We start from the raw sequence: 72,089 nt of genomic DNA, 5'->3' as shown, positions 1-72,089 counted from the left end.
GTGGATGCTTTTGAGATAAAGGAGTTGTGCTTTTCATCATTATTTTAAAATACAGTAAGCCCTTGGTATCTGCCAGCGTTTAGTTCCAGCACCCACCATGGATACCAAAATTCATGGATGCTCAAGTCCCATTATATACAATTTCTCAGGCTTCAGATAGTTGAATCCACAAAGAATCCACAGGGATGGAGATATGACTGTACATTTTTTCCAAACTCAAATGTTCAATACCTTGGCTCACCTTCCATCTTAAGATCAAGATTATTTGATCCTGTGTGTAGAATGCCTCTACTTTAAACTTGAGCTATCTACGCAGTCCTTTTCTTGAAGAACCATTTATCTGGAAACAAAGTATCTCTGAAGGTATAAATAGCCCTGAGGAACCAGATCCCATCGAATTGTGGAAGCTAAGCAGGGTTTGGCCTGATTAGTACTTGAATGGGAGACACTATATTCAGAGGAAGGAACTGGCAAAAGCATCTTTAGGTATTCCTTGCCTAAGAAAACCCTATGAAATTCACAGGGTTGCCACAAGTCAAAACATGACTTGAAGGCAGACACATACACACACACACACACACACACACACACACAAGAACCCTAAATTTGTTCATTTGTTGGCACCTGGACAGTAAGCCAGGAAGACACACGGATCACCTGATGCTCTTTCACACTACATAAATTTGGCATTGTGGGCATATTTCAGGGTGCAGCTACACTCTAGAATGAATGTAGTTTGACACCACTTTAACTGCCATGGCTCAATGATACAGAATCATGGGACCTGTAGTTAGGTAAGACACCAGCATTCTTTGGCAAACAAAACTGAAGATGTTGTACACCTACAACTTACACAATATCATAGCATGGAGCCATAGCAGTTAAAGTAGTGTCAAACTGCATTCATTGTAAAATGTAGATATTGTAAAATGTAGGGGAGGGGGAGGAATGTGAAATGAATGTGTAGGAAACACAATAGCTATGTCCTATCTTGATTTCTGGAGCACTGAAAAGACATCAAGGTGAGGACCTTGTTACCTTATGTGTTCAGCTGTCAGCAATCCACACACACATGTCAATCAGGCCTAAGCTGAGCATGTGGACAGCCACTGCTGGAAAGCACTGTGCTGTCGATATGAAAAGTTCTGTCTGTGAAGCCGACGTTGTGATGACATATGCAAGTCATCACTTCGCTATAATCGTCGTCAAACAGCTGTCAGTGCAATCTCAGCCTGTGCGATAATGCTAAATTGATCTCCAGAAGGCTGCTCTGAGTCAAGTAATTTAACAGGCAGATTAGCAATTTAACAAGCACATTTCTCATGATGGGTGAGTTTGGACTGCTTTGATCGAGTATATGTTTCAAAACACAAGTGTCTTGGGAGGATGCTTTAGCATATAGCTGCAGGTCATCTTTGGTGACAGGGGCTGTATAATCTGTCAGACTGACTGCAAATGGGGTTGGTCTATTAGAAGAGTTATTTGCATTTTTGTAGAGTACTGCACAACTTCTTCTACTGCTACTTTGCCAAGCAGTATTGTGACTTCTTACTTAAGTCTCAACCTTATCACCTTGGCATCTAGGAAAGAAATTACACTTGATTTGATCTAGGACCCATTCATTTCTCTTTTAGCAGTCCAGGGTATCCACAGACCTCTCCTCCAGCAAATCAAATCAAATGATTTTATTCTTTTCCTGTCAGCTTTCCTTACATACAGCTTTCACAACGATACCTAGAAATTGGAATAGTAAGGCATAGGGAATCCTAATCTTGATACTCAATGATACATCTTTACATTTCAAAATGTATGCCGTTATTTCATAGCTGCCCTTCCAGCTCTGATTTCTTCACTGCAGTCTCCACTCCGATTAATGCCTGAGCCAATATATACAAAATCTTTGACTATTTCCATGTCTTCATTACTGACTTATGTAAGTTATATAACTCACCTGTGGTCATTATTTTAGTTTACTTAATGCCTTTGCATTTTCCTCCTAAAATAATAAACTAAATTATTTTAGTTTACTTAATGCCTTTGCATTTTCCTCCTTGACTTTCTTCAGTTCTCGTTCCAAGTCTTTGCTATCTTTTGTTAATAATATGGTGTTGTCTGCATATCTTAAATCGTTGCTGTTCCTTCCTCCAGTTTTCACCTTCACATATGCAACAGTCCCAAAAATTCCTTGAACACAAGGAGGTGCCAGTGCAGAACTTGATTGCAGAAGTCTTCTGCTTGGGCTGCTTTATGATTTTGCAACATTTAGATGAATTCTTAAAGTTTGAAAACCTTGCTAAAACTTGAAGGGCTGCTGGTTGTTGCACATACCTTTATTTTTGACTTTACTTTAACTTCTGGCTGTCTGTTTTTAAGCAGTGTTTTATCAAATATAAGATATCAGTTCTCTGACTTACCTATTAGGCTCTGCATTGGGGAAGTGTTATGTGCCAACGCACAATGCAAGGCAAAAACCACAATACAAACTGTAAGTTAAAGTTATTTCAGTGTTGCATTCCCTCCTACATCCACTTGTTAACCGCAGTGATATAAATAACTAGACAGTGATCAGCAAGTCAAAACTGGGTATTGTAGTTGCCTGGATGGCCTAGGGAGTATTGTTGAGAAGATGTTTATAGGATGACCACTCATGCAATAATTTAAAAAATCACACACAAAAAAAGAGGACAAAAGAGGGCACCAATCTACATAACATTTGCATAGACTAATTTATACCAAAATACAATACCTGTCACCATAATGGAAATGAGTGTAATGAGATGGCCTATTCCGTCTGCTAACTGTAGATGGGCAACTTCAAAGCCACTTTCAATCAGAGGTGTGTCCTGTTTAAAGTAAGATGCATCACCACCCAGGTTGTGCAGAGAACACTGTCATCAGTATTTCATGCAGGATTTTTCCACTATTGGAAGATGAGGCTACAGGAGATAGCATATGTTGCAACATGCACAGCCTGAATTATGAAAGTGGTTCAGCCACTGCGTGTGGCCATAGAGTTATTTTACTGAGTGCAAGTTATGGCCACCCCCTAAATATAAAAAGAAGTCTTTGTTGCTGGTAAATGAAAACCACATGGGAGGCTCCAGCCAAAATCCAATTGTTAGTCCCAACTACATTACACCTACTGAATCAATGAGATTAAGTTTTGATTTACCATTCAACATCTCGTTAATTGCATACACTCTATTTTTGTTGCCTCACAAAGTTCAGGATTTTTCATAAAGCATGAATTTTCTGTGGATTTTTCTCTGCAGATGTTCTACATTGGCAGCATGGAAAGGCTAAGCCATCCCATCCAACTGATATGCAGCTGGCTTTACATTTTGATACACTAGAGCAATTCTTGTGCTAGAATTTTAGTGGTGTTGCTGTTGGGTTGACATTTTGCTGGGAAAAATAGAGTGTGAACTTCAGTTGGTCTTTGGTTTCTTAAAGTTTCTTGAAGTTATGACCTTCCTTTTCCCTTTTAGAAGTCAAAGTTGCTAATATGCAACCACAGTTCTATAATTGTGAGTATAGTGCACAATGCCTTCTGTTCCAACTTCTGGGTCAAATGCAAGCTGAACTGGATGTTTCTTAATATATGGACTCACTCCTAATTAACTTGGCATTGCTACTAGCAATTCCCCAATGCCTCAGTTCCTAATTTTTTTGTTTCCTCCTGAATCTTATCTGGCAGTAACAACGGCTATGGCCCCTTCCACACAGCTGTATAAAATCCACACTGAACTGGATTAAATGGTAATGTAGATTCAGATAATCCAGTTCAAAGTATATATTGTGGATTATCCGCCTTGATATTCTGGGTAACGTGGCTGTGTGGAAGGGCCCTATGAGAAGGGCGGCTGTTGCATTAAGAGGCCTCAAGCAATCCTAAGACATAAGGAAATGTAGTTTCCCAGGGTTTCTTGTTCACATAAAAACCCAGATGTCCATTTCCCATGTCTCCAAAGTAAAATTTCATTAAAGAATTTGGATGAGGGGGCAGCATTCTATTACCATAATTCTGTGTATATCTTAACCAAGATCACCCCCAACCAACTCCATACACTGTCAGCATTCGTCATCACTGGTTATACTGGCTAAGGCTGTTGGAACCTGCACTTCAACACATGCAGGTCCACCAGATTCCGATCCCTGTCTTAAACCAGCATCCTATACAAGCAGCAGCCAACCAAGTGTACTAAAATGAAGAGACTGAGTCTGATGACCTCACACCCAGGCCTGTCTTCTTTAATTATGTAAAAATGACTGAAGAGACCCAGGAAAAGGAGGTGTTGAGCCAATCAGAATAACTCATGCTCTGAAACTTGAGCCTGGAAAAAATTATTTTGGGGACCTTTGGCCATGCTGCTAAGAGGTTCTGTCTAGACATCACAGTATCACAAAGTAACTTTCCCAAATTCTGCAGATAATCTGATTGGTGCATAAGGTGCAAGAGGAGATTCCCCCAACCAAGAGTCTTTCAGAAGTGTTGAGCTATAACTCTCATCATTACCAGCCAACAGAACGAATGGAAAAAGAAATTCAGCTATCTAGAGGTTACTAGATTAGGGAAAATTGCTGCAGGGACTCAGAACCAGCATCAGTCGGCATCACCGCCTGGCCGCTGCGCACACACCCTTCCCCAGGCATTTGCCTCCCAATGAACTCACCTTCTTCTGGAATCAACAGCTAGCAAAAAAACACGGGGTTTGCTTTCTCAGTTTCACTCTCTTAACATGACAAAATAAGAGCAGACTATTTGCAGGTGGGATGTTTATGACTTGAATTTCAAACGTTTAACATTAGCATTTATTAATTTTGTAGCAAAACCTGAATAACCAGTTGGCTCAGAAGGGTAGGCTTTCTAACACAGATTTTGCTGGAGGCAAACTGAGAAATCTGGGCAAAGATGCATGCCAAGCATCTTTCTGACGATGATAATAGTAATCATAAGTACCCTGTTTGGCCTCACATGAATTTTGAGCTATGTGATATCTTGTTGCCAAGATTTATTTTTTAAAAAGGATGCATGAGTTGTGGAATAACCAACGTTCAGAAGAGTTACTTTTTTGGACAACTCCCAGAAGTCATAATGGGGGGAAGTGCCCAAAAATATTAGGGGTGTTGTGGTCCAACAAAGGCATTTTTTTCCAAGCTCTGATAATACTGAGATTGGGAAAGTATCACCCTTGACTTTGTGTCATTTATTTTGCCTTATTTATTTATTTATTTATTTATTTATTTATTATGTCAGAAGCAAGTTGAAGGTACAGTTAAAAGGCATTTAAAAACACAAAGTTTTTTTAAAAAAAAGAACTTGGTATTATGCTAAATGTCCTTTGATCAGAAGCTGGCCACTTGGAGTGCCTCTGATGTCACTGTGAGAAGGTCTTCCATTGTGCATGTGGCAGGGCTCAGGTTGCATTGTAGTAGATGGTCTATGGTTTGCTCTTCTCCACACTCACATGTCATGGACTCCAATTTATAGCCCCATTTCTTAAGGCTAGCTCTGCATCTTGTGGTGCATCTTTTTGGCGAGACCTGTATATGTTTCCTGATCATTCAGAAAATTTCAGTAATACACCATTGAGCCATTGTCTTCATTTCTCTGTGAACATGGTAGAATTTCTGGATATACGGTATTTCCGTCCAGCTGCTTCTCTTTCTAGTCTTCATTTGTAATTTCCTTGTTCAAGAACTGTAAATTGCTTACTCCGTGTTCAGGATGGTTGAAATATCCTGTAACTGGTTTTTGAGTACCGCAATTTCTAATGTCCAATTAATCTTCTTGCATAAAGACTGCACTGTTTGTCCAATGTAGGGTTCAGTGTGCATTACTACCATAGGATAACATAGATTACATTGGAGGACAAGCAAGCAAATGCACTACCACCAGTTCTGTAGGTGATGTTACTGGTCCCTGTAATATTGTTCCCAGCATAAATGTGGGGACAGGTTTAGCAACTTTGTTGATGGCAGTGTCTTGTTCCTTTATTATGTTATGTATCCTGTTGAGAATGAGTAGTAGTTTAAAATCTATAGGTCAATAAAGCCCTGTCTCCCAAATCTTGTGAGAAAGTTCCTCCTTGATGATGTATTTGAGTGGTCTCAGCTGGGGATTGTAGGTGACAACACAGGATGTTCCGTCATTGTGCACTACTTCTTTGTCTTGTAATATATAGTTTCTATGTATTAATTCTGCCTTCTGGATTTGTTTCACTTTCTTGGGTGGGTATGGTAGTTTGAAGAATGCCTGTTGTAAATCCAGGAGTCTCTGTCCTGAGGAGTCTGGGGAGATGTGGTTGTATCAGCAGGCTTGACTGGAAGCAAAAGATCTTGTGTATTATGGGTGGAAACCAGGGACAAGTATGATATATAGTGGTTAGTGGGTTTTCAGTAGAGTGTGGTGCTTAGAAGTTCATTGCGCATAGTGGGGTCAGGAAAGTGAACTCTGGAGAGGTCCCTAAACAGTTTTACTTTTGTAGTGCTTGAAAACATGTTCATGGAAGGTGTTGCAGCAGGCATGTAGCTTATTCATATCATGATCTGATAACCATACTCAATATATCCCATATGCATGAGGGTATTGGGGTAATGATACAAAAGGTTTGCTAGGCTAGACCCTCTTTCACTCAGACTCAGCCCCCCCCCTCGAAACTCAGCCCCCCCTGATCCCCCCCTGAAAAAAATTCAGCCCCCCCCCCCCAAACAAAATCCTGGCTACGGGCCTGTGTTGCAGTAACCATTGTCATGCCATGCTTGGAAACCATTTCCTGGCTACTGTCACCCTCCATGAAATAGTTCTTTGAATTGCAAACAGCAATTCCGGATTATCATTGAAATGAATCATGAATGTAGGTTTTGAGGAGTGAAGAATAGGTCTCATGAAAGGACAGAGTCCTCTGCCTGGGTCAGTATATGGCTTGAAAGGTTTACAAGATTAGTGTCCAAGTTGGTGGAGTTCCTGCTTTACACCCTTGGGGCATGTAATTAAGTTTGCATCTCTGCATCTCATTCATTATAGACAACTACTAAGCATAAATAAACAAGAAATAAGACTAAAAGCATTGGATGAGATTAAATTAATAGAACTCAATATTTCGTGGTCCCAATACTGACAAATTAATGAAATTATAAAGAGGACAAAAAAAGGATTTGAGAAAAAAGAAACGTTTTGGGATAAGATTTTAAAGACCGATGCAAACTTATAAGAAGAATTTATCAACAGCTACTGTTATGGGCAACAGAAGAAGAACAAGTGAAGGAAGTGATGATTAAATGGGCAAAGGCAATAGGTCATATAATCAACATGGAAAAATGGGAAGAAATCTGGTTGAAGAAATTAAAATACGCATATTAAGGAAAACTGGTTTAAAATATTCTATATGTGGTACCTCACCCCAGAAAAATTAACTAAGTAGGGCAAGTCAAACAAGAAGTGCTGGAGATGTGGGAAACATGGTACCTTCATCTATATGTGGTGGGAATGCAAAGTAGTTAAAAAACTGTGGTACAAATATTTATATAAAAATGGGAGAAATTCTATACCTTAAATTTGAATTTAAACCAGAGAACTTCTTACTTGGAATCATAGACTTTCAAATAGATAAAAATGATGACAAGATCTTCTTTTCTCTTGCAATGGCTGCAAGAATAAGTATAGCCCACCTTTGGAAAATGAAAGAAACAGCAACAATGAATGATTGGGTTGAAAAAGTGATGGATATTATAAACATGGATCTGTTGACCCAACAAGTCGCTCTAAATAGACTACTACAAAACAAAACAGACTGGAGTAAATTTATTGCTTTCCTAATAAAAGAAAAGTTACAAATATTAACAATAAGTGAATGAAGAAGTCCTAAGGGCCGTAACATGAATAATGGGATATGATTCCTTTACCAGTGGTTCTTCAACTTTGGGCTGCAGACCACCAGTGGGCCGAGAGGATGGAAATCTGGCCTGCGAGCATCCTTCCTCTTTATTTATGTATTTTATTTTAGTTATTTCATTTCCACTCCTTTCATGCCGCCTGCCACTCCATCTCTGTCACTGAACATGGCATATGTTCTGTATCGGAAACTAGAGCTGATGTGGTCTATCAAATGCAATTTTCTGAATCAGCACCCCAAATCGAATCTGAAGTTGACCAAAAACTGATTCATAACCTATTTGGTACTAATGTTGGAGACTGGTCCCTGATTAAGTGGTCCCTGGTCAAGTGGTCCCTGGTCAAAAAAAAAAGTTGAGAACCACTGATCTATACTGATTAGAAATTGTAAGTATCAATATCTGATGCATCTAGGAGATGCCAGATTGCAAAGATGAGTGCATGCATCTTGTATACATCTCTTGGAAAATGTGCAAATACAATGGTATGTTGCTTTTGAGGAATCATATGGCTGGGAGACCTCAAAGACAGCTTGTTGTGCCTTCAAAGCTAGAATTACCACAGTGTAATTTTGAAAATGCCTTTGGCTGAGGCCAGGTGCAGAACAATGTCAGTTGGAGCGGGGCAAGAATGACTCAAAGGTAGAAGTAAAGGATAAAAACAGACATCAGCGGCTCTGCCAAAATTATTTTTTGAAATCACTTCTGCCATTCCACATGCCAATACAATAAAGAATTAGGCAGTGTGCAGGAAAAGAGGTTCTACCTAAACAAGAGAAAGTACTTCTTCACTATGAGAGCTGTATGGCAGTGGAAAAGATTGCCTCAAGGCCCTTCCACACAGCCATATAACCCAGAATATCTGCTTTGAACTGGGTTATCTGAGTCCACACTGCCATATATCCCAGTTCATAGCAGAAACTGTGGGGTTTTGTTCAGCTATGGGGAAGGGGCTTCAGTGACTGGTGGTAAGAGTGTGGACTAGATAGCCCTTGCAGTCCAACTTGAAGGTTTTATGATTCCACAACATATGTGAAATCTAGGAGGGACCTTGGAGGAAGTACATCAGGAAAGATCTGACCCATTTCTAAGTCATATCTATTTTTTCTCCATCTAGATGTTGCCTCACACTAGTAAGGTTGGCTGGAAATACCCCTCCTCACTCTTGTCCTCTCAGCTCTGCAAATCTGAAGACTATACCTCCTGACCCTGTGTTGCATAATAACAACTTTCTACCACACCGAAGAAGCTCCTTCAGTTTTGCAACAATGACTATTCTGCAGCTTCCGTGGAGGGTTCAAACCATCCCATATCAGCAAAACCACAGCACTGTTTTCTCCCTTTATTCCAAGCATTGTTGTGAAAGAGGAAGAAGAACGCTGCTTCACCCAGAAAGAAAAAGGGCTCCTCCCAAGTCCTGTGGATTCTCTAACTCTAGCTTTGCGCTAGTGCATTAGTAGAATTCAAAGGTAACTGTGTTTAGTCTGGATCAGTAGGCACAGAGATACTGTAATACCTGAAAGACTGAAAGACGTGTGTATCATAAGCTTTCAGAAATTTCCATCCATTTCATGCATCTGATTCAGTACTCTTCATTCTATGAAAGCTCATGCTAGCAATTCTTTCCCCTCAGTTAGTCTCAAAGATGCTACAGTATCTCTTTGCATATTGACCTGCTGGAATCGCCACAAATTGTGGCAATGCTGATGGTGCCTGCCCAAGGGTCATAGGGACCTGTTGTTTTGTCTTCCCCCCACCTCATCACATGGGGGAAGCCTCTTTAAGATGGCTTATCCCATCTTTCCTTATGGAAAGACAGGAAAACTCCCATTGTGCACCACCAACAATATTTTGGCAGTAGCAGGGTTGGGTTTTTTTGGAGGGGGGGGGGTTGCCAGTTTTACCATGGATCCGCCCCTGAAGTACGTCTCTGGGGTATGATGGGAGCCATCGGGCTCGGTGGCAATAATACAAAGAAGCTGTTGCCATCAACAAATTTGTGCCCATGTGAAGAGGTCCTTAGTGTGTGATCTCGGTCCACCCTCTCAAAGATCATATTTTCAACAAGTGATTACAGATTATTATTTTAGATAAAATTATTAGATATCAGAAAATGTTCATTTTTGGACACCAACTAAAATTTATTGTCCAAAACAGAGGGAAAGAACTGTCCTGGAAGTTCTGGAAATCTAGCAACTGGCAACAACTTGCTTGAGATTCTTTCAGTTTGGTCAGAAGCAGGGTTGCCACCCCTTGCTTCTCCAGGTTTGGGATACAAGTCTCAGAAGCCCCAGCCAGCTTGTCTGATTGCTGGGAATTCTGGGAGTTGATGTCTAAAATACCTGGAGAGGCAACATTGAGAGCTATAGGTCTAAAGGAGTGTAAGCTCTCAGAATATAACTCCTTGGAGTTTTCTGCATTTTGCCAGTTGTCATGTCTTGTGCACTTGTTTCATTATTTGTGCTTTCTTACATACTACATATTGCTTTGATTCCACTTGTTCTCTGCCAAAAGAATTCTTATGCCTCAACAAGCTATAAACCCAATAATGTCGTAGGATGTAGCCATGGCAAATAAAGTAGAACTACAATGCTATTATTACACAGTGTGGAAAGCTTATTGCATTTGCACTAGAGTGCTTCCAAAGTTTGTTTATTTTTTGATGATTTCAAGGGCCACTTTTCTACTTCCTGGCTTTAAAAAATTGCATTATAGTGCAAATGCACTGTAGTACTCATGTAATGTGACTCCACTTTTCTTTTTAAAAGGAAAGGTGGAAAAAAGAATTAGTCATTCATTCATTCTATATTCTTCTTTTTTCTCAGAATGAATCTGGAAGAGTTCTAAGACAATCTTGTATTTAATTTGAGGGACTATTATTGGAATTATTTGATATATATTCTAGATTTGTGGGGGAATATTAAAGTTACTATTTAGTTATAAATTGCCTTGCCATTTGTCTCCCCTTTCTTTCTGCTTTCCCCTTCCTGCCTTTTGCTATTTGAGAACTTAATTCACTACCTCTGAGGATGCTTGCCAAAGATGCAGGCGAAACGTCAGGAGAAAATGCCTCTAGAACATGGCCATATAGCCCAGAAAAACCTAGAACAACCCAACTTAATTCATTTCTTTCTGTGTTTGCTGTTAGACAGTTACTGTTAAATCGTGCTTTAAATGTTAACTATGGATTTGAACAAAACTGATATTTAGTTGTATTTTTAACTTTTATAATAGTTTTTTTTTTAGTTACACTTATGTGCTAACTTTGAGTCTCTTGGCAGGAGAAAGTCGGGGAAAAATTACTTAATTTATAAAAGAATAAATATGAGTGGGGAAATTTTAAAAGAATTTTAAAGAGGTATCTGTGCTATTTCCCTTTATTTTTCTTTGTGTTTACATAACTAATTAGATATTAAAATTTAAAAGCAGCATATAAAAATAGGAACTTTTATGGTTCATTTACTCTATAGAATTAATGCAGTTTGATGCCGCTTTAACTGTCATGGCTTAATGCTATGGTGTCACGGGAGTTGTAGTTTTACAAGGTCTTTAGTCTTCTCTGCCAAAGAATACTGGTGCTTCGCCAAACTACAACTCCCAGAATTCCATAGCATACAGCCAAAACACTTACGTTGTACCAAACCACATTCATTCTACGATGTAGGTGCACGCTTAGTTTGAATGAAAGAGCCTTTAAGTCAGCTAGTCACCAGGTTGAATAACATTTGTTTTAGAGATTGCTGTTGAATTTATGTTTTGACAAGGAGGCACACTAATCTTTTTTTCTTTTCTCTCTCTCTCTCTCTCTCTCTCTTTTGCATTTACAGCAGTTCAGGGAAATTGGATTTGTAGAGATTTAATAAGGCTATCATCACACTAAAGTTGCTACAAAATTTAATTAGGGAGACTCTGCCAAACCCATTCAGTTTCTCAGTGCAAGGTACAGTACAAACAGAAGGTAAATGACCAACCATTTCCCCAACACACTCACTCTTTTCTAAGTATTCAACTCATTCTCTGTTGACAGAATTAGTTAATGATTATATGCTAGGGCAGGCTAACGCACAACCTTCTTCAGCTGAATTGTTTGGGTTTAAATTGTGTTCAAGCATTTCCAAAAATGTGAAATGTACTTCGCAAAATGGTTCCAACTGCATCTGTAACAGGGTGAAACAATGCTGCAGAACTTGGAACTGGTTACACTGACTAAAGGATCCTGAAAGTTTTCTCCCAAATTAGATAGCTTTTCCAGATTCTGGTTATAAATAAACTACTGCAGAGAAGATACCTGGGCAAATTGTCATTTGGCTCCTCCTGTCCCAGAACAATTACCCTAAGAGGCCATTCCATGTGGTCATTAAAAGCTTCAACATTAAAAACAGCTTCAACTAAGGATAATGTGTCTCCTCTGAATGACTGCCTGGAGAAAGTAATGGGCTGGATGAGAAAAATCAAATTGAAACTGAATCTAGACAAAACAGAGGTGCTTGCCATCAAGGGTCCTAATCAAGGATGAAGGTGTGTCAACCAGTTCTGAACGGAGTTACACTCCTCCTGAAAGACTGTGTCCACAACTTGGGAGTGCTCCTGGATCCATCTCTCTAAATGTCAGCCCAGGTAGATGCAATGGTCAGGAGTGCTTACTATCAGCTTCATCTGATCTGCCAGCTGCACCCCTTCCTAGATTTGGAGGACCTGAAGATGGCAGTACATGCACTGGTAACCTCAAGGTGGGACTACTGCAATGCACTTTACATTGGTCTACCTTTATACCAAGTTTGGAAACTCCAGTTAATTCAAAATATGGCAGCCAGACTGGTTACAAGGACATATAGGAATGAGCATATTACACCTATCTTAAAATCACCCCACTGCCTGCCAATAAGTTTCTGGGCCAAGTACAAGATATTGATTTTGACCTTTAAAGCTGGACATAGTTTGAGTGCAGGTGACCTAAAGGATCGCCTTCTACCATACAATCCGCCTCCAAACACTTAGGTCCTCTGGGGGCGTCTGCTCCAGCCTGCCAGAACCCAACTGGCAACCACCACCCAGAGGACCTTTTCATCGGCCACCCCACAATTGTGGAATGACCTGCCGGAAGAGCTCCAACAGCTAAATGAGCTGTCAGAATTTAAAAACCATCTAAAGACCTATTTCTTCCAGCAGGCCTTACTAGATGGTTTTTAAACATGAATTTTAAATGTGTGCACATTGTTTAATCTATGTTTTGTGTATTTTAATGTGCATTTTTAGAAATACATTTTAATGTGTATAGAAATAAATTTTAATATGTGTACTGTGGTATTTTTACAAAATTTATGTGTTTTAATTCTTCTGTAACCCACCTTGAGCCACAAGGAGAGGCAGTTAAGAAATAAAATTATTATTATTATTATTTTGACACAAAAACACAGTATGTCACAGCAGACAAGATCTATATGCTGGATTTTGTATCACAAAATCACAAGTCGAACACTTCCCAAGCGTGTAGGATTGTGTGATGTATTTCCAAATGATGCGCACACATCCAAGTATGGAGGCCTTTTGCAGTTGACAGATCATGATTTTGTCAATGTTTATTGTTTCCAAATGCCAGCTGAGATCTTTTGGCATGGCATCCAGTGTGTCGATGACCACTGGGACCACCTGTACTGGTTTATTCCAGAGCCTTTGCAATTCGATTTTGAGGTCTTGATAATGGCTGAGTTTTTCCTATTGTTTTTCCTCAATGCGACTGTCACCTGGTATAGCGACATCAATAATTCAAACTTTTTTCTTTTTCACAATCGTGATGTTTGGCGTATTGTGTTCCAAAACTTTCTCAATCTGGATTCGAAAGTCCCACAGTATTTTTGTGTGTTCACTTTCCAATACCTTTGCAGATTTATGATCCAACTAGTTCTTTACTATGGTAGGTGGTACTTGTGACATATTTTATTTATTTATTTATTTATTAGATGCACTTATTGACCGCCATTCTCAGCCCTTACGGGCGACTCATGGCGGTGTACAGTACACATAAAAAGACAGTTACAAAGGCCAGTATCAACAACATATGACTATACAACAAATACAAACTACATAAAAATCCGCTTCGTCTCTTAGTAGAATCATAGCCAGTCTCATTTTCCTTGTACCATTCCAGTTCTCATTACCGTAATGTTGTTGCTTAGCACTTAATTAAATGCCCTCTCGAACAGCCAGGTCTTAAGGCTTTTTCGAAAGGACATGAGGGAGGGCGCCTGTCTGATGTGTGCCGGGAGAGTGTTCCACAGCCGGGGGGCCACCACCGAGAAGGCCCTCTCCCTCGTCCCCGCCAGCCGTGCCTGTGATGCAGGCGGGATCGAGAGAAGGGCCTCCCCAGACGATCTCAAGGTCCTCGTGGGCTCGTAGGCCAAGATGCGGTCAGAAAGGTATTTTGGGCCGGAACCGTTTAGGGCTTTGTAGGCCAAGACCAGCACCTTGAATTGGGTCCGGTAGCAAATCGGCAGCCAGTGGAGCTGGGACAACAAGGGCGTTGTGTGCTCCCTGCTACCCGCTCCAGTTAGTAACATGGCTGCCGCACACTGGACCAGCTGAAGCTTCCGGGCCGTCTTCAAGGGCAGCCCCACGTAGAGAGCGTTGCAGTAATCCAGGCGGGATGTGACAAGAGCGTGTACCACCGTGGCCAAGTCAGACTTCCCGAGATACGGGCGCAGCTGGCGCACGAGCCTAAGCTGTGCAAATGCTCCCCTGGTCACCGCTGAAACCTGGGGATCCAGGCTCAACGATGAGTCCAGGGTCACACCCAAGCTGCGAACCTGCGCCTTCAAGGGGAGTGCGACCCCGTCCAGCACAGGCTGTAACCCTATATCCCGTTCGGCCTTGCGACTGACCAGGAGTACCTCTGTCTTGTCTGGATTTAGTTTCAGTTTGTTCGCCCTCATCCAGACCGTTACAGCGGCCAGGCACCGGTTCAGGACCTCGACAGCCTCCTTAGTAGCAGGTGGGAAGGAGTGACAGAGTTGGACATCATCTGCGTACAGATGACACCGCACCCCAAAACTCCGGATGATCTCACCCAGCGGCTTCATGTAGATGTTAAACAGCATAAGTTCAAATGAATCATTTGGGTTACAAGTTGTGCCTCTGTCTGTAGTCCATTTGTGCAATTTCTTGCAGCATCTGCAGCATCTGAGGTTTCATGAGCTTCCTTGCACAATCTGTATTATTATTATTATTATTATTATTATTATTGTAGCCATCCCTCCATGTTTGTGGATCTGACTTTTTCAGCTTTGAATATTCATGGATTTGATTTAAAATGCTCTCTTTGGGAATCTCTAGGTCCTCCAGTGTAACTCAGTGATCAACTTCTGTAAACCATACTGGAGAACCTTGAGATTTCTAGTGAGAACATCTCTCCAGGAATCTCTAGATCTTTCAATGCAATACTATGATCAGCTTCCAGCCAACGTTGACAATAGAGTAGTGATTCCCAATCTCTAATCCCCCAGTTGTTTAGGACTTCAATTCTCACAATGCCTAACAACTGGATGGAATTTCTGGAAGTTGACATCCAAAACAACAGGGGGACCAAAGATTGAGAACCACTATAACAGAGTCATGGTGGAAGACCTAGAAATTCCTAGATATGTTCTCTCAGATAAAAAAAGCAATTTTCTTATACACATTTTTTCACTTTCTTGAGGGTTCTGTTCCTCTAACAGAACCCTCAAGAAATACAAATGTAAAGGGCTGGCTGCATAACATTTTCAGGTATGACCTGCAACAAGATAGTATTGTTCCTTTTCAAAGTTTCAATCTGCCAAGTATGCCCACTTTCAGAATGCTAAAGTCTATTCCCCAGTTTTCCATTTCCTTCCTTTTGGGGCATCTACAAACCATTCTGGTTCGTCAGTGAGTTGTTCTCTTGCCTTCTTCAAGGTTGCTAGTCTGAGGAAATTTGGTTGAAGTGTGCATAAAAGTTCCTCCAAATCATATGTCAACATATGGTGATCCTATGAATTTCATAGGAGTTTTTTAGACAAGGAATACTCAAAGGCGGTTTTTTCAGTTCCTTCCTTAGAAATATAGCCTGTTGCATCTAGTATTTGTTGGCAGTCTCCCATCCAAGTAGCAACCAGGGCTACTTGGTTGTGGGCTGAGAGTTAATGTAACACAGGGACTTGAGTGTATTATTGTGATTGTCATGTATCGGCATCATATCCGTGCCTATTGTAAGCCGTCTTGAGTCCCCCCTCGGCGGTAGAGAAATGAAGGGGTAGAAATACCAGAAATAAATAAATAATAAATTAAACTAAGCAGCTAGGAGACTAGGGTTCAAATCCCTTATCCCTAAAGAAACCATTGGGTGACCTGAGGCATGTCACACACTCTCAACCTAAGAGGGAGGTAATTGAAAAATAGAAGAGATATTACACACACACACACAAAAACCTCAGTGTGATAGGATCACCATAAATTAGGGTCAACCTGTCATGTAACACAATATTAAGTTATATCTCCTTCTTTGGCATGAATAGTAAGGTGGACATTTACACATTGTCACAACAACAAAAAAGGAAATGCATCACCCAAAAATGATGAGGCAGATTTGCATGATATTTCCATGTGCTAATGTATATGTTTAAATGCAAATACTGGAATAATTGCTGTACTATAAAGAGATATGGAATATATGTCACCAAAATGAGAAAACCTGTGAGTCAATTAATAGTGTATTGGTTCAGTCTTCTTACTGGCTAACTTCAAAGCCCTGCTTCATTTTTGACCATCTGCCACTTTTGGCCACAATTTCATATGTCCATGACATCATTGACAAAAAAAGAGGGATGCATTAGCAGGAGTAGAAAATTTGCATATGAAATGCATTGCTAATTCATACTTAATAGATTCACATTTAGAAATAATTGAGGTAATAGAGAGTTCCTTGTTCCTTGTTTGTAATCCCTAGTTTGCTGGAAATCTATCACATTTACAAAATAGTGATTGATCTGTTGTTAGCCTTTAAAGGGGCTGTTAGATTTTTCCTTCCCCTTCTTTTTTATGCTGAAACAGACCAGCATAGCTATATGTTTTAAGCATTTTAAGCATAATATTTATTATATTTTTATGTTGCACTCCAGATGCCAAATAGAAAAGTAGTATAGTAGGAACAGGTGGTATGACAGGCTAGATATTTTCCCAACATTTAGGAAAGTTACTCTTTTAGACTACAGCTCCCTGAATCCTGCTATCAGTAGTTATGTAATTTGCTATCAGTAGTTATGTAGTTTGTAATTCACAAAAGGAACTCTTCGAAGCATTCCTTCCATGCTATATTATTTTTCCTCCTACTTCCAGGGAGGTTTTTCATGAAGGGAGGATATTCATCGTATCCCACGATCCTTAGATTGACAGAGATTATGTGTGCCATAAGATACAAACCAAAATATTGGCTGGAGGCCTCCAGTACGTTTGTTGTGTAGATAGGGCCTGAATATATATATAAACAGCTTGTAATCAGGCAGATCTTTACCACAATTGCATTTATCATTCCAGTAAAGAACAAATAAACAGGGTTTTTTCTGCAGAAACCTGTTTTTAGCTTCCCTTCCCTCCTCTCCTCAACTGAACCAACCGCAATTATCCTGCTGGTGAATGTTGTCAAGACAAGATATAACATGTTATTTCCTGCCAAGATCTGGCCTTCTTCAAAAATTAATAATGTGGTTTAGATGCCAAAGATTAGAGCTGAATGAGGCATCATAGATAAAAGGCGACAATGACACGAGCAAACCCTCATCCCAAATGTCAGCCAGATTTCCCTCCCTCTGAACAGGATTAAGTTCACTTTTCCTTATTGTTTATTTGTTCTATAATTAAGATTTTGCTCCACGATAATAAAAGCATTTTGTGCCTTAATACTGGTGAAGTGCTTCCGAGAATTGAGTGAGAAGTAAATATTAGACTGATTAACGTAATAGGAATACTTATGCTTTCAGAACTGAAATGTTCATAATAGCACTTGTATTTTAACAAATGGGAGAGATGCTGAGATAAAGAGGCTTTTAACAAAAATTGCATGATCTATTGCTATTGTATATTTGGCTGCAAACTTGGTTTAGGATTTGTATTTGAGCATCAGGCATTATTAGTGGCAGAGCTTGGAAACATTAGGGTTTTTTGGACTACAGCCCCCCAAATCTACCCAGTGTGCTTGGCAACTATGCCAGCTGAAAACATCTAAGAGCCGTTGTCAGAATAATGAGAAAAGAAAATCCAAGCTCCGATTAACAGCACATTATTAGTAGCGGCAACCAGTAATGAGGCTTTGGTTATGTAATGTCCTGCAATCTCCCTATTCACATGTTCTTGTTATGTGGTTGTTCTGTTCTAGAAAAGATTTCTTTTTTAAAAAGAATGCATTTGCAGTGTCAGCTTTTTCAATAAAACATCTTGAGCTCAGGTTCTCCTTGTTAAGTCCTTGTACATGTCCTGGGATGCTTTTGGAGCTATTTGAAAATCTAGGGCCAATGATCAATTCAGGCACAGTCGATATACTTTTTCTGACTGCTGCAGGGGAAATGCTCACAGTCACAGACATAATCTTGAAGCAGATCAGAGAGTTGGCAACAGTTCCCATGATCACAGTTCTTGCTGAATCTGTCCCCTGCCAAATAACGGCATAGTTCAAATCCCAAACCTGTAAAGGTTTCCCTTTGGACTGCAGATCCCCCAGCTACACCACGACTGTTTGGAAATTCTGTGGGAGTCACAGTTCAAAATGATAACTCCTCCAAGTCATATAAATAATTGTTCATTAAGGAGCAAGTGCTTTGAGGCGTCACAAAATTAGCTTGAGCCAGTTCTACTTTTAGCCACAGAAATCCAGTATTCTCTTGCAATGGCTACAGCCGGAGCTGCTGTGATTCATTCGTAGCTTTGCCTATTGGTTAAAAAAAAAAAAAGGAAAAGGAAAATGCTGAGACTTAGAAGGTACTTTGGTTAGAATTCATCCTGAAAATATGCTTTGTGTTAGTTTGTTTGTATCTCCATCTTCTTTTACCTCCCCTGCTTTGTGAAACATTTTGCATGCCAGACATTCCCAATGTCAGATTTTGTGCCAGGTTTATATTTAGTACTCTAAGCAATTACATATATTTAGCAATATGTGTGATTCTCTCTGCTATTCACTCCCCAAGTCAGCATAAAAAGATGATGTCCTTTTTGGCTTATGCTTGGATCAGAATTCTTCACTGTCTGCCCTTTAGCCAAGTTTGTTGCTGTTGTTCTTTGCTGTCAAGTCAACCCAATACAGATGGGAGATGCCTTCTTGATATTATAGGGTAAAAAAACACAAAATACATAATTGATGTCTCTCACTGGACTAATATATCTGCATGTAAACATAAATATGCACACTTTCAACTAATACAGCATCCCTATCCAAGGTTTTCTTGGTAAGGTTTATTCAAGAGGTTAGATGTCGCATGAATCTGAGACAGAGAAAGCATGATTTTCCTTGTCTGCAACTCTTTCCCCATATGCACTGTGGGCTCATTTTTCTGAGCTCTGCTCCAGTATTATGAATAATTCAAATTGAAATGCAATATTTTACAAATCTGTGCCCCACTTGAATTTTCAGCATAAAATAAAAGAAAGGGCAAGTATTGTGTTTGATAAGTAGATACATTATTGTATGTACCTATAATGGAGATATTATCTGTCCCTCCATAATCAAATAACATTTATCTGTGTCACTGTAATAAGGAGGTGCTGCCACATGATTAAAAATGTCTTGCTTCATAAGTATAATATGTTCAAAGGGCAACAGAGATAATTTCAGACTGGAGAGACTAAGGAAGAAAGTAAATAGAGAGTAGTATTAATTAATGGTTAATGTTTGGGAAGGGGCAACATGTAGCATTCAAGATGCATAAACTCCAGATGTCCCAATTTGACAGGTACGGTCTCAATTAGAACTCTGTCCTCCCACTTTTCCAGCTGATTTTATAATGCCCAATTTTCTCTCTCCCATTTTCCCCAGCTTACCTTAGTGGCTGGAAACTGAGGGCCCTTCCACACAGCCATATAACTCAGAATATCAGGGCAGATAATCCACAATGTCTGCTTTGAACTGAGTTATCTGAGTCCACACTGCCATATAACCTAGCTCTAAGCAGATGTGGGATTATGTGGAAGGGGGCCTGAGCTCAAAGTGCAAAGGTACTGATACTTTAGCTGGAGGGAGAGTACCTACATTGCCAGGTTGCAGCAGCAGGTCTGCAGTAGTGAATACAATAAAGTCTTGAGTTGAGAAACAATGGAATTCAACTATAGCCAAGATTACTATTGCTTTGTGTGCCCTGCCTATAACAGGCAAGCTAAACAGCAGCTGCCTCCAGCTTCCTTTACAGAGCATGTATGAGCAGCAAAATAGAAAAAAGAGACCTATACATTTGGCAACATAAATGAAAATATAAGAAAAGTAAACGCTGGTAAAAGAAAAGATAATCTCTTTTGAAAAAGCCTTTGGGTGGTCTCAGGAAGATTTAATTGTCCAAGGTTTACTTGTCATGGTAGCTTCCTTTCACATGTGCATATTGTCATTAATAATTCATTTCCTTAAGCATACTGAATTGCTATTTTTGTGGTACAGGAACCCATCTCTATTCTATCTATATTATTTCTGTCTTGAAATATTTTTTTTCTCTTCAAGATGTAAAGCTTAGGAACACATATATTTCATTAACTATCTGTATTCTCCCCTCAATTAACTAAGCAAGAAGGGAAAAAGAGAAACCCTGCCCTTCCTGTAAGTTGAGACAAAGGCAAACTGCTGCAATTTGTGTTTTAGGGTGGATTCTACACTGCCATATAATCCAGTTTCTGATCTCAGATTATCTGTTTTGAACTGGATTTTTGGAAATGGAATTTATATACATCCAGTTCAAAGAAGATAATATGGGATCGGAAACAGAATTATATGGCAGCGTATATCTAGCCTAAGATTTCTCTTTTTCGTTATTCATTTTTCCCATTTTAGATACAGCCTTGTCACATGTATCTGTATTGTTTGTCATCTACATCTTCTACCAGTTCTCAGCATTGGCTATCCTGGTTAGATTTGATGACTGTTGCATCCCAAGAACATTTGAAAAGCCATGTGTTCTGCACTCCTAATTAAGTTGAAGTCACTGAAACTAGTAAAAGCTGGTCCTCTTAGTATTAAATGCAAGTACAGTATTTGAAAAACACTATATGAAATATGCAAAAGTGGAAGTGAGCAGGAGATCACCAACTGTTGTCCCAGGTGAAAAATTGGGGGTGGGGAACATTGCAGTTTGACTCAGTTTCTCAGTGAAGAATCTTCCAATGCAGCTCTGATCAGGAAAGTATAGAAGAGGACTTCCTGTTTCAGTTGAATTTCCCTTGCACAATAGGGACGTTCGGAATTCTGCATCTCCATGCATCCTGTGTTTCTCTTCTTGCTTCCAGAGTTTATTTCGGTGGCATATGCTGGTTCTGTCCTACTTCACCCACCATCTTCCATCAAACAATGCCAGTGGGGCTCCGTGTGTGAAATAGAGTGGAGCCGGCACATGCCACCGCCATGGCAACACGGAAGGCTTCCCGTGTTCCCCCTGGAATCCATGGGGGGAAGCCCGGCAATCGACATCCCTCCCCCCCGCAATGAGATCATGCTCATCTCCAGCTGGGCGATGCGGGAGGTGGGGTGCTGGGTTCCCCACATCCCACAACAATGCACAACATTTTCAGCAGCCGTGTGACAAGGTAGTTAAATAGATTCATGACAGCTCCTGGAAACTCAAATCCAACATGGGCGCAAGGATCATGGAGGAATGGAAACTCCAAGCAATATTTCTGGGGATGTGCCAGACAGCTGTGAAGAGGCAGATGGAAGAAATGTCTTCTTCCACCAGCACATTAGAACTCAATATTTATTTATTTATTTATTTAAAAGAGCCTTCCCAAATCCCACAATTTCACAGATGAAAACTGGGGCAGGATCTATACTGCTATATAATCCAGATTGTTTTCTTTGAACTAGATTATGTGAGTCTACACTGTTACAATCCAGTTCAAAGCAGATAATCTGGATTTTATATGGTAGTGCAGATGGGGCCTGAGACGGTCAAGGGCAAGCAACATCAGAGTGAGATCAAGATGGCAAAAATTATCACTGGGAAAGATCCCACGAGCTAGGAGAAGAGGCAACAGTTTGTTTTTGCCTGAACCAACTGGGAAGGGTGAAATTCCACCCTCTCCTCTCCCTACTGCAGAGTTAATTAATACAAACTGCTTTTGCACTTTGTTTGCAGCGACTGAAATATGCTGAGGACAAAGGGGGAAAATATAGGAGAGAGAAATTGTGGCATGCCAAATTGGAACATTTGGAAACTACATTTAATTTTGTAATTTGCCTTTTCAGCAAGTGTTGAATGGTACTACTGCAGCTAGTGGGCACCCACTGATTCAGACATTACACTGGTGCCTTCCACAACAATAAATCTTGTCTCCTTATTTATCAGCCTAGCAAATCTGTGTTGTCTTAATTACCACAGCACTTAGCCACCCATTGTAATATTGATGCAAGGAGCTGTGTAACTTCACACTGCTTGGCCTCTGGTAGTAAACAATTGCATGAACAGCATCGGGCCCAGGACAGAACCCTGTGGCTCCCCACTAGTCAACCTGGGAAAAAGTGACTAGCAGGGTTCCGCAGGGTTATGTCCTGGGCCCAGTACTGTTCAACATCTTTTTAATGACTTAGATGAAGATTTAGAGGGCATGCTTATCAAGTTTGCAGATGACAGCAAATTGGGAGAGATAGCTATTACTCCAGAAGACAAGATCAGAATTCAAAATGCGTTCATTCAAGATTTCTGTTCTCCTTTCTTAGATTTCATTAACATAAATCCTTTTAATTGCTATCAGGGTGATTTCAATTTATGGTTCTCTGATGAATGAGACACCTCCAAGTCACCCTGTCGTCAGCTGTTCCAATTAAGTCTTTCAAACTGAAAGTTGTGGCTTCTTTGGCTGAGATGATCCATCTGCAATGAATCCTGCTAAGATTTCATTCACCAAATCTGGTGAAATTCTTAGGGTGTTCTGTACATAGAGTCAGGCTTCACAATTGTGGTTCTGTGCATGCTTTTAAGTCGCTTTGAATTCTGTGGCTTACGTCTCAGTGAATGAGACACAATCAGGCTGTGAGGAATTTCTAAACCACGGAAAGTCCAAGGACAAAACAATATAGGGCAGAAATTGAAAACAGTACAATTTGCCTTCCACATTTGCTGGGATTAAGGACAGGGTCCCTGTAAAGCTGGAGAAACCATGAATTTTCTGTGTCGTCCAGTGTGATTCTGTGATCAACATCTACTGGATGTTTTAGCACAGACTATGGACCATATCCCATTTGAAGGGGGGATCATATTATTGTGACATTTAGTCCTGTAGCAGTGTAAAGAACTCTATTTGTCATTCCTAATCACGTGTTCTTTGCCTTTTCTCCCAAAATAATCAATTTTCAGAATTATCACACCAGTGTTACATTCCAGGCCTAGAAACACCTATGACCACTGTACCACACAAGCATCCAGGAATATTAGCAGTTTATTGTAAAAACACATTAAAAACATATTAAAAAGCAGGAATAAGAAATATAATCCAAAAAGGTTTAGCAACAGGTGTTAACCAAACAATAATCCCAGCCCCCTTCCACACAGCTGAATAAAATCCCACATTATCTGCTTTAAACTGGGATATATGGCAGTGTGCACTCAGATAGTCCAGTTCAAAGCAGATATTATGGGTTATTCTTCCTTGATATTCTGGATTATATTGCTATGTAGAAGGGCACCAAGTGTCTCATAAAGTTCCAGAGGTGACAATGTCCAGGAACAGCCAAAAACACAGGTACTGGTTAAATCCACAAGCAAGAAGGTATAACTAGTCAAAACTTGAACAAGAGTACACAAACAAGAACATAGAAAACATCCAGGATATATATTAAATCCTAAAACAAGGCTTGAATTGAACTAGTAACCAGAGAAACCATATGGCAGTGTAGACACAGGTAATCCAGTTCAAAGCAAATAATCTGGATTATCTGCTTTGATAACCTGGATTATATGGTAGTGTAGATCCAGCCTTAGAGATTCCTAGTTAGGTTTTATCCCAGATTTAAAAAATAGACCATTGGTTTGGCTGGACTTTATTATCTAGTGCAAAATGTATTTTGATTAATTCATTTTATAAACACACCATGTTGAGTTATAAAAAGTATAATTACTCTCATTTATTACCAATACAGTTGTAACATTGTACATATGAGAAAAGATGTAAAACTGCAACATAAAATGATCCCATGCTCGTTTTTGAAAAACAGAAAGCTAAGTCATTAAAAACTTACCTCTGGGGTAAAAAAATAATTGTTTTATAATGGGGTTGTTTTTTTTTTTCATTTTCACAGGGTTCCTACAAACCAATCACCGCAAATATCAAGGGCTGACTGTAAAATCATCATCTTCATCTTTCTCCTCATCCCACTCCTCCTCCAGTGGGCTCTTCTCTTCATCTTTGCAACAACCCTGTGAGTTAGGTCATTTAAGAGTGAGTGATCCGCCCCCAAAGTGACCCACAAAGTCTCAATCAGAATTATAATCTGGACAAGTAATCCCAATCCAATACATTAGCCATTGCCACATATAGCTCATACAGCTCACAACAGGCAAAAAGATCACAATAATCTAACAATGCAAACCCTGTTCTCTGTTTCAGTCACCAACAGAGGAAAAACACACTTAGGTAGCTCTCCATTTCTGTGTTGTTTCTATATTGCTAATCAATCTTATGTGAAGAGCCCCCTCCCCTCTTTTTTTAGAGCAGTAAAGTGGGGAAAGGTTGTAAAGGCAATGAATGAATAAGTGATGCTTTCTCCCCAACACACACACCTTGCTACCTGCTATGGTTTCTTCAGTCTCTATTGGAATCAAAAGAAGTTTTGACATTTAAAGAGAATGATTGGCTTTTCTTCTCATGCCGTTCACACCCTCCATTTATAATATTCAGCCTGTGTGTGTGAAAGGTCATCTTCGGACAGTGGAAGGTAGCAGCAGGTTTTGCAAAAAAAAAAAAAAAAGGAGACCTTGAGATTTACAGAAGCATTATTATTATTATTATTATTATTATTATTATTATTATTATTTGATATATAACAAGATTAGTACACAGCAAACAAGATAACTATGCTGGCTTTTATATTTGATCACACGTTGGACGCTTCCCAAGTGTATGGGACTGTGAGATGTATTGGCAAATGTGCAGATTCAAGGTGTGTGAAGGGCATGAGAAGAAATGCCAATAATCATCTGAGCAATGGTATTATGCCTCTGCTTGTAGTCTGTCTGTGTGATCTTCTTGCAGCAGCTGAGGATGTGTTCTATCATTTCGTCTGCTTCCTTCCAGAGCCTACACTTGGGATCTGATGACAACTTTTCAATTCTATATTGTTGTTGTTGTTGCTGTTGTTGTTGGATTTGGGACCAGGCGTTTGGGCAATCTGACAGATAAATAAAGGACTACGATGACGGATAGGAATAAACTATGTGGAAGGAAGTATGGACCATGAGTTGGCGAACGCTGAGCATGAGACTGGTTATTAATTGTGATATATATTGATTGTTTTAATTGTTATAACTGTTTAACTGCTGTTTTTATACGTTTTGTATTATGGTGTAGGCCTGTTTGTAAGCCGCCCTGAGTCCCCCCTCGGGGGTTGAGAAGGGCGGGGTAGAAGTACACGAAAATAATAATAATAATAATAATAATAATAATACATATTAAGGGGGAAACACTTGAAATCAAGAGACACAACATGTTATGAAGTGGTTTCAGCTACTAAATGCTGCTTGACTATTAGAGTAGAAATGCAAAACCAGGAGTGGAAATGAGATGGAAGGGAGATACTGGAATTCTAGACAATGAAAAATACAGATTACATTATTTTGTTGAAAGATTCCGCTGTTTTCCTTGATTTTCTTTACTTCACAGTAGACCTCCAAAGGGGAGGTGAGAGAGGCCGGAAAAAAATGCAAAAGTTGCAAAAGTTACATGCAGTGACACTACACTTTTCAAAACCCCATCAACACTTATGGAAATTTCTGGAAGTTGTAGTCCAAAAAGTAATTTTTCAAATTCTGGAGGGAAAAAAAACATATATAAAAATTGACCCCATGTTTGTGAGAGTCAGAATTATTGGCAGCTTGCTCTCACCAGACTCTGGCTTTATGGGCATGGCCTCAAGATGTTTCCCTCCACTTAATTAAAGAGACCGATAAGTATCTGGGTGGAGCGTACAGATACGTCCAGGATGAGCTAGCAGCTTAGGCTGGTTCACTGTGTCTATTGTTGAAAGCCAAGATATAATATCAGATTAGTGCATTATATGCGCCTATTATAAGACTATGTCATCATTTTACATGACATCTTATAATTAAAGCTGGAGCTCGAAACAAAACTATGTGACATGGGATGTGTCGCCTGAAATGCTTTCCTGGTTAGTTGAGGTGCCTTCTGCTTTATGTATTAACCCCTTCGAAGCTGTGTTTTGTTTTTCTCTTTTCCTGGAACCATTGATAGCAAAATGCATTGGGTGTGCTTAGAATGCATTGGGTGTGCTGGGATGGATGGAAAGAAGAGGAAAATGAGGTCAGGCTCAGCCCTGTAGTTTCTCAGCCCTAAAGCTTCTCTGGGCACATTTGGGAATTAATGCAGTTTGGAACTGCTTTAACTGCCATAGCTCAGTTCTGTGAAATCATGGGAGTTGTAGTTTGACAAGGTCTTTAGCATTCTCTGTCAAAAAGTGTTGGTGTTTCACCAAGGCCCCATCTGCACTGCCATATAAAGTCCAAATTCTCTGCTTTGAACTGGATTATATGGCAGTGTATATTCACATAATCTGATACAAATAATATAGCATCATAGAATCATAGAGTTGGAAGAGACCTCATGGGCCATCCAGTCCAACCCCCTGCCAAAAAGCAGGAAAATTGCAAAGAACCCCCGACAGATGGCCACCCAGCTTCTGCTTAAAAGCCTTCAAAGAAGAAGACTCCACCACACTCTGGGGCAGATAGTTCAACTGCTGAACAGTTCTCACAGTCAGGAAGTTCTTCCTCATGTTCAGGTGGAATCTCCTTTTCTGTAGTTTGAAGCCATTGTTCCGTGTCCTAGTCTCCAGGGTAGCAGAAAACAAGCTTGCTCCTTCCTCCCTATGACTTCCCCTCACATATTTATACGTGGCCATCATATCTCCTCTCAGCCTTCTCTTCTGAAGACTAAACATGCCCAGCTCTAAGCTGCTCCTCATAGGGCTTATTTTCCAGACCCTTGATCATTTTAGTCGCTCTCCTCTGGACACATTCCAGCTTGTCACCATCTCCCTTCAACTCCGGTGCCCAGAATGGGACACAGTATTCCAGGTGTGGTCTGACCAAGGCAGAATACAGGGGTAGCATGACTTCCCTGGATCTAGACACTATACTCCTATTTATACAGGCCAAAATCCATAATCCATTATCCATAATCCATAATCCATTATCCGTAATCTATAATATGCATTATTTGATTTGATAATCTGGAATACGTCGCAGTGTAGATCCAGCCCAAACTACTGTTCCCAGGTTTCCACAGCATTAAGTAATGGCAGTTAAAGTGGTGTCAAACTGCATTAATTCCTCAGTGTAGATGCACCCTGTGTCCATTCTCTTTGATTTCTTTCACATCTTGTTCATTGAGTTGTGACTCAACCTGAATGACTCAACTGTTTGACTGGGTCTATGCTCCCATATAATCCAGATTATCAAATCAGATAATCCAGATTATTTGATTTGAATTGGATTATATGGCAGTGCAGATCCAACCTTGGAAAGACCCACAAACATTTCTGGGAGGGAATATTTGGGGGTAAGTGAAACAATATTTTTAAAAAACTTCCAAAACATTGCTATTTTTAGACTTGATGGGGAAGTGGTTTGCTAGATTTTCTGAACCACCAAAAATAAAAGTAGACCAAATATCTAAATATATGGCCATTTTGAGATTGCATACATGTATCTTTGAAATGCTTCAAACATTGTTAAATCCATCCAGTGGCTCAAAAAAGGGAGATAGTTATCCTTAAGTACACAGTCTGCCACTTCTAAAGAATCCTGCTGTTGTGTTCACTCAGAACTTGAACCATTATCATTTTTTAACAAAGTAATTTAGTCCTCGCTCACGATTTTTTCCCCTCTCCTTTTTTTTTTTTTTTTAAACAACAACTTGTTAGTATCTAGCCACAGTGATTTATGCCTTGGCAATGGAGAATCATATAATGTAGTTCAATGCAGTTAAACTGCACTTTGAAACTGCATTATAAGGCACTGTAGGTGGGGCCTTGGTTAACTTCAGATTAGACTAGTGTAATTAGATTTCATGGGGCTGCCCTTGAAAAGTGTTCGGAAGTTGCAGTTAGGGAAACGTGCAGCTTCCAGATTGGTATTTGGTGTGCATTTTAGAGATCTCCAGCAGATATTAAGGACACCTAAAATATATAAAAAAATATTCTAAAGATCCCTACAAATGATGCTTGAAAGCAATGATTCAAGAATGAGCAAATGTTCCTCGTCATTCTACAAATGTTATCAGCTGTTTATTTGGATTTTTGTTTTTATTGGCATTTTTATGTGTCAGAGAAAGCATCACTGTTTGCAGACTTCTGAGTTTATCTCTACAAACAAAAATCCTAATAAATGCCATTGTTGCCATAGGAAGCCTAAACTGGATATGAGACACGTAAATTCAAGAAACTCCCCTTCTATAATGATAATGATATGATAAGGGGCTGCTTTTCAACATTGGCCTGAAGGGAAAGAACATCATGTTTCTTGCAAACATCTAACAAACTATTAACAATCAAATCATCAAAATAATTTAAGAGCTGCCAAGAATGCAAGACAATTTTTTTTTTTTGTAAATTTAGAGTGTTCTGTCAAATATAAATGTCTCTGAGGTTATGCAAAGTATGTTTTCATTCTCAAAATAAATAAGCACAGTTAGAACTGGCTCCATCTACATTTGAGTATGTACATCTGATGCATTGGAGTGTGTACATTTTTCCCCACAATAAACTTTTTTCTCTCTTAAATAAGCCGTATGAATGAACTGGTAACAGCTACATATTTGAGAGACCTGGTGCACAGGCAGTTTAATATTAGTATGCACTGATTAATGAAATTTCTGAAAAAGTAGCTCCTTTATAAAGTCTTTTTATGCTCTATTATCCCTTCTCTCACTTTTTGAAATTGTTTTTTATCAGCATTAGTATTGGAAATTTTATTTTATTTTATTTACATTATTTGTATACTGCTTTTCTCACCTCTGGGGGGACTCAAATCAGTTTATACAGAAATCGTGGCACAATTCAATGCCTTACAAACATACACCAAATTACAATCAACACCATAACGAAGTATATAACCAATGGGACAATTCATCATAAGATACAATAAAAAAGACATTTGAAACATGAAATATAAAAATTAAAACGCCTAATAAAAACATTAACATCCCGTGATCCAAGTACGTAGACCGGGCCATTCAAAATGTCAACTGTATATATTGCATATTTGTTTCTTGTACTGCATTACTTATCTTTGTTCTCTTTCTAAAGGCCAGGAAGGAGGGTGCTGATCTAATCTCACTGGGGAAAGAGTTCCAGGGCCAAGGGGCCACTACTGAGGAGGCCCTGTCTCTTGTCCCCACCAACTGCACTTGCAAAGCAGGTGGGACTGAGAGCAGGGCCTCCCCAGAAGATTTTAACCTCCTTGCTGGTTCATAGAGGCAGATACGCTGAGTCAGGTAAGCTGGGCTATAAATCTCCAAATGCTGTTGGAAATTCATAGACTTCCAGTGCCAGGTTCCATATATAGCTTGTTTTGAAAACAATAGTTCCCTTAAATAAAGTCTAGTAGGAACCATATCCCTATTCATTCTATGTTATTTCTGTTCTGGTACCAGACTGTCCATTAAAGAAGCAGTGCCTAAAGACAGATATAGTTCTGCCTATATCTAAGAGTTCATGCAGACAGACCCATAATGCATGACCTTCTCAATGCAACACCAGAGGCACTCCAAGTGGCCAGCTACTGCTCAAAGGACATTTAACATAATGCCAAGTTTTTAAATTTTGTGTTTTTAAAATACATTACAACTGTACCCTTGGCTCACTTCTAATATGAAGAATAAATAATTTTCTTGTACCAGGAGGGTTCAAGGAGGAACATAATGGCAGTCAAGTACTTTTTTAAAACTTTTTCATGATTTTTAAACTCCAGCCAGTTAAAATGGATCATAAGAAAACTATAGCTTGAAATGGATAGACTAAAAGACTTTGGATAGACTACAAGACTTTGGCTAAAACTTTCAAGAAGAATGGGAACCTTACACAAAATTAATAAAGAATTAGAAAAATATAACTATATAAGTATTTGTTGATCAAAAATATGAATGTTATCCTTTATATACATTGTGCATTATCTATTATCCTTACATTTAAGAACTCTGGACAATAGTTGGAGCAACACTTTTTAATTGGATCTGAAATGTTTATAAAGAAATACAGGTGTTGTGTAATACATCTACCCCCACACTTGAGATATTTTGAAATTTGATGATTAAACACCTCTTTAACAGATGAGAAATGCTTACATAGAAATATATAAGTTTTGTGTAATGTTAAGGGGAGAAGAATGATAGTCATCACTGGGTTGCTGTGAGCTTTCTGGGCTGTATGGCCATGTTTCAGAAGCATTTTCTCTTGATCTTTTGCCCACATGTATGGCAGCCATCCTCAGAGGTTGTCAAGACTGTTGGAAACTAGGCAAGTGTGGTTTATATATCTGTGGAATGCCCAAGGTGGGAGAAAGAACTCTTCTCTGTTTGAGGCTAGTGTGAATGTTGTGATTGGTCACCTTGATTAGCATTTAATAGCCTTGCAGCTTCAATGCCTGGCTGCTTCCTGCTTCCAGCCATGAAAGCCTTTCACAACAGACTATCATGAATTTTTAGATTCCTTAGGTAATAATTGGAATTAGATCAAGAGTTAAAAGAAACATCTGACAAGAATAATCAAGATGAACTTTTACAGAAGGCCAGAAAAGAAGAAAGAACAATAAGAGAAAATGCAAGAACATATAAGAAGACACGATTGAAAACTAACTGATAATATCACTATTCTTTGTTACAGAGGATAAATACATTAAATATTGAAAATAAGTGAAATGGAAATGAAGAATTAGATGTAATGACCATAACTATGTACATTGCCTTTGTTCTTACCTCCACCCCACCCTGCAAAATATTAGATATTGCACAAAACTTCATTTACTAACAGTAATTCCATTTTCCCCATCTTCTTCTTTCTTTCCTTTCCAACTTTTATATTTTTCCCCTTGTATGTGTGTGAAAAAAATGGAAATGTCACAGAACAATAATTTAAATATAGTGGACGCAATATGTTATGTTATTGTGTATATATAACATATTGTGTCCACTATATTTAAATTATTGTTCTGTGTATGTTAATATATATATATATTGTAGAAATAAATTCTAATTTGTTGTTGTTGTTACTGTTACTGTTGTTACTATTGCACTGTAGATTTAATGTAAGTTGACTCCAATTTAACTAGCATGGCTTAATGCTTGGAATCATGGAGGCTGTAATTTGGTGAAATATCAGCATTCTTGCAGAGAAGACTAAAGACCTTATTTTACAAATCATAACATTCAGCTATGGCAGTTAGAAGTGGTGTCAAACTGCATTAATTCTGCAGTGTAGATCAGTGATTCCCAACCCTTTTTTGACCAGGGACCACTCTCACCAGGAACTAATCTCCAACATTTGCACCAAAAGGGTTACGAATCAGTTTTTAGTCAACTTTAGATTCAGTTTGGTTATTTGGGGGGCTGATTCAGAAAATTGCATGGGATGGACCACATCAGCTATAGTTTCTGATACAGAACATATGCCATCCAGTAGTTGTCATCTGCTCGCCCACAGAAAACCATATCTAATAAGTCTCAGCACTATAAGAGGGTTTTGTAAGATCAGTCACTCTCGTTGCAATGGTGTAGTAATGGTGAGGCCGCAGACTATATTTTAGTTCTTGCGACCACTGGTGGTCCACAGACCACAGGTTTAGGTACCACTGTGTAAATTCACTCTAAGGCTCCTTCTACACTGCCATATAATTGTGTTCAAAGCAGATAATCTGGATTTTATATGGCAGTGTAGAAGAGGCCTAAGTCCCCCAGTTAACAGTCAGGGATGCCTATAAGTAATAATTACCTTAGAACTATCTATGCTCCATTTTTATAACCTAGGAAAATCCCCACTATTAATAATAACTAATACTATTCCCATTTAATAATTGGTCTTATTAATAATTCTTTTGCAATGACTTTAAGAAATCTCCGGTTTGCAAGGATTGCTTTGCCTTTCTTTTTGGCTGGAAGCTACCATTAAATTTTGTATACTCAACTTGCTATACATATTATTCTCACCTGAAGCAGAGATTGGAAAGATTACCTTTTATGATAATTATTGCCAGAATCTTCAAGCCAAAAAGTTTACTTCTTCAAGCTCTGCCTAGAGATGGTTCCCTTTGAATTTCTAGTTTGCTTGCAAGTAAAAACTTTTAATGTCTGACCTTACTTAAGTAGTTTTTTTTTTGGGCATGGTGCTTAAATCACATAGAAGTGCCAGTCAAACCAGAGCCATGTCCAGTGCACAGAAAATCACACCAAGGGTAGGAAATCACTCAAACCCCAGTTTCAAACAAGATAGGTTCTGTAGGTTTGTTCTTAAGTACACGTGCACATGTACACACCTACATACACATACCTCATTCTTAACTATGAGTCATTTGTAAATGTGATTTTTTAATTCAGAGACTGCCTGTATTTTCTGCAGAAAGGAGTCAATTGGGATGTCTCCCGCAAAAGACCAGTTAGCCAAAGTTTGCAAGCTTGAACATAATATTTATAGTATTATTAACATGCAAGGCTTCTAATTGGTCATATGCAAAATGCTATTATTCCACCTAATATAAAAATATGATTATATGTCTCATGCTTATCTTATGATGGTTAAGTAAAAACAAAACAAAATTAGAATCTCATAATAGCAGAGGTATGAAAATGTCTATGTAAATGATGGCAAAGGCAGGACAGCCATCTGTGGGGGGGGGGGGCTTGATTGTGAGTTCCTGCATAGTGGGGCGGGGGGTTGTATTGGATGGCCCTTGTGATATCTTCCAATTGTATGATTCTAAAGCCGTTTATGTAAAGTACATGGTTTTTACTTTTTTTTTGGCCACCATTTCTAACCAGTTCTTACTGGGTTGGGAATGCATGTGTTCCCCTTATCTAAAAGTGTACTTTTTGTGTGTGCTTCTTTGTTTCAAACACTGAAATGTCAATGCTCCTCAGTTTGACCTTGGCTGGTCCAAAAATAGAACATTACCACAAAAATATGAACCTGTGCATGGTGTTTTACCATTGTTTTGGATGGAATAAGGATAATGTGTACCCAGTCCCTGTCCCAAATCAGACCAATCCATCTGCTCACATTACCCCAAAGCTGTGCAGTTGTTTTCAGGTTTCAGACAAATTCCAGAGCATCTCCTGGCTTTTAATGTGTGCCTCTGCAATACTTACCAGAAGTGCATTAACATTGTGGGGACAGCCAGGAGCATACTCAGGGTGAGTACAGGGGACAATGCCTATGTCATTGAGTCCTTAGATGCCCATTCAAGGCCAAGTCACTCTCAAATAATTTGTATTACAACAGGAATTATGCACAACAAGAAGGTGTTGCAGGGAAAATCCACCCTTGTCCTTGCACTAGCTACAGTATAGCTAATCTTCAGTGGAATAAGGAAACAAGGGAAGGAGGGTGAAGAATGGTGTTGTTTGAATGGCAATTGCCAATCAAAAAGAATTGGTATCTTGACACTTTTTGTGTGTCAGAAGCGACTTGAGAAACTGCAAGTCACTTCTGGTATGAGAGAATTGGTCATCTGCAGAGATGTTGCCCAAGGGACGGCCAGATGCATGGTAGGTTTGTCTTAGGATCACTATAACTTGGTACGCACAGAAGCATAGATATCTCATGTAACAGGATCAAAGCCAAGTTGCAAGAATTGTTGTACTTTTTAGGTGTTTTCACCCATTTCACACTTGAGTAACAAAGTGTGAAATGCAGAAGGCTTAGAAATTAGATATGTTTCTTTTCCTTCTCTCCCATATATTATGGGCTGTTTAGTAGTGCAAACTCTGCAGCCGCCTTGCTAATTTCTCTCTGAGCATTAAATTCACACTCTCGCACCAAGAACCTTCTTTCAAGCTGTGTTGACTGAAATCAAATCAATCACTGTTGCCCCACTTTGTTTGATGAGTCAGGCAGAATTACATGGAGAGTTTATTGCTATTACATGCTGTCACCGTGCAGTGTGTTATTAGGTACTTAATAAAACTGTGACTATTCCCACCAACATGGGGGATGTCATGCAGCCTAAGGGGAAGACAGCTAGTCGAAAGGGAGGTGGTGAAACTGCAAGCGCATTTAAATCCATTATAAGAAGAATAGGACAAAATTCAGCAGGGCTTGTCTTTTCAGATGTTTTGAAATTATTTTAGTTTTTAGACTTTCAGAGCTAAATGCTGGTGGGAAAGCCCCGCTAGTGCAGAATAACATGTGCTGGGAATAGTTTGCTCCTCCTAAATGCACAGTCAAAATTGCAGCCTGTGAAACTCTTATCTTTGGTAGATACAGATCAATTGCTGTGAATGTGGGCGGCAATATGAATACACAACCTGACCACCCTCACGGCACAGTAGTTGAGGGGGTTGAAGTAAGCCCTTATTATTATGGAAAGGAATACCTTGGCAGACAAAGAGAGACAAAGATGAATTAAGGTTGCATGGAGCTGAATTGGACAGGCTCCACACCCTGATAGGATGGAAGCGCATTAGCCAGGCAATAATATGTAGGGCATTGGCAACAAGGCCAAGAGTATCGCTGTCTAAGGACAAAATGGTGCTTGAATCCACCCATTCCACATACAGAAGCCATCTGGACTGGTAGCTGAATTTAACTTCAATACAGTGTTCCCTCACTTATTGCAGGTGTTACGTTCCAGGACCACCAGCGAAAAGTGAAAATCCGTGAAATAGGGATGCTATATATGTATATTGAGTTCTGAGGCTGAGGCAGATGCGAGGAGAGATTTGAAGGTAGCACACACTTTTTTTTGCTAGCTATAAGGAAGGGGCTACTAGGTCGTGATTTACATACTGCTTTGTATCTCCTCTCTCTCTTGATTGACTGCCTCTCTCCCGAGGGGGAGAGTGAAACCCTCTTTCACACTCAACCATTGCCAGGAGGCAGGATTAGAACGCCGCTCTGGGAAACGGCAACCATTCATAAACTGGGAGGCAAAAATCCGTGAAACAGCAAGTCTGCAAAAAGCGAACCGCAAAGTAGCGAGGGAACACTGTCCTGCAATTCAGTGGTTTCCTACAGTACAGTGGAAGCAACAGTCTACTTTAAGAATGGCAGACAGGCTGCATGGTACACGTGGGGCCAAGGAAGGAGAAATTCAGGGGGTGTTGAGGAATGGTTGGGGATGCCACATTTAGCTTTCAGCATGTACCCCCTGAGACAGTTGCCTCAGTCTGATAGGTCTATTTTGTCATAGCATCCTTCAGCCTGCACCATCTTAAAACTGGGGAGGGGGGAATAAACTACATGCTGTTCCCAGAAGCGCTCTTTTAAAAAAAGTTAAAATATTTACTTCTATGCTGTTCAATATAGCCTGTCCCATTAAATACATTATTCCATAGTATCTATCTGTATTTTTCATGCTGTTATGTCCTCCCAACCTCCACAAGTGGTGTGACATTTTATGAGCAATACATATCCAGACTTGCTTTGTCTGATAGCATCTCGGCCAAATAAACCTGAGAATAAACAGGTAAAGCATGGGTTCAGTAAACTGAATCTGCTTCCTAATACATCAGTATGCCAATCTGGCCCTCAAGGCTTCCCCAGGTGGCCTTGCTCACTTTTCCATGTGCAGCATTGTTTGGTAGTTTTCCAGTACAATTTTTTTCCTAATTCCAAAACTTTGAAATGCCTCTCCTGAGGCTGTGTTACTGAAAATAAGAGCACTATGCTAATATGGACTGGTTCACTGGGTACTGTTTTACCTTTGACCTCCCCACTACCATTGAAATATATGCTGCCTCTCAAAAAAAAACTCTCAGGAATTGTCTTTAGTCCTTGGTACTAGATCAGAAATGAAACAAAGAGAGCAGTGCTCATAATGATGCAGCAATCTAACTACTCATACATAAACTTTCAGCATTACTCTTCACGATGACAACTTTCAGAATCCTCCAGCTAGCATTGCCAGTTAAGACTCTGAGTGTTGTATCCAGAAAAGTGGTTTTTTTCCCCCCAAGTACAGTCATCCTTCCACATTTGCAGTTTTGACTTATGGATTTGATTATTCACAGAGTTGATTAAAATGTTATCTCTGAGAATCCCTAGGTCCTCCAATGTGATTATATGGTCAACTTCTTCCAGTCATGCTGGCGGACCCACAGAAAAAGCACTTATCCAGTAATCTCTAGATCCTCCAATATGGTTCTCTGTTCAGCTTCCAATGGAAATTAAACATAGAGTAGTGCTGGAAAAGCTAGAAACTCCTAGAGAGGTGTTCTCTCATGCAAAAATAATAACTATTTCTTTATTCACAATTTCCCACTTTCATGGGAGTCCTTTACTCAGCTGATGGAGTTTTGACCATTATGAAATGCTTCTTACATGGGAAGATGACTCACCCCATTTCCCATCTGCCCCAGCCGTCTCTACTTCCTCAAAGAAGATGCCATGGAGTCTCAAGAACAAACGGCAAGCCTTTGCAGGGTAATTCCCACTCTGAGACAAACAAGATTGCAACAGTTTGAAGCAGTAAATGTGTACGCATGCAAGCTGTAAAAGAATTCAAAAAATGGCATGCAGAATTCTGACATGTTTGGAACAAAGAAGGGATGTGGGGAGTTTGTTTAGAACAGAAATGAAAAGAGAAGCATTACAACAAAAAGGTAAAGGTAAAGCTTTTCCCTTGACATTAAGTCTAGTCATGTCCGACTCTGGGGGGTGGTGCTCTTCTCCATTTCTAAGCCAAAAAAACGGTGTTGTCCATAGATGCCTGCAAGGTCATGTGGCTTGCATGACTTCAAGGAGTGCCATTATCTTCCAGTTGGAGTGGAACCTATTGATCTACATTTGCATGTTTTCAAACTGCTAGGTTGGCAGAAGCTGGGGCTAACAGTTGGAGCTCACCCCACTCCTCAGATTCCAACTGCTGACCTTTTGGTCAACAAGTTCAGCAGCTCAGCAATTTAACCCTCTGCACCACTGGGGGCTCCTTACAAGCAATAAAGCATTCGATGTGAGTTTGGATGGGGGTTCCTAGAGTGCTTTTCTAGACATCATGCCAGAAGTACACTCATTGATTTACTCTGATCAGAACTGTCCTAGGTGTCATATTGGTGGTTAAAAAATGTACACACTTGTGAAAGGAAATATCCCATAACTTCTTACAGAAGCCATTTCCTTGTTTGGTTTATAGGGGATTGGGGACACATTTCCACATGTGCCCCATAAGTAGAATGACCACCAAAATGTCCCAAGAAGTGGGACGCTATCAGCCATACATACATACTGAAATAATTGCTAATTACAGTGAGCATCATTGTTTTTAGTACACTGGCAGAGTTCTATAGTCTTTTCACATTAAAATGAATGTCAGCCCCTTTGTTAAAGCCCTGTGAGTGGTACCACTTACAAACTGATGGTGTACGAGTCTTGTCAACCAACACAACCACATGGAAACAATTCCATCTCATGTCTATAAGCCCATGCACACATGAGTATATGCCCTGGATAGTAGAAGGCTACTCCGTATGAGGTATTTAGGAGCAGTAGCACATAAATTAAATGAATACTAAATAGCATAGACAGCACAATAGACAACAACAGAAAGGTCTATTAAACATGTGTGAACTTGCAACTTCAGTTAGACTCACAATCTTGTCCCATGCTTAGTAACTTGAGTAAGACTCAATGTTTTGATGAAAACTGAAACATCAGAAAATTCAGGAAGTGACTAGGGAAGATGAGGAAGGTGGGTAGCCATTGTTCCAAATGAACCATAGATAAGGTGGACCTTTTTGAGGTAGGTTGTGTTAGTAAACTGCCCCATAATTATTTCCTTTAAAATATTGCAGTCTTTAAATGGCCCTATCAGATGGAGACGTTAGACCATTTAGTCCCCTTTGTTGATCTGATTGGGAGTCACTGGAATGTTTCCCTCCCCTCTGAGAACTGTCTCTATTAACAGTCATTCCTCAGCCACTACATGGAGATGAGATAAGGACCAACCCCACCTATGGCTTAGGCTGATTTAATTTCACATATTTCCTGCAGTGATTATTCCACTATGACTGCATCATGTAATAGTTGATAAAAGATACTTACATACACCCTGAAAAAATACATACATGCAACCTCGTGTTTCATATGAAACATTAAAGGGCAATTTCAGGAACGGTTGTTTCCTAATGTAATATTAACGTGTACATTCAGACAGAGAGAGAGAAGGAAGGAAAGAAGAAAGAAAGGGAAAAGAAGGAAGGAAGGAAATGAATGAAAGAAGAAAGGAAGGGAAAGGAAGGAAAGAAGGAAGGAAGGGAAAAAAGGAAAAGAAAGGAAGAAGAAAGGAAGGGAAAGGAAGGGGAAAAAGGAAGAGAAAGGAAGCAAGGGAAAGGGAGGAAAGAAAAGAAGGAAGAGGAAGGAAGGAAGGAAGGAAGGAAGGAAGGAAGGAAGGAAGGAAGGAAGGGAAAGGAAATGAGAGGAAGGGGAAAAGGAAGGAAGGGAAAGGAAGAAAAAGTAAAGGAAGCAAGGGAAAAGGAGGGAAGGGAAAGGAAGGAAAGAAGAAAGGAAGGGAAAGAAAGAAAAAGGAGAAGGGAAGGGAGGGAAAGGAAAGGAAGGAAGACAGAAAGATGGAGGGCGAGAAGGGTTAAGGCTGAGAAGGGAAAGATTTATATTTTGCCCGATGTTCATCTATTTCTGTTTAGTTTTGCTTGGGTTGGCTTTACTTCCTCTCATATTTTTCTTTCCTCCATATCCCTCAATGATTGATGCCCTCCAGGTCAGCCAGACAATGAATCTACTCCAATTTTTGGTCCATATGCTCAAGGAGCTAGCCATGGTGCTAAAGCTTATTTTGTACTCGGGATTCAAGACACTGGCTATCCCCTTTAAAGTATTCACACTCAAATTCAAGAGTGGATTCAATGCCCCATGGAAACTGAAGCCATCAACCACCACAACATCATTTATTGCATGTCTCTGGAACTGCCTTGATAAGAATTGGACTTCATGAACTCTGTGTTTTCAGAGCCTTCCAGATAATGTCCTACGCTCATTGTAACTTTGGCTGGATCTACACTGTCATATAATGCAGCTTGAATTGCATTATATGGTCAGTGTAAACTCATATAATGCAATCCAATGCAGTTATACAGCATAGAATCATAGAGTTGGAAGAGACCTTGTGGGCCATCCAGTCCAACCCCCTGCCAAGAAGCAGGAAAATTGCATTCAAAGCACCCCTGACAGATGGCCCTCCAGCCTCTGCTTAAAAGCCTCCACCAGACTCCAGGGCAGAGAGTTCCACTGCTGAACAGCTCTCACAGTCAGGAAATTCTTCCTAATGTTCAGCTGGAATCTCCTTTCCTGCAGTTTAAAGCCATTGTTCCAAGCCCTAGTCTTCAGAGCAGCAGAAAGCAAGCTTGCTCCCTCCTCCATATGGCTTCCCCTCACATATTTATACACGGCCTTCATCATGTCTCCTCTAAGCCTTCTTTTCTTCAGGCTAATCATGCCCAGCTCTTTAAGACCCTTGATCATTTGAGTCACTCTCCTGTGGACACAGTCCAGCTTGTCAACATCTCCCTTTAATTGTGATGCCCGGAATTGGACACAATATTCCAGGTGTAGTCTGACCAAGGCAGAATAGAGGAGTAGCATAATTTTTCTGTATCTAGACACTAGAGTCCTATTTATGTAGACCAAAATCCCATTGGCTTTTTAAATCACAGCATGGGATTGTTGGCTCATGTTTCACTTGTTGTCCACAAGAACGCCAAGGTCTTTTTTACAGGTGCTGCTAGTGTGAAAACGCAGTGTAGATCCAATCTTTTTCTCGCTTTGGTATTGTTCCCTCTATCAGATTAAGATAAATAGCTGTGTAACATATTCTAACCTCTTGCCTCAGGAATCCAGAGGCTGGAAATATTCTTAGATTATTGCAAGATGTTATTTTAAACACAAAATCACCTGACAGAATATAAAGGCCTACAGTTTAATACAAGCAAACAATCTCCTTATCATTTATATCAGCAATTCAAATGTGTACATGTGTTTACATGCATTTATATGCTAACTTCGTTAAAAAAAACCTAAGAAGCATTATTAAGGGATCTTCAAATGAACAATGCAATAAATTTTGAATTATGGGAGTTCATCATAGCTATAATCCCCTAATATACTGAGTGATAAATAGATACATAAATACACATGTACAGATCTTGGAGGAAAAAATCCTCTCAGACTATAACTTACAGAATTTTCAGCCGTTATGTCCATTGGCCATGTTGCCTGGAAATTCTGGGATGTTTATTCCAAAAAGTAACTTTTACAAACTGTGTGTGTACGCATGCACATGACCTATTCTATTGTTTAAACTCAAATCTTAATACCCTGGTTAAATATTCCATCATAAAACACAGCCCATTCTCCTCAGGGGAAAAACACACCCCACCAATAAAATCTTACAATTAAGTTTATAGGGCATGACTGCAATCCTACGCATAGTTACTTGGGAGTAAGTTCCATTGAACAAAGGGGTAGTAAGTTGTGGCTTGCATAAGATCAGCTTATAGAATGCACTTTTGTCAGCTGAATTATAATATTGGCTTTTTTATTAAAAATGCTAAGTGACTTGCAAAGCATTACCATGGGATAAACAAATACAAATACAGAAACTTGGGGTGCATCTATGCTGTAGAACGAATCCAGTTTTGCAAGTCTCTCTAGACTTCTCTGCCAAAAATTGCTGGTGCCTCACCAAATTACAATTCTCAAAATTCTATAGCATTTAGCCGTGGCAGTTAAAGCAGTGTCAAACTGCATTAATTCTACAGTGTCAATGCACCCTTAAAACTTTGGAAAAGAAGAAAAAGAATGGTGTATCAGCACGTATTTGCTTATTTTCTTCATTATCTGATTTCCTTCGTGCTAATCTGGCACAAAGAACACTAAAACCTCATCTCATCCCTTGCTAGAGCAAAGAGGGCCTATAGATTATCCTGGAACTCCAGCTGGTTGCTTCTGAATTAGAAAAGATCCCAGAGCTTCTCTTTTCATATCGCTCCAAAAGGCAATATCAGGAGGGCAATTGTTCAGGAGCAGATATCAGAAAAAAGGAGCAGTGCATGCTCTTCCTCACAGTCATTAAGAAGGGTTAAACTCTCCCATAAATGTGCAATTGAAGGCCAGACTACTTTAATGGCATTTTTAAAGTGACCTTTTGTATATTTTATATGCTTTGTCATTGCTTATAGTTTTGTAAGATGCCTTGAGCCCCAGCTCTGGCGAAAAGGAGGAGGAGGACTGGAATTCATTGTAGGTAGATAAAGGTTTCCCCCTGACATTAAGTACAGTCGTGTCCAACTCTGGGGGTTGGTGCTCATCTCCATTTCTAAGCTGAAGAGCCAGCATTGTCTGTAGACACCTCCAAGGTCATGGGGCCGACATGACTGCATGGTGTGCCGTTACCTTCCTGGCAGAGTGGTGGTACCTATTGATCTACTCAGATTTGCATGCTTTCAAACTGCTAGGTTGGCAGAAGCTGGGGCTAACAGTGGGAGCTCATGCCACTTCCCGGATTCGAACCTGCAACCTTTCATGGGTTAAAGCATCTCAGTGCTTTAACCCACTGCGCCACCAGGGGCTCCAGAATTCCATATGAATATTAATAGCTAAGTATACATGCTCAGTATATTTAATTAAAAAGTACAATAAACTAAGTAACTTCTCCTGGCCTGCCCCGTAAACCTGATGGAAATTAGTGTCCTTCTCTCCATACAGTTGATGCCCTGTAAAGTAAGTCAGAGAGAGTTCTGTTTGAGGCACTATTTCTAACTATTGTGAATATGAAACAATTATGTAAATTTACTCATCTGTAATTGTTTTGAATCACAAGTGCTACTTTCTGATGTTATTGCCATGATGGTAATGCCCCCTCCAGCTATCCCTCAACTGCATGGGGAAAAGGAATTAATTATGTTGGCAATCATCCTCAAGTGAATCAGATTTCCATCAGATTTAGGAAAGGAAGGGTTGAAACAGAGAAATTACTTACAGCGCTTCCAGACATTACTTAAATGAATGCTGGATCGGATTTAGGTCCCCACACATCCGGGGGAGAGGGGTGTCTACATGCCATCCCAAGGCCCCTCAAAAGAACCCTTAAAAAGTTTTTAAAGTAATAATAATAATAATAATAATAATAATAATAATAATGAACTTTATTTATACCCCGCCACCATCTCCCCAACGGGGACTCGGGGCAGCTTACATGAGGCCAAGCCCAAACAACAAATTACAGCAAAATAAAACCAAAAACACAAGCAACAACAACAACATGATAATTACATAAAACATATGAATACATTAACGATATAATATTACAATAAACACAGTCACAGTGACAATGGGCAGGCTACATGTGCGAAAAAATGATTTTTAAAAACTGATTAAAACTAATTAAAAACTCGGGTGAGATAAAAGGAGAAGCAAGTTATTTGCGCAGGGGGGCTCATTAAAATGGGGATTGCGGAATCAAGCTTTCTCATGGGGGAGGCCAGTGACAAAAATGTTGAGGCTGAGCAATAGTGTGAGATTGTATGTATCACCAAAGGCGCAGCTAAAAAGCTAGGTTTTAACGTTCTTTTTTAAAGGTTTCTAGGGTAGGGGCTTCCCTAATCTCTCCAGGTAATGAGTTCCAGACTCCGGGGGCCACAGAGGAGAAAGCTCTCTCCCTTGTGCTCACCAGGCAAGCTTGTGAACCTGGCAGGGGCAAAAGAAGGGCCTCCCCAGAAGATCGGAGAATGCTAAAAACCTTTAAACTTACCTGGCAGCCATCATGGTCCTCCTTATAGCCTCCTGGCACAGGGAAATGATGAACCAGGAGGGAAGGTGAAGCCCCCCCCCCCCCTCGGTTTCTTGGTATGTCATTTCCTTGTGCAGGGAGGTTGCAAGGAGGGTGTTATGGTTTTAAGGGGTTCTTTTGTGGTTTGACCCCTTAAAAGTTTCTAAAATTTACCTAGCCACCATAACGCCCTCCGTGCAACCTCCTCATGCAAGGAAATGACATGCCAAGATTTTTAAGGGGTTCTTTTGGGGTTTAAAGGGTGCAGTGGGTTAAATCACTGAGCTGCTAAACTTGTTGACAGAAAGGTCGAAGGTTCGAATCCGGGGAGCAGCATGAGCTTCTGCTGTCAGCCCCAGCTTCTGTCAACCTAGCAGTTTGAAAACTTTCTGAGCCCCCTTATCAAAGCAGATAATCCACATTATCTGCTTTGAATTGGATTATATGAATCAACACTGCTATATAATCTAGCTCAAGGCAGATAATATGTTTTCTATGACAGTGTAGAAGGGGCCTGAGCTTTGTAAAAAGGCCGAGAAATACTGGGCACAAACACATAGAGAAAATTGTTAAAGTTAAATTTGAGATGAAACCTGAACTCTACCTACTAGGGATGTTAGATGATCAATACAGTACAAAATGTGGAAGACTGATGTTATATATGACTGCGGTAATGAGAATCATCTTTGCTCCAAGATGGAAAGAATCAACTACCCCAATGCAAGAAAATTGGCTTACAAAGATGTGTAAACTAGCAGAACTGGACAAACTCACGATGTTGATTAAGGAGACATATGTATAATCAATTTCAAGAAAGAAAGTCTATTTCTTACATTTCTTCGACAAAGATGGGGTCAAACCTCCATTTTTTTAAAATTAGGCTGGATCTACACTGCCTTAGATCCCAGGATCTGATCCCAGATTATCTGCTTTGAACTGGATTATATGAGTCTACACTGCCAGAAAGTCTGGCATAAGTAGATAATCTGGGATCAGATCCTGGGATATAAGGCAGTGTAGATCCAGCCTTAGATTTATGCAGAAAAGGATGTATTAATGTTTTTTCTTCTTTTAATGGGTGTAGAAAATTCTGCAAATAAAGCCATCAAACAGGGAGTGTAAAGCACTAAGGCCCCTTTCACGCAGCTGAATAAAATTCCACATTTTCTGCTTTCAACTGGAATATATGCCAGTGTGGACTCAGATAACCCAGTTCAAAGCAGATATTGTGGAATTTTTAGCTTTAATATTCTGGGTTATATGGCTGTGTGGAAGGACCCTTAGATTAGGTACTGTTTATTTGTATTTAGTTAATGTTTAGTGGTGGGGAGTTCTAGTAGACATAGCAGTAGTATGTTTATATACTAAGAAAATGCTTCTCTGTTGTTTTTATTTTTGTATTTTGTTTTATGTCTTATATTCTTGCTTTTTCTGTGCGTTTATGGGTTTGGTGTTAGTTTTTCTGAATATTTATTTATTTATTTGCGGTATTTGTATACTGCCTTTCTCAGACCGAAGGTGACTCAAGGAGGTTTACAGTCGGCCACAATTTGATTCCCCAACAGACATAAAATACAATTAAAATGTTTAGCATATAATATAAAAAACATACAAAACCAATAAAAGCATAAATCATCAGCGTATATTGATCATGATAAACATGATCAATAATTTTATAAAAAAAACCAGCTAGCGAGGAAGAGCAAAGGACAAGTGCATAGTGCTCTGTCTAATGATGCAACTAGAATCCAAGCCAAAAACAATGCAAAGCAACATTTGTAATTTTGTTTTTAAGACACCTTTTTATCAAAAAGGAGTATTATCTGGATATGTCCTGGGAGCGTTGTGTGATTATCTTGATCTTCCCCTGAGCAGCTAGAGTTGCGATGGAGGCTTTTGCCCACCCACTTTAATCCATTGCTGCGCCTCATCTTGTGTGCCCTGGAGGGACCACCTAGTCAGCTGGGAAACCCAAATTTACTTTATCCAATGAACACCATCCTGCACCAGGCAGACTGAGTCTATGGCAACAGTGAAGCAGAAATGCCTCTTCCTTTGGTCAAAGTAGCTGGAAGCCCTGGTGGTGATATGTCAGGAGCAGAGGTTTTTTGGAGTGTGTTGTGTTTAGTGAACTAGACATGAGAAATTGGAGCAAGAGTTGCATGCCATAGGGCCCTTCCACACAGCCCTATATCCCAGAATATCAAGGCAGAAAATCCCACCATATCTGCTTTGAACTGGGTTATCTGAGTCCACACTCAGATAATGTAGGACTTCCTACCTTGATATTCTGGGATATAGGGCTGTGTGGAAGGTCCCTTTGTTAGCTGAAGTCAATGTCATTTGGTTGCACAGAACCTTATCCATTCATCTCCCTTTTCTCTTTCTCTAAGTTTTCTTTTGCAGTGGTTTTCCCCCAATTGATGTTCAGTCGTACCCTAAAAATGCCATTCTTTCTTCTGGTGGGAATTGTCTGTTAGGCTCCTTCCGCACAGATGAATAAAATCCCACATTTTCTGCTTTGAACTGGACTATATGGCAGTGTGGAGACAGGGGCCTTCCACATAGCCATATAACCAAGAACATCAAGGCAGAAAATTCCACAATATCTGCTTTGAACTGGGGGCCCTTCTATATAGCCCTATATTCCAGAATATCAAGGCAGGAAATCCCACATTATCTGAGAATGGACTCAAATAACCCAGTTCAAAGCAGATATTGTGGGATTTTCTGCCTTGATATTCTGGGATATAGGGCTGGGTGAAAGGGCTCTCAAATAACCCAGTTCAAAGCAGATATTGTGGGATTTTCTGCCGTGATACTCTAGGTTATATGGCTGTGTGGTAGGGTACAAATACTCCACAAGCAATCTAATAATGTTCTAACTTTATTTCTCTTTTTCTGTTTATAGAAAAAGCCTGCAACATTGGCCATACCCAAGAGGCTAAAACCTGGAAACGTTACATTTTGGATTACAAGAGCCTAAATTCCCAGTTAACATTGCTAGTGCTTATGCTGGCTGGAGGTTTCAGGGAGCTGTAGCCCAAAAAAAGGAACTCCCCCCCCCCCCCCCCCATCTCCAGCTTTGCAAATAGCACCATGCAAACATAAATAGGCAGCCCTGTGAGACAGCAGGGAAGTGGTAATCTGTGTCTGTGTCGGTATGTTATTCTTTTTAACTTCAGTGGAAAAGGCATTAGCATGCAATCTAAATGGAACTAGATGTCACAGATTTCCTTCACGTGGCTGCTAAGCTCTTCTTTTAGGTTCTCCTCTGTTTTGATATCATATACCATTTCCCATGTTCCGATACCATGAAGCTCTACATGTTTATGTGACTTAAGCTTCTTTGAAGTAACATGTTCCAATTCACTCGCCATTCATGCCTTTTCCCGACAATTACATCCTAGGTCTGCAGATGCAATATATGTGGTATCACTCATCTACTGTTTCACTTATTCACTTAGGGCCCTTCCACACAGCCCTATATCCCAGAATATCAAGGCAGGAAATCCCACAATATCTGCTTTGAACTGGGTTATCTGAGTCCACACTCAGATAATGTGGGATTTTCTGTCTTGATATTTTGGGATATAGAGCTGTGTGGAAGGGCCCTTAGACTTCCTTCCTATACAAGCTAGGCCCTCTTCTCAGTACATCAGTAATTTGTCCCATTGAAAATAATATTGTTTACTGTTATCTGTGATTTCATACACCCAAGTGAAGTCCAGGAACACCTTTCACCTTCCATCCAGCTGCAGGTCCCCCAACAGAAATGATCTTGGGTTGTTGAAGGTTTTTTCAGGCTATATGGCCATGTTCTAGAGGCATTCTCTCCTGACGTTTCGCCTGCATCTATGGCAAGCATCCTCAGAGGTAGTGAGGGCTGTTGGAACTAGGAAAATTGGGTTTATATATCTGTGGAATGACCAGGGTGGGACAAAGAAATGATCTTCTGACATTCCTCTTGCAAGGACATGAAAGATCCACCATAATCAGAGTAAGCCGTTTTATTCTAAAAGCTATCAAGAAAAAAGCACATTTCCTGAAAGAAGAACCAGGACAATAAGACTCTGATTGTAAATAGAAGGTCAGCTGCTGTCATCTCCTTTTTGCCTTGTATTTTATTCGTGTTGTATTTTGAAATGGGCATATGACTAGTCAAATAAATAAATTATTATTATTATTATTATTATTATTATTATTATCACCTCCCATCTTCCACCCCCAATTGATATGGGAGATATGTTATATTCTAATACAATCACAATTGTAATTTTATAAGGATGATTATTCCATTTGCAATATAACTGAAACTTTTAGTTGCTTTTATAGATACAGAAATACACACCAATGATAGAAGAGGAATACCACACACTAAAAGTACTGCCTCATGTTCTGCCTCAAACATTTCTCTGGATATTGAGCCAGTGACAATATAGGGCTCTTCCATACAGTCCTATATCCCAGAATATCAAGGCAGAAAATCCCACAACATCTGCTTTGAACTGGGTTATCTGAATCAGATAATGTGGGATTTCCTGCCTTGATATTCTGGGATATAGGGCTGTGTGGAAGGGCCCAAAGACAAGAGATCATTGCCATATCCTAGTGACTTGTAGCATTCAAGTGGGTTTCTTGCTAACTATTCTATTGACATCCTTAAAACTGGAGAGAATAAGTAATGTTTAAAATTGAATTCTGGTGATAACTAACTACTACTGAGAGTTGGTAGAAATGTAATGGTAACAAAGTATTTTTTAGAAGTAACTGTCGAGGGTCCTTCCTTCATAACATTAGAACCATAATGTGATATTGCACCACAGCAATGTCCTGCTGGTAATGTCACAATATAGAGGTATGGTGGTATCTCTCTCTATATGCCTATCCAAGAGCCAAGATTTACTGGAGTGGCTCCCTCCTGTGTCTCATCAGTCAGGGAAATATGCTTTCAGAGCACATGGGATACAGTCTCCTTTGCTTTGTTGTTGTTGTTTATTCGTTCAGTCACTTCCAACTCTTTGTGACCTCATGGATCAGCCCACGCCAGAGCTCCCTGTCAGCCATCGACACCTCCAGCTCCTTCAAGGTCAAACCAGTCACCTCAAGGATACCATCCATCCTTCTTGCCTTTTGCCATGGCACCTCAATTATGTAATATTCTCCTATTGAAGGTCCTACTATGGGCCCTTCCACAAAGACATATAACCCAGAATATCAAGTCAGATAATTCACAATATCTGCTTTGAACTGTGGGTCCTTCCACACACTCCTATATCCCAGAATATCAAGGCAGAAAATCCCACATTATCTGAGTGTGGATTCAGATAACACAGTTCAAAGCAGATAATGTGGGATTTTCTACCTTAATATTTTGGGATATAGGGCTGTGTGGAAGGGTCCTGGGCTATCTAAGTCCACACCACCATATAATCAAGTTTATCTTTGTGGGATTTTATTCAGTTATGCAAAAGGGGCCTTAGCTATCGTGCTGTCTGTCTGATGCCAAATGAAAATCTGATTGTTTACAGTGGCATCACTAATATTGGTTTCCCCTGGTGCAATAATTCATGCTGCCCTCCCCATGGACCTCCTCCCTAATCAAACTATATCACAATAATGTTGCTAAAATATTAGAATATTTGACAAAATCGCCAGCAAAAAAAACCAAAACAAAACAAAACAATGGCACATGCTTGTAGCACCTGCAGATGAAACCACTTGATTCAAAACATCATTATAGTTATAATTGGATAATAATGACAGCTCTGACTGGAGCCCACAAGCATTAGAAAGTTCAAAAAGTCAATTAGCATAGCGTTTTAGCCTTGTAGGTATATTGAAACAGTATATATAAACCGAGCTTTTGGAAAATGTTTTTGTGGTGTCTAGCTATAAGGATATCTGGATAGAAATAATACACCTCTATTGAAATACTGTTCTAAAATTTGATAGACTATCATTGTTGGTGTAACTCCTCTGACAGTGTCACCTTGTTGGTTAGCACTTCCCACACTTCTCTGCATATTTTCAAAATCCCTTTGAGTCAAGCTGGTCTCATACAGATGCCAACATGTACATGGTTTTGCATTTTTTAAGTCTTTTAACTGATTCATTTTTAATTTTTTAAAAGCAGTTTAATATGTTCTAGTCTTCTAAAATCAGTTTGTTGTTTTTATTGCTTAAAATTGATCTTGCTGAGTTTATTGTATGGTACAGAAACATAATATAAATATTTTAATAAGCAAACAAAAAAATAGGAAAAAGCACTTATTTAGGGTGGCATTCCCTGTGCCCCATCCATACTGCCATAAAATGCAGTTTGAACTGCATTGAGCTGGATTATGTGAGTCTACACTGTCATATAATCCAGTTCAATCTGCATTATAATTGCAGTGTAGATGAGACCCTGATCTTTTGTAACAGTTTGTTACAGTATGTTTTCTTAGGGCCTGTCCAGACAATAAAAAGGGGGGTCTCCTGATGACGTTCTGGGCAGTTCCGCATTAATTCAACACAAATCAGGAAAACCCTGGTTTGTGCTAAATTAATTTGTTAATGGATTTATTCTGTGCCTTCTAGGAAGGTGTGGGATAAATCCAGTACTTCTGGATCTGGACTGCAGAATGCTGCAATACAGACACCATTCCCACAAGTTACCAGGCTAAATAAGCCCGGTTAACTGTGGCAACACCCACCACCCTCCCCCCAAGACCCCAGACTCCTTAGAAAAGTAGTAAAAACTTACCTATCCTCCATTAGAAGTCTTGGCAAGCTCTCCCAGCATGTAGAAATGACGCATCAGGAGAAGGGGGGAGGAGGGAGGAAAATCGCTCCTCCCCCCCCCCCCCCCCATGCTCTCCTGGCACGTCATTTCTACACGCTTGCCGAGGCTTCTAATGGAGGATAGGAAAGTTTTTACTACTTTTCTAAGGGGTCTTGTGGCTTGGGGGGAGGGGGGAGGGCCTCTGGACAGTCTCCCGGGCTAGTCTCGAGAGAACGTCTGGACACCCACACCAGAAAGCATGCGCTTTCTGGCATGGGTTTGGACAAGCCCCCACAAACATCTACATTTTTTTAACACTGATGTTTTTGGGATAAATGGCTGTCTGGAACCGCCTCTAGTTTTCCAGAGATTGTTTGGCATGGAATTCTTCAAGCACATTCCTTTCGTCTTCCTTGTTAGACAACTGAGTGTAGATCAGATCAACAGTCTGCATTTATTCACCTAGGACATTGAATTTTGTTGAAGTTGTAAGCCACCTTGAGTCTCCTGCGGGGTGAGAAAAGCGGGGTATAAATGAAACAAATAAAAATAAATAAACAAACTGTCAATTCTCATCTCTAAGATTTTTAAAGTATTACTTCTCCACCCATTCACATCATGATTTAATGATGGAGATTATCCTTTATTTATTTGCTTTTGTGACTCCAATCCAATATCCTCCACATCACAGCTATGTCTGTAGGAGCTGCCCAAGTCAGTTTATTTTATTGTTGTTGCTGTGCGCCTTCAAATAATTTCTGAACTGTGGCAACTCTAAGGTAAACATAGTGCAGGGTTTTATTGTTAGGATTTGTTCAGAGGGAGTTAGTTATTGCCTTCCATGGCTGAGAAAGGATACAAACCCTAGTCACTCAAATCACTACCACACATTCTACAATTGACTCTCTCATCAGCCAAAAGCAGGCCCACACTTCCCATTGAAATACTTATAAGTTTATGTTGGTTAAAATTGTTCTTCTTTTAAATATTGTATTATTCCTTCATGGGTATTTTGCACTACGAATAAGATATGTGCAGTGTGCATAGGAATTCATTCTTTTTTTTCCCTCCAAACTATAGTCCAGCTCCAACAGTTTGAGAGACTGTGAACTGGTCCTCTGCTTAAAAAGTCTGGAGACTCCCAATTTAGATAAACATACACAGAGAGAGCATGTGGAAATTAAGCTTCCAAGACTGCAGTGAGACTTATTCCCAAGGTTATGCACTGGACTTCAGGTGCAAACCAGTTGCTTGCTTGTTCTCAGTTCTCTGGATCAAAACCCACACAACTTATGTAACTTTGCAGGCTTGTTTGTGCTGTGGTGCACACACGCATACCTTTTGACCTAGTTCACTCCTGCGGTGTTTATTTGCATGCTACTACAGCTCTCCACAGAAGCAGCTGGCTCTTAATTTTTCCCATGCTTTTCTCCCTTACCACAGCGATGGCTGAGAAGTGTTTCCCTACGCCTCCATCAATTGTTGGTAAAGGAATATCTCAACACATGAGCAGAACAGATCAACCTATGTTAGAAAATTGGCTCTCAAAAGGCAGAAATGGGTCTGTGGGTATTCCAGCAGTGGCTAAGAATCCTTTTGGGGCACCTTTGAAATGGGGCAGAAAAGGGTGTCAGTTTGAGAGGCAACGTGGTATGGTGTTAATTTGTTGACCTGGGATGCGGAAGACTCAAATCCCAATGAACCATGGAACAAACTGTGTGACCTTATACCTATCTTCCAGCTCATATGTTTCTTGGGGGAATCCAAGTGGAGCAGAGGAGGGTCATGTGTAAAAGCCATGGGCTCATTCGAGGAAAAGCAGCAGGTAAATGTCACAAATCCCTTTGCTAAGGATGTCACAAAAACAAAGCAGAAGTGAACTGGAAGAGGATAGCTTTGTCATACAGCATGCTGTAAAAAGAAGTAATTGAAGTACCCTTGAATGTCTTACTTCAAGAAATGTGCCTTATCTTATCCAGGATTAGTCTGCACATGGCGTTTATCTGTAATCCTCTGATGTGTCAACAAGCTTCGTGTTCAATTGTCATCATGGCATATTTCGTCCATTTTAGAATATCTTTTGTATGGCTTTTATTAGCCTTCGGAAAAGGGGGGGGCAGGAAAGGGGCAAGCAGAAAAGACACTTCAGTCATCTGCTTCCTGACTTGCTCCTTGTCAATTTTCTTTTTTTGGTTGGCTTTGGGATTTCTCTCTGATCGTCTGATATATTCACACAGAATTCTCATCTGTCTTCTAGACTTGCCTCTCTCCTCCTCCAGCCCTTAGACTTACCAGGTTTGGGTGGATGGTAAAAGGAAGAGAATTCTGAAAATTGATAATCCACTACACAGATCAGTATTTCCCAAACTTTCATCTTCCAGATGTTTTGAACTTCAGCTCCCTGGATTATTGATTGTTGGCCAGATCCAAGGTGTTGGGAGATCAAAGTCTGGAAACACTGGTATAGGCAGTCAGGTAAAGCTATATATTGTCACATATGGAAACCTTTGCTACAATGAAAACAAGCATTTTTTTCCAGTTCAAACTTATACTCAGTTTGTGCACCAGAAAATCCATCAAACTCACCCAAGGCACATGCCTGAGTTTGGATACAATGGTAGTATTTGGTCACAATCCAAATCCAGATTAGGTGGTTCTCTTCCTCCCTCAGTTGTTTCCACTGTTATACATAACTAGGTATTCATAGTCCAAGACTTAGATTCATGGCTTGCAAAACTATTTTGTTAACTGTCTTTCAAGTCATTTTTAATCTGGGTGTTACAAAAAAGTCTTGTATAAATCTTATAATTAGTGTCTCTTCCCTCCCTGGTCTCCCCCTCTCCAACTTTAACTTTTTGTATTCTATACTGTAGATTACAGAACAGGAGGCAGGGATTATATTATTTTAAAACTACTGTGCAAGCCCTGTAAGGCTGAAGAAAGCCTCTCTCTCTCTCTCTCTCTCTCTCTCTCTCTCTATCTATCTATCTATCTATATATATATATATATATATAATACACACACCTACAGTAGCATTGAGAGACCAGTGTGGTCTAGTGGTTTAAACATTGGACCCTAGAGACCACGGCCCCATCTACACTGCCATATAATATCCAGATTATCTGATTTGATCTGGATTATATGGTAATGTAGACTCATGTAATCCAGTTCAAAGCAGATAATATGAATTATCCGCTTTGATAATTTTGATTATATGGCAGTGTAGAAGGGGCCCTAGATTCAAATCACTGCTCAGCAATGGAAACCCACTGGGTGACTTTCAACAATTCAGTCTCTCTGCATCAGAGGCAAAGGCAAACCTTCTCTGAACAAACCTTGCCAAGAAAACCTTGTGATAGGGTCCCCTTAGGGCTGCCATAAGTCAAAAATGTCTTGAAGGCACACAAGAACAATAGCAGCATTGCATGTTAGCCATAGATAATGACTATAAAAATTCCACACATAACACACAATCAGGCACTCTTAATCTTAATTTTTGTGTAAAGGGAAGAACTGAGGGGTCTTCATTCCTGAAGACAAGTTTAGTAGCCCTTTTACTGAAGCTAAGTGATTACAAGTTTGAGCAATGGTTGGAAATGAGTCTACTTGTGAACTCTATATGAGCTGCACAGTAAATTGGGATTAAAATGGATTATAACCCATAAAATCCCCCAGGCAGAAAATCGCTTCTCCAAAATGTGTGTGTGTACACACACACACACACACACATTTTGGAAATATATGTAACAAGCATGCAAACTCACTTATTATTTCTTTGTGTTCTGGCTCAGAATTATGTGATTACTTACATACTATGGCTTACAAGAAAATACATTTCAAAGTAACTTACTAGTAAAATCATACAGAGTTAATCTAGGTTTAGTGGCAGTTAAAATAAGACCTTTTTGCCATCTTGAAGGCTAACAGCTTTGTTGTAGCATAACAATTTTTTCATGAATCTGCAACACCTCTATTAATGTACTCATTTTTCTATGACACTGTTTGTTAGTTTGAGATTTATTTGGAAGGAAAAGTTAGATTTCAATAAACACAAAATGGAGCAGGAACAGCAATGTGTTGTGTTCATTTTGCTACAACAAGCTAACACAGTCTCCTCTTTGGACACTGGTATCAGATAAGTGCTGTTTAAATCTCATGCCAATGTCACAGAAATATGTATATTTTATCAGTGAATATATGTGTTTATTTTTTAATCTAGGGGGAGCAACCAAAGTTTTCATGAACAGATAAAAGTAGTAATCGAATCCCTTCAGCTCTACAAAAATGCCATAATATTCGATGTGTGTTGTATGATGCACCTTAAATGAATATTTAATTCCAAAAGTTCAGACTGAATCATATCAAATTATCTTACAAGAAATGCACTTAACTTAGAACTAATTCATACTTAAATTAATTACAACATCAATTGTACATAAGCGTATCATTAAATATGGACAGAATTTGGCAGTTTTACAATTTGATCCATACTGAAGCTTGCTTGCCCACTTTAACTTCAATAAGGAGCCAATTCAGAATATGTTGAGCAGCCAGGTGCACAATCCGCTTTGAAGTCCTGGATTAAAGAAATACTTAAATATCTCACACTGGAATCAATTAATTTTAAAAGTATTTACTTCCATTTGGAACATGCCCATAATTGTAAGATAGTTCTAAATACTTTCCCCAAAAGTTCTAAAAACATTTTAAAAGAAATATATAGAAAAGGAGTTAGAAATATCTCATGGTTTATGCAGTGTTAGGCTCAGTGGGGAAAGTTCTCAGAAGATCCTACATAAAGGAAAAGGTTTTCCCATGACATTAAGTCCAGTCGAGTCTGACTCTGGGGGTTGGTGCTCATCTCCATTCCTAAGCTGAAGAGCCAGCGTTGTCCATAGACACCTCCAAGGTCAAGTGGCTGGCATGACTACATGGAGCGCCGTTACCTTACCCCCGGAGTGATACCTATTGATCTACTCATATTTGCATGTTTTCAAATTGCTAGGTTGGCAGAAGCTGGGGCTAACAGCGGGAGCTAACGCTGCTCCCCGGATTCGAATCTGTGACCTTTCAGTCAGCAAGTTCAGCAGCTCAGTGGTTTAACCCACTGCGCCACCGGGGCAGTGAATATCATATCATATAGCAATAAGACAAAATATGAATTCAACACATATGTATACCTGTCAACATGTTCACTGGCACCTATGTTAACATAAGCTTGAGACCTTTTCAAACACCAATCAGTTACTAGAAAACCCCCAAGGGTGCTATGGATCTTGGTATAGAACATGTGGCAAGCAAAGTTTGAGTTTCCAAACCATGACATAACATGGTTTGCTCTTCAAAGAAGTAAAATAAAAATAATATGGGGCATATGGCGGCCCAGAGTAACTCCTTGGTTTCTGACTCTCTGGATTTTGTCAGAGCAAGATTGCAACATAAAGCTGCAATCCAGTAAACGGTATGCAAAACTACTTCTGTACACCTGAAAGGGCTGTTATTCCTCAACAGATTCTTCATGTGACCCATAAACGTAGATTAAAGTTGCTGTTCCAGAAATACAGGTCTCAAAACCCTGTTGGGCAGATAGACCTAGTCATTCTGTGCCCAGATCTGGGGCCTGTGTTTTGTGGCTAAGAAATCAGTATGTGAAGCAGAGACTGGGAGGAAAACATTATTTGAAAGACTATAACACCCAGAATCCTCAGCCAGCCTAGCCACAGGGTGGGGATTCTGGGAGCTGTAGTCAACCAATTCATTTTTCCAGGCTCTGATGTGGTTAAGAAGTGAGTGGAAATAAGCAAAACATGCTGGGAAAAGCCAACATAGAGCATGACACCATTTTATGCTCCCTTCCAATGTCCCATATCACAGCGCATTGCACGTACGCAACACATGCTGACTTTTCCTTTTACCAGATTGTGGCTGGAATCTTATACGCACTTAGATGGGAGTTAAGTCTCCTGAACACAATGGAACTTGCGCCTGAGAAGATATAGCTAGGATTGCATTGTAAGAAACTAAATCTGTATGTATTTATTCAGGCTTAAAGTGAATTTGACAGGACTTACTCCCTAGTAAACACAAAGAAGATTGCAACCTAAGACAAACAGTGATTGGCTATCCCTGATAATGATAGAAACTGATTTGTTATATTGGATACAATGAGTTTATATCAACAGATCATTATACCTTGAAGTCCAACTGATTAGATTTGTTTTAAAGTCTCTTTTCACAGCTATGTTTTCACATGTATTTGGCTTCTGGCCCAATACAGGGTACAGCGACTCCCGTTGAAGTCTGCATATAATTCCCAAATAGTCTCCATACCTATACACAATCCATAGAACAACACAAAGATAGTTTACCTCATCCCTTTGGTGCACATCCTTACAAACCTCCTGGCAAAGGGTTGTGGAGGTTGCAATGGCGTCCGGCAGACCCAAATGGTGGTCATGGGATTCTGACAACAGGGGCATATACTAAATCTTATAGGCAAAAGTTGAACTCTGCTCTTCCATAACTCTGTATCAGTTGCTTAAAAAACAATTTCATCAGTAAGAAATAAATCAATGAGGTCATCTTCTTTTCCTATAAGAATCTGTGTTACAGAGCACACAGACTGGGAAAGTTACATTTTGGATTTCATTTCTCAGAGGCCCCTCACTGATTGGGAGATTCTGGGAAGTACAATTTTCAAATACTAAAATATGACATAATGTGACTTCTGAGTTTTGCATCTTCAAAGGGTAGCCAGAAAAGAGTTAAATAAATGCTATAGGACAGAGTTTTTTCAACCTGGGGGTTGGGGGGGGGGTCATGAGGGAGTGACAGAGGGGTCACCAAAGACCATCAGAAAACACAGAATTTTCAGTTGGTCATGGGGGTTCTGTGTGGGAAGTCTGGCCTGTTGGTGGAGTTCAGAATGCTCTTTAATTGAACTATATATCCCAGCAACTACAACTCCCAAATGTCAAGATCTGTTTTCCACAAACTCCACCAGTGTTCACATTTGGGCATATTGAGTATTCGTGCCTACTTTGGTCCAGATCCATCATTGCTTGAGACCACAGTGCTCCCTGGATGTAGGTGAACTACAAGTCCCAAACTCAAGGTCAATGCCCACCAGACCCTTCCAGTATTTTCTGTTGGTCATGGGAGTTCTATGTGCCAAGTTTGGTTCAATTCCATCATTGGTGGAGTCTAAAATGCTCTTTGATTGTAGGTGAACTATAAATCCCAGCAACTACAGCTCCCAAGTGACAAAATCAATCCCCCAGTATTCAAATTTGGGTGTATCAGGTATTTGTGCCAAATTTGGTCCACTGAATGAAAATACATTGTGCATATCAGATATTTATATTACAATTTGTAACAGTAGCAAAGTTACAATTATGAAGTAGCAACGAACATGTTATGGTTGGGGGTCACCACAACATGAGGAACTGTACTAAGGGAATTAGGAAGATTGAGAACCACTGCTATAGGATCTGAATATCAGAGCTTAGGAGGAAGACATGCTTTAACAAACATCCATAGCATAGGACCAAAACATAGATTCACTGAGCTGAAAAAGACCACAAGGGCCATCCAGCCCAGCCCCCTTCAATGCAGGAACACACCATCAAAGCACTCCCAACATCTGATCATCCAGCCTCCATTCAAAAGCCTTCGGAGAAGGAGACTCCGGCGCTCTCTGAGGCAGCACATTCCACCTTTGAAGAGCTCTTAATTGACAGAAAGTTCTTCCTAATGTTTAGATGGAACCTCTTCGCCTGCAATTTAAATCTATTGCTCCATGGCCTAGTCCCCAGAGCAACGGGAAACAAGCTTGTCCTCTCCTCAATGTGGCATCTTTTCAAATATTTAACCATGTCCCCTCTCAGTCCTCTTTTTTTGCAAGCTAGACATACTCAGTTCCCTCAGCTGCTCTTCATAGGGCTTAGTTTCCAGACTTTTTATCATTTTGGTCGCTCTTCTCTGGACATGTTCCAGCTTGTCAATCCTTTTTTTGAATCCTTCATCCACACACACACACCGAGCATGAGTGTGCACATGTATGTACACATTGTAAACTCCAGGCACTGTTCACATTTTACAAGCAACACAGAGACAAGAGCGACAAGGCCAGGAAAGTTCAGCTTCCAGGCTTTGAGAAATCCTTCACATGATTTCTCAAAGCCTGGGAAGCACATTTGGCACCATTTTTTAAGAACATAAAGTCCGTCATTCTGTTTAGACAGTGGCCAGACAGATGTTTCTGGGAAGCCCAACAGTGGGACAGAACCATTACCCCATCCTGCCCTTACAGCCTTTGTCACTTGCTTGTGTCCACAGACATGCATCCACTTAGGCTCTGCCTGCATTCAGTCTGAATATAACACATATTTCCCCTTGAATGGCAGAATCATTAAAAAAATGAATGACAACGTAAGGCTGATGGGTTAGAAAAAGGGCAGGAGTTTTGTGCCTGAAGTCAGCATTGGAAATCCACAAGGAGCCAGAGGCTGGAGCTAATTGCCTTATTTTTGCTTGGTGCAATTAAGACAATTTGCATCTAATTTACTTTAATATGGCAGATGCTAAGCTGGGAGACAAGGATTGCACTTATTGTGCCTTCTCATCTTTCTGCTAGTGTCAAGGCTTTCCAGGACAACCCCATTGCTTAAGACTGTTCGGCAAGCCTCTAACTCAGGCATGGGCAAACTTTGGCTCTCCTGGTGTTTTGAACTTTTAACTCCCACCATTCCTAACAGCCTCAGGCCCCTTCCTTTCCCCCCTCAGCCGCTTAAGCCACTTAAGTGGCTGAGGGGGAAAACGAAGGGGCCTGGGGCTGTTAGGAATGGTGGGAGTTAAAAGTTCAAAACACCAGGAGAGCCAAAGTTTGCCCATGTCAGCTCTAACTCTTAATTTTACCCCTAAAATCTATGAATTTTAAAAGAATCTGAAAAAATACAATGAACCCGAATATCAGAGTTCACACCCTTGCTTAGACACATTTGCATATCTTAACCCAATATGCTCAATTTCACCTCAACACTGAGAATTAGAAACTTGTTTAACTACCACACTAAAATATGGGATTCTCGGAATGTAATGGGATCCTCCCCAATCACATTCTAGAAGTTGCTCTGATGGCATAGATAAGGGGTCCTCAAACTAAGGCCCGGGGGCCGGATACAGCCCTCCAAGGTCATTTACCCGGCCCTCGCTCAGGGTCAACCTAAGTCTGAAACAACTTGAAAACACACAACAACAACAATCCTATCTCATCAGGCAAAAGCAGACCCACACTTCCCATTGAAATACTAATAAGTTTATATTTGTTAAAATTGATCTTCATTTTAATTATTGTATTTTTTTAAAGTTTTTTTTTTTGCACTACAAATAAGATAGGTGCAGTGTGCATAGGAATTCATTCATGTTTTTTTCAAATTATAATCTGGCCCTCCAACAGTTTGAGGGACTGTGACTTGGCCCTCTGTTTCAAAAGTCTGAGGACCCCTGGCATAGATTGTCCACCCCTTTCTAGAAACTTTAGTTAAATCGCCCATAGTAAAGTTACTTGGAACAGCTTTCTCATGTACACGCGAAAGTGAAAGAAATTGCCCTGCACAAACTCAAATGTATTTTCCTCCACATAGAGTTCAAAACTTTCATTTTACTTCTATATCGGGGCTGCTGCAAGTTTTCCGGGCTGTATGGGCATGTTCCAGAAGCATTCTCTCCTGACATTTCACTCACATCTATGGCAGGCATCCTCACAGATTGTGAGGATGCCTGCCACACATTGAGGATGCCTGCCATAGATGTGGGTGAAATGTCAGGAGAGAATGCTTCTGAACATGGCCATAGAATCATAGAGTTGGAAGAGACCTCATGCGCCAGCCAGTCCAATCTCCTGTCAAGAAGCAGGAAAATCACATTCAAAGCACCCCCAAGAGAGGGCCACTCAGCCTCTATTTAAAAGCCTCCAAAGGAGACTGGAACACCCACAGCAACCCAGCGATTCCGGCCATGAAAGGTTTTGATAACACATACTTCTATATCCTTCCTATCAATAAGCGAAACCCATCTGAAATAGTGGGTGAATCTACACTGTAGAATTAATGCAGTTCTAAAACCATTTTAACTGCCATAGTTCAATGGTATGGAATCAGGGGAGTTATAGTTTTACAAGCCCTTTAGTATTCTCTGCCCAAATGTGTTGGTGCCTCAGCAAACTACAAATCTCATGATTCCAGAGTTTTGCCATGGGAGTTAAAATGGTCCCAAACTGCATTAATTCTACAATGCAGGTGCACTTATTGGCTCTAATCAAACCAAGCAGACATCAACGGAGCATTTGCATTAAAATCTTCACAGGCACAGGCATTACTCTCCTTTTTTAATGTTGCCTTATCCCACCCCAACATCCCACTCATATTATAATAAATCGGTATTTTGAAAATAAGGAGGGAACACAGAGACTTACTGTGCTGGTTATCTTCCAATTCTCTTGGGCTTGAAAGAATGAGCAGCAATTTTTTAGCTAGATGGTGAGAGAAATCCAGAACTTGTTTAGCTGGATAGAAGCAATGCCAGGGTTAACCAACCACCTGCATGGTGGTTCAAGACCCCCCCCCCCCCCCCCGCGCCACCGTCTCCTCTCTCCCACGAATGTAAACCTTTGTTGCTGTGAATGACTTTAAAAAACAAGCTCTCATTGTCCATCCTAGCAATAAAGTTTTATTAAAATTGTTCATTAATGCTTGGTAGCAAGAATGCATAGATCCCAAAATATACATATGTCCTTTATATATATACATATATATATAGAAATAGATCATTCTTTATCATAATAAAAAAAACCTGTAAGAACATCTTTAACAGATTACTCAATCCATGACTGACAGTTACACGAAGTTGCATCATGTGCAGCGAGCGAGCTTCCCAGCCATGTTTTAAAGATTGCATCACTCCAGACTCCCTTTCTCTCAACTTTTATGCTATTATATCTCTCTCTTTCTTTACTCCTTAAATAACACTAACATTCAACCAACAAAAAAAAGGAAAGGGGGGGGGGAGAAACAACCCTGAAAATATATCTGATCTGAACTACCATGGCTTGTGTTCGATTTGGCATCATCAGAAAAAAATATAAGTGAAGTTGTGGAGGAGGAAAATAAGGATGCCTTTGGGTGGAAATGGGCAGGAGACTCCCCCCGCCAGCCGAAGGAGTTCTAAAGCACAGTTGCAGCCAGAAAGGCTTCTCCCAACATCAGAGTGTCAATTAAAGGCACACACAAAATAAAACCATAATATAATATATATGTAAACCCTCTGGGCCTTCTCTCTCTCTCTCTCTCCCTATATAGAGATATATATCTTATAACAATTCCCGCTCCCCCTCCCCGGCTTTCCCAACTTGGGGTTCAAGTACACTGTAGAATTCATGCATTTCAGCACCTCTTTTCCTGCCATGGGATCCTGGGAGGTGTCTTTGCAAACTTCCACCTTCTTCTGGTGCCTCACTAAACTATAGACCCCAAAACTTCAGAGCATTCAGATGTGGTGTCAAAACGACATCTGGTCAGTATTGGTGCTTTCAATTTTGATTCTATGTTTTTAAATAAATATTAGACTGTCATCCCCCTTCCACAGAACTGAATAAAATCCCACATCTGCCTTGAACTGGGATATATAGCAGTGCAGACTCATGGCCCTTCCACACAGCCATGTCGCCCAGAAAATCAAGGCAGAAAATCCTACAATATCTGCTTTGAACTGAGTCATCTGAGTTCACACTGCCATATATTCCAGTTCAAAGTAGATGTGGGGTTTTATTCAGCTATGCAGAAAGAGCTTCAGATAACCCAGTTCAAAGTAGGTATGGTGGGATTTTCTGCCTTGATATTCTGGGTTATAGGGCTGTGTGGAAGGGCCCTCAATGAACTGACCCAGGGCCCTATCAAGGCAGAAAATCCCACATTTATCTGCTTTGAACTGGAATACATGGCAGTGTGGACTCATATAACCCATTTCAAAGCAGATATGGTGGGATTTTCTGCCTTGATATAGATTCTGGATTATACGGCTATGTGGAAAGGACCCAGAGGGATTGGCAGATGCCAGGTAAGTGTAATTTCTGGTTGCTTGAGCAAATTGTTATTATTTTATGGTCCTGAATTATTATTATTATTATTATTATTATTATTATTTGAAACACAAATTATTATTATTATGGTCCTTTGTTTTATCCATTTTCAGAAAAGGTTAAGAGACCACAAAAACTATGCAGTTCAAACTCCTTGCCATAAACCAAAGCACTCCTGATAGATGGCCATCCAAACCCTCCAGAGATGGAAACTCCACTGTCTTTACTTGCCTCAAGCTGTGAGGAGAGGCAGATAGCAAATAAAAGTTATTATTGCTATTGTTGTTATTATTATTATTATTAGTTCTACAGTGTGTAGATCAGGTATGGGCCAACTTGGGCCCTCCAGGTGTTTTGGACTTCAAGCCCCACAATTCCTAACAGCCTCTGGTCCTTTCCTTTTCCCCCTCAGCCGCTTAAGCAGCTGAGGGGGAAAAGGAAGGGGCCTGAGGCTGTTAGGAATTGTGGGAGGTGAAGTCCAAAACACCTGGCAGGCTCAAGTTGGCCTGATACATGCTCAACTCCCTAAGGTGCTAATCTCCTCTTTGGCAGACCTTGGGAAACTGCAGCTCCCAGGTTCTAGCAGCATCGAGCCATGGCAGTCAAAAGTGGTCTCCAACTGAACTGAACCACTGGGTTGTTGTGAGTTTTCCGGACTGAACGGTCATGTTCCAGAGGTCTCACCACCTCTGAGGATGCCTGCCATAGATGCAGGCGAAATGTCAGGAGAGAATGCTTCTGGAACATGGCCATACAGCCTGGGAAAGCAACCCAGCAACCCAGGGCCCTTCCACACAGCCTTATCTCCCATAATATCAAGGCAGAATAACCCACAATATCTGCTTTGAACTGGGTTATTTGAGTCCACACTTCCATATATCCAGTTCAAAGCAGATAGCGTGGGATCTTATTCAGCTGTGTGGAAGGGGCCCCAGTGATTCTGGCCACGAAAGCCTTTGACAACACATTGAACTGAATCAATTCCACAATGTACAAACTTCTCTTGGTGATAGTATGATAGCTGGGTCCGGAAGCTCTGAGCATTGTGCACATTCCGCAATGGCGGATGCGGATAAGGGAAGGGGAGAGCAGAACACTGACGCTGGGAATATACTTAGTAGTTGCATTTGGTGGAAGGACAGAAAGGAGGGGAGAGTTAGGATAAGGTTTCGGGTTAGGGTTTGGGGTAGGGTTAGGATTAGGGGTTAGGAGCTAGGCTTAGGGTAAGGTTTAGGGTTTGGGTTAGGATTAGGGTTTGGGCTAGGATTAGGGGTAAGGGTAAGGTTTTGCATAAGGGTTAGGGTTTTACCATTAAAGAACTCTTACATTCCTTCTATAATATCTGTGTTTGTTCTGCGTTGCGCAAACAGTGCTCCCAAAGGAGCAGAAACAGCGTAAGGCTCAGAGCTTCGGACCCAGCTATCATACTATCACCTTCTCTCTGCCATGCGCTTTGGACTTCAGCTCCCAGGACTAATGTGCGGGGAATTTGGGCGCTGAAGTCCAACATGCTGGGCCGGGAAGAGTTTGAGAAAGTAGTCTAAAGGAGGCCTCCTTGGAGAAGAAGGGAAGGCAGGAAGAAAGGCAACACAACAAATCCACAAACCCCAAACTTTTCCATAGAATCACAGAGTTGGAAGAGCCCTCATGGGCCACCCAGTCCAACCCCCTGCCAAGAAGCAGGAAAATGGCATTCAAAGCACCCCCGACAGATGGCCCTCCAGCCTCTGTTTCTGCATTCCACTCTGGAGGAGGAAGAGCCCTTTTGGCTTCTCTTTTTGGCATCCTTTGCCCCCCCCCCTCCTCTCCCCAATCCCTTTCCCAGCAGGGAGTCCAAAGGGAGGCCGAGTCTCCGCGGGCTAGCAGTGCCCGGCGTTGGCCAAGAGGGGCTCGGGGAGCTGCTTGAACAAGTTCCGGAGGGTGCCGAGCTCCCGGGAGAGCTGCTCGACCTTCTTCTGGAGCCGCTCGTTCTCGGCGGTGAGCTCGAGCACCTTGTGCTGCGTCTCCAGGTTGCGCATCTTGGCCTTGTCGCGGCTCTTGCGGACGGCGATGTTGTTGCGCTCGCGCCGGATCTTGTACTCCTCGCTGTGCTTGTCCAGGGACTTCTTGGACTTGCTCTTCCCGCCGCCGCCGTTGCTCCCTCCTCCCGAGGCCGCGTAGTGGTTGCCTCCGGACTTGGAGGAATCCGAAGGGTTGGGGGTCCCCGGCGGGCTGGAGGAAGAGGCGGTGGAAAGGTTCCCGCTGCTCCCGCTGGGCACCGACTGGTAGCCCAAGTAGGAGCGGACGGCGCTGCCGTAAGGCGAGGAGAGGCCCCCGAGGGCCGCCGCGCCTCCCCCGCCGGCGTCCTCCTTGCGCGGGCCGGCTTTGCACGAGTCCAAGTGCTCGAAGACGGGCTCCACTTTGGTCTCCACCATGTGAGGCGAGAAGCAGCCCAAGAGAGAGGCCTTCTGGCCCTGGTGGAGGTGCGGGTGGTGGCTATGCTTGGCCAGGCTGATGTAGGTGTAGTCGGGGTGCTGCTGCTGCTGCTGCTGGTGCTGCTGCTTCTTCCCGGCTTTGTAGTCCTGCTCGGAGAAAAGGTCGGAGAGGAAGTCCGGGTTGCTGCTGCTGCTGCTGTTGTGGTTGTTGCCGGAGGGAAGCGGCTCGAAGTTGCCCCCTGCCGTGGCCGCGGGTGGAGGAGGCGCGTGCTGGTGCGGGTGCTGCGAGGCCAGCGGGTCCAGGTAAGGGCTGAAGTCGATGGCCCGCTCGTGCTCGCCCAGGCTCAGCTCGGACATGGGCCGCGGGGCCCCCACGGGCCCTCCCCGCGCGTGCAGCTTGCTCACGGCCGCCGGCAGACAGTCCGTCTCGTAGTAGAGGTTGGCCACTTCCATGGATTTAAAGGCCGAGGGCGGGAGAGGGAGGCATGCCTGGTCCCAGGCCACCAGGCGTTTCATGAAAGCTCCCAAAGCCCCGAGTCCACGCAGGGAGGGAGCGAGGGAGGGAAGGGGAGCCGCCTCTCTCTAAACCCTCTCTTTCGTCCTTCCCTCTCCCTTGCTCTTTCCTTTCCTCCCAAGGTTTCACGCTGCCTCCTTCCCTTTCTCTTCCTCCTCTTCCTTCTCCTCTTTGCTCTCCTCCTCTCTGGACTTTGTTGGGAAAGTGCCTTGGCGCGCGGGTCTTTATAGGGGCGGCGCGTCCCATGGCAACCGCCACACGTCACGGGCCCGCACGCGCCGCCCGCCTCCCTCCTGCTTTCCTCAAGCCTTCCCTCCTTCCTTTCCTTGCAGAAGGAGGGACGCCCAAGGAGCCCGGCGCGCCTCTACTGCGCCTGCGCAGAGGGCTGGCCCAAGGGGGAGGCTCCCCAGCTCTTGGCGACGCCTCCCGTCCCGGGACACCGCCTCCGAGGTCTCTGAACCCGCACGGGCTCAACTCTCCGCGGATTGCCACTTATAGGATCGTATAATAGTGTCCATTATCTACAAATGCAAAAAATCAAGACTCAAGGTTGGGAATGTCTGTATATGTGTATCACATTCACTTATTCCAAAAATCAAGGTGTGTGTGTGTGTATATATATATATATATCTATATATATCTATATATATCCATTCTGTATAGGATAGTATAATAGTGTCCATTATCTACAAATGCAAAAAATCAAGACTCAAGGTTTGGTATGTGTGTGTGTGTATCACATTCACTTATTCCAAAAATCAAGGGGTGTGTGTGTGTATGTGCCAGCATGTGTGTGTGTATACACACATACAAATTCCCACCTTGATTTTTGGAATAATTGAATATGCGTTATATGTATACACACCCACTCAGTTTGGGAATGTCTGTATATGTGTATCACATTCACTTATTCCAAAAATCAAGGTGTGTGTGTGTGTGCCAGCATGTGTGTGTGTATGTGTGTGTGTGTATCCATTCTGTATAGGATAGTATAATAGTGTCTATTATCTACAAATGCAAAAAATCAAGACTCAATGTTTGGTATGTGTGTGTATATCACATTCACTTATTCCAAAAATCAAGGTGTGTATGTGTGTGTGCCAGCATGTGTGTGTGTGTGTGTGTGTGTATACACGGATACAAATTCCCACCTTGATTTTTGGAATAATTGAATATGCGTTATTCAACACACCCACTCCTTGATTTTTTGGACTAATTGAATATGCACGTTTATATATAGATAGGTAGATAGATAGGTAAAGGTGAAGGTTTTCTCCTGACCTTAAGTCCAGTCGTGTCTGACTCTGGGGGGTGGTGCTCATCTCCATTTCTAAGCTGAAGAGCCAGCATTGTCCATAGACACCTCCAAGGTCATATGGCCGGCATGACTGCATGGAGCGGTACCTATTGATCTACTCATATGTGCATGTTTTCAAACTGCTAGGTTGGCAGAAGCTGGGATTAACAGCAGGAGCTCACCACACTCCCCGGATTCAAACCTGCGACCACTGTCATTACTTGCAACTCTCCTCAGCTTGCCACTATTCCATTCTGTATAGGATAGTATAATAGTGTCCATTATCTACAAATGCAAAAAATCAAGACTCAAGGTTGGGTATGTGTGTGTGTATCACATTCACTTCTTCCAAAAATCATGCTGTGTGTGTATGTACACGCATACAAGTTCCCACCTTGAGTTTTTGGAATAATTGAATATGCATGTTTTATATGTATGTATGTATGTATGTATGTACATATCAGATAGATAGATAGATAGATAGATAGATAGATAGATAGATAGATAGAGTCGTATCTGACTCTGGGGGGTGGTGCTCATTTCCATTTCTAAGCCAAAGAACTGGCGTTGTCTGTAGATACCTCTACAGTCATGTGGCCGGCATGACCGCATGGAGTGGTACCTATTGCTCTACTCACACTTCCAAGTTTTCGAACTGTTAGGTTGGCAGAAGATGGGGCTAACAGTGGGAGCTCACCCCGCTCCCCAGATTCAAACCTGCAACCTTTCATGTTTATACATATTCAAATATTCCAAAAATCAAAGTGGGAATGTGTGTGTGTGTGTGTGTGTACATATATTTCAATTCAATTATTCCAAAAATCAAGGTGGAAATATGGGTGTATGATTCCAAAATTCAAGGTTGCAATGTTTAATTTTTTGTGTTCGATTTTAGCCTGTTCTTGTAAGCCGCTCCGAGCCCCAGGGGAGTGGCGGCATATAAGTTCAAATAATAAATAAATAAATATATTATTTTATTCCAACCTTTGTCTTTGCATTTGTCTATCATTTAGACATTATTTTGCTACCTTATCTGCCCCGCCCCCAAATATCCACAGGTTCTGCATCCATAGATCTGACCAAAAATGTATATCCAAGCTTGGTTTTTGCATTTTAATGGACACCAATATCATTGCATAGGGTGGGCCACATCATGTAATGCATTTTTCATATGTGAATGATAGGGGTCCCCTGATGGTGCAGCAGGTTAAACCGCTGAGCTGCTGAACTTGCTGACTGAAAGGTTGGTGGTTTGAATCTGAGGAGCAGGGTGAGCTCCTGCTTCTGCCAACCTAGCAGTTAAAAAAAACATGCAAATGTGAATATATCAATAGGTACTTCTTCTGCGGGAAGGTAACGGCGCTCCATGCAATCATGCCGACCAAAGACAACGCCAGCTCTTTGGCTTAGAAATGGAAATGGAGCACCATCCCCCAGAGTCGGACATGACTAGACTTAATGTCAGGGGAAACCTTTGCCTTTTCTATGGTGTTATTAAATATGTAACCCTCTTTATGACTTTTGGCTACCCTGTTTATAATGTGAGTTGTATATAATAGGAACCAAATCCCAGTAGATACCGAGGGCCACTGAAATAAAAACAAGATGTGGTTTGATGGCAGAGCGTGGGGGGAGGTCATTTCCTCAAGCATAAGATCCAAGGAGGAAAACGTTGCAACTTCTCTGCCTGAGAGTCTGTTTTCTTTGATGTGGGAGAGATCTTTGCAAGTGACTTTGGACAGACAGATCCATTTGGAGCACAGATTGGAAAAGGCACCATCAATTTGGCATCGTTCTACTTTTTAAGAAAGAAAGGATAAAATAAGAATTGTCTTTAGTATTGTTCATGTGGCAGAGTTGTCCTACCAAGCTCAATGGGAATTTATTTATGTGTCCTAATAGGAAGTGATGGGCAATGGAATATGCTGCCTTCTCAGAGAGTGGTGGAGTTTCATTCTCTGCAGGTTTTTAAGCAGAGGCTGAATGGCGATCTGTCAGGGGTGCTTTCATTATATGTTCCTTCGTGACAGAATGGGTTGGACTGGATGGCCTTTGTGGCCTCTTTCAACTCTATGACTTCATGAAATACACCTAAGACCACTGTGCCAGTGGGTCGCAATATGTTGAGGCCTCCGCAAAGTTACTTTCTAGAGAAGGTCTAGTGGTAGCTGTAGCTCAAAGAGGAACTTGGCCAATCTCTGGTGAAGAGGAAGTCCCATTGGAAACTGGCACACCCAGCATTCTATTCCTGGAGAGTGGAGATGTCAGGAATTTGGAAGAAGGGGAGAAATGCAATACCTGGCATGCACTCTCTGCCCTTCTTGCTAGATACTGTTCTGAGTGGGAGCCGTGGTTGCGCAATGGGTTAAACCCTTGTGCCAACTGACTTGAAGATCTGAAGGTTGGCAGTTCGAATCTGCAAGTTGGAGTGAGCTCCTGTCTGTCAGCCCCAGCTTCACATGCAGGGACAAGAGAAAAGCCTCCCATAGGATGGTGACACAGCCGGGCCTTCCCAGGGCAACATCCTTGCAGACGGCCAGTTCTCTTACACCAGAAGCGACTTGCAGTATATTCTCAATTCACTTCTGACACAATTAAAAAAAACTGTTCTGAGTCCACAAGTAAATGGATCCAGTTCACCAAATTTGTCGTAGTTTCCTTTATGTGTTTCAGGCCGCAGTTCAAAACATGCTTGCTTGCAGTCTTCCACCAACCTTATTGCTATTGTTTTGTACCTTCAAATAATTTTCGACTTCTACTGTTTTTTCTTGGAAAGACTTGTCCAGAGAGGGTTTTCCTTTTCCTTCCTCCAAGATTGAGAGAGTGTGAGTTGCCCAAGAACCTTACTGAGTTTCTAGGTAAAGCAAAGGTTCAAACCCTAGTCTTAAGCACAACACCCCAAACTACTACATCAGCTCCCATTACGCCAGATAAACATAGTCATGGCAAATGGGAACGATGGAGTTGTTAGTCCAACAGGACACCAAACTGGGAAGGAACTAAGATCCATCAAATGTAATTGAACTCATTTTGGAATAAGCGTGTAGAGTGTGCTTTCAAGAAGGATGAATTGAAACGCTCCAATAATGAGAGGTCTAGTAACAAACAGGGAAGGGTCCAAGAGTCAAAATTAAAATATTTGGTTTTTAACTGACCAGGGAAAACAGAAGCCCTTTCCACTTCAGAACTCTTCATTTATTTATGGTTTCTTATTCAGTTGTAGATACCCACCATAAAGGAAAAGGAAGATGATTTGGGTAAAGAAGCCATATTAGCACCTGAATTCAAAACAAAATATAATAAAATATTTTTCTTAAAAGTGAGACTTTGGAATTGATTAGAAATTATCGGCACTTAATTTTATGTTCTATTGTTTAATGAGACAGAGAGGTATCGAGACAAGACATGTCTGGACAGGTCTAATTAGAAAGACCTTTTCCTTAATCCCAGATTGGGGTGTGAGATGATAAGGAGATAGAGCGAGCAACATGCATGCACCCATTCAGAGGAACATCATTCTTCTGAGATTGCTTCATGTGTTTCTTGGCTGTGCTTCAGTAATGAAAACCGGTTCTGGTGCTGGTTCTGCAGAGCTCTTGGGTTGCTCCAAAAAGGAGCAGCAGAACTCACTATTTCTATTAGTAGGGCCAATTTGTTTTCCCTTTTCCTTTGGAAAAGCTTGGAATCAGGTCCTAAAAAGCTACTGATAGGCTCTAAACACAGCACGCAGGCTCCGGCAAAGATCTCTCCCTTCTCTAGCACAAAAAAGTGGTTTGTACTGAGACTGGATCTACACTGGCCTATATCCCAGGATGTCAACTCAGATCATCTGCATGTGGAGCTCCTGGTGGCGCAATGAGTTAAACCCTTGTGCCGGCAGGACTACTGACTGACAAGTCAGTGGTTCAAATCAGTGGAGAGTGCGTTGAGCTCCTTCTGTCAGCTCCATCTCCCCATGTGAGGACAAAAGAGAAACCTCCCACAAGGATGGTATTTATTTATCATGTCAGGGGCAGACCAAACAAATTGCATTGCATTTTTTAACAAACAAACAAACAAAACACAAAGTTTGCAAGCTTGGTAGTTGATTAAATGTCCTTTGACCAGTAGCTGGCCACTTGGAGTGCCTCCGGTGTTGCTGCAAGAAGGTCCTCCAATGTGCATGTGGCAGGACTCAGGTTGCATTGCAGCAGGTGGTCTGTAGTTTGCTCTTCTCCACACTCGCATGTCGTGGATTCCACTTTGTAGCTCCATTTCTTAAGATTGGCTCTGCATGTTGTGGTGCCAGAGCGCAGTCTGTTCAGTGCCTTCCAAGTCACCCAGTTTTCTGTGTGCCCAGCGGGGAGTCTCTCATTTGGTATCAGCCATTGATTGAGGTTCTGGGTTTGAGCCTGCCACTTTTGGACTCTCGCTTGCTGGGGTGTTCCAGTGAGTGTCTCTGTAGATCTTAGAAAACTATTTCTTGAACATGAAAAAAATCTGCTTATCTCAGATGATCTGGCAGTGTAGACTCATCCAGTCCAAAGCATATAATCTGGGATCAGATCCTGGGATATAGGGAAGTGTAGATGGGGCATGAGTCCATCTACTCCAATTCTATCTACTCTGATGGGCAGCAATGACTCTCCAAGGTTTCAGGCAGGATGTTTTCCTACTGCTTTCTGGAGATCCCTGTCTTGCTTTGATGGTTTCCCTGCTTAGCCTCAGAAAGCAAATTAGGTCCTCAACATAAGAAACTACCCTTATGCTAAAACAGACCCTTTGTCTATCCAGTATTGTCAACTCTGACTGATAACCATGATTCTTTAGGGGTTCAAGGAAGATAGTTTTTTGTACATTCGTGATATCCCCTGGTAATCCAACATTCCAAGTATGAAGCAAAGCTGATCTTGCTTCACTTCTGGAATCAAATGAAAGCAGACATATTACGTGCCAAAGTAGTCACTTCTTTGCTTTACGGTCACGAGGGTTTGCACTAAGCTATTGAAGAGTTTTTGCATGCCTTCATGTCTGTTTCAAGCTATGGTGTCCCTTAGGTGAACTTACCACAAGGTTTTCTTGGCAAGATTTCTTCAGAAAAGTGTTGCCATTCCCTTCCTTTGAAGCCGAGGGTGTGTGACTTGCCCAATGGATATCATGCCCAAGTGAGGATTTGAACTCTGGTCTCCAAAGTCATAGTCCAGTGCTCAAACCACTGTACTACCCTGGCTTGTAGCCTGTTTTAAATGCCCATTGAGTTGGAGAGGGCAGTGACCTTCAAAGGCTTCGTGCAGCCCTGGTGAACGTTTGCAATCTCTGCCATTGAGACTTGTGAAGAGGGAGTGCCATTACTTGAAGTAATGAACCCTAATGTCCCATCTAATTAACGACACCCACCTTGGAGAGGCAAGCGTATATTTTCCCCTCCTTGACTCCCACATTTACCTGTTTACAAGAAGGTGACTCAGTTCCAGCGTAAAGGACACCAATTTGAAGCAAAACATATCATTAAAAGCAGTGGGAGTGTCCCATGCCTGAGCAAAAGACAGCCCAGCACTGGAGAAAAGAAAGAGAAAAATGGTTTTACATCTCAGAATAATGTGAAGCAATCCTGCGGTGTGAGAAACAGTGTAACGTTAAGCCAGAGGAACAGGTATTGCATTATGCGACTCAAACAGTCA

General features: G+C 41.0%; 1 protein-coding gene and 2 long non-coding RNA genes across 4 annotated transcripts in view; all 3 read right to left on the bottom strand.

Annotated features, from left to right (window-relative positions):
- Positions 1 to 4,762, bottom strand: part of LOC132772587 (uncharacterized) — a 16,139-nt gene extending 11,377 nt beyond the window's left edge. The window contains exon 1 of the long non-coding RNA XR_009631225.2: positions 4,674 to 4,762. This is a non-coding gene — a long non-coding RNA (uncharacterized lncRNA). The remainder of the gene's footprint in view (positions 1 to 4,673) is intronic.
- A 19,566-nt stretch (positions 4,763 to 24,328) lies between these two features.
- Positions 24,329 to 71,778, bottom strand: LOC132772588 (uncharacterized). Of its 2 annotated transcripts, none has more exons than XR_010909925.1 (3): positions 71,476 to 71,778; positions 60,543 to 60,599; positions 24,329 to 24,500 (listed from the first exon to the last, which is right to left on the bottom strand). It is a non-coding gene; the product is annotated as an uncharacterized lncRNA (long non-coding RNA). The 2 variants fall into 2 exon arrangements; XR_010909924.1 differs by lacking the exon at positions 24,329 to 24,500 and adding an exon at positions 50,242 to 50,574.
- CEBPB (CCAAT enhancer binding protein beta) lies at positions 60,774 to 65,382 on the bottom strand. Its single transcript, XM_060772122.2, has one exon. The coding sequence runs from the start codon at positions 65,132 to 65,134 to the stop codon at positions 64,064 to 64,066; it is 1,071 nt and encodes a 356-aa protein (XP_060628105.2). The 5' UTR covers positions 65,135 to 65,382; the 3' UTR covers positions 60,774 to 64,063.
- Positions 71,779 to 72,089: the final 311 nt, after the last annotated feature.

The sequence above is a fragment of the Anolis sagrei genome, chromosome 4, assembly GCF_037176765.1.
Source record: "Anolis sagrei isolate rAnoSag1 chromosome 4, rAnoSag1.mat, whole genome shotgun sequence".
In the NCBI taxonomy this organism is placed as follows: domain Eukaryota; kingdom Metazoa; phylum Chordata; class Lepidosauria; order Squamata; family Dactyloidae; genus Anolis; species Anolis sagrei.
Note: the sequence above shows the minus strand (reverse complement) of the source record. Positions and strands in the feature narration are given on the sequence as shown.

Coding starts and splice junctions, on each gene's coding strand:
- CEBPB (XM_060772122.2), bottom strand. CDS start 65,134: ATGAAACGCCTGGTGGCCTGGGACCAGGCATGCCTCCCTCTCCCGCCC.